The sequence below is a fragment of the Cornus florida genome, unplaced genomic scaffold (genome assembly GCF_030987335.1).
Source record: "Cornus florida cultivar Cherokee Brave unplaced genomic scaffold, ASM3098733v1 CherokeeBrave_3.0.0_Hap2_Chr08, whole genome shotgun sequence".
Classification (NCBI taxonomy): domain Eukaryota; kingdom Viridiplantae; phylum Streptophyta; class Magnoliopsida; order Cornales; family Cornaceae; genus Cornus; species Cornus florida.
The window spans coordinates 31,112,885-31,170,239 of NW_026775578.1; the positions used below are offsets into that span (position 1 = coordinate 31,112,885).

General features: G+C 35.8%; 5 protein-coding genes and 1 pseudogene across 8 annotated transcripts; 3 read left to right on the forward strand and 3 right to left on the reverse strand.

Annotated features, from left to right (window-relative positions):
* Positions 1-397: 397 nt before the first annotated feature.
* On the reverse strand, positions 398-4,121 carry LOC132271103 (probable cysteine protease RD19D). The gene is made up of 4 exons (XM_059772374.1): positions 3,504-4,121; positions 1,655-1,774; positions 1,166-1,409; positions 398-791 (listed from the first exon to the last, which is right to left on the reverse strand). The coding sequence occupies exons 1-4, from the start codon at positions 3,993-3,995 to the stop codon at positions 520-522; spliced, it is 1,128 nt and encodes a 375-aa protein (XP_059628357.1). The 5' UTR covers positions 3,996-4,121; the 3' UTR covers positions 398-519.
* Positions 4,122-7,508: 3,387 nt separating this feature from the next.
* LOC132271104 (probable cysteine protease RD19D) lies at positions 7,509-11,602 on the reverse strand (annotated as a pseudogene).
* An 8,453-nt stretch (positions 11,603-20,055) lies between these two features.
* Positions 20,056-20,877, reverse strand: LOC132269987 (uncharacterized). Its single transcript, XM_059771213.1, has one exon. It carries the CDS (start codon positions 20,875-20,877, stop codon positions 20,056-20,058), a length of 822 nt encoding a protein of 273 aa, XP_059627196.1.
* A 5,156-nt stretch (positions 20,878-26,033) lies between these two features.
* On the forward strand, positions 26,034-31,845 carry LOC132271105 (protein SEEDLING PLASTID DEVELOPMENT 1). The gene is made up of 9 exons (XM_059772375.1): positions 26,034-26,709; positions 27,007-27,221; positions 27,686-27,836; positions 27,943-28,134; positions 28,485-28,647; positions 28,763-29,001; positions 29,279-29,455; positions 29,535-29,687; positions 31,367-31,845. Exons 1-9 carry the CDS (start codon positions 26,221-26,223, stop codon positions 31,667-31,669), a joined length of 2,082 nt encoding a protein of 693 aa, XP_059628358.1. The 5' UTR covers positions 26,034-26,220; the 3' UTR covers positions 31,670-31,845.
* A 3,379-nt stretch (positions 31,846-35,224) lies between these two features.
* On the forward strand, positions 35,225-42,915 carry LOC132271106 (glycine-rich RNA-binding protein RZ1C). 4 transcript variants are annotated; one of them, XM_059772377.1, is made up of 4 exons: positions 35,225-35,376; positions 35,547-35,691; positions 41,756-42,243; positions 42,501-42,915. In XM_059772377.1, exons 2-4 carry the CDS (start codon positions 35,557-35,559, stop codon positions 42,745-42,747), a joined length of 870 nt encoding a protein of 289 aa, XP_059628360.1. In that variant the 5' UTR covers positions 35,225-35,376; positions 35,547-35,556; the 3' UTR covers positions 42,748-42,915. The 4 variants fall into 4 exon arrangements, with proteins under 4 accessions (XP_059628360.1, XP_059628361.1, XP_059628362.1 ...); XM_059772378.1 differs by having other exon boundaries at positions 35,251-35,385; XM_059772379.1 differs by lacking the exon at positions 35,225-35,376 and adding an exon at positions 35,401-35,435.
* Positions 42,916-52,539: 9,624 nt separating this feature from the next.
* LOC132271107 (protein NUCLEAR FUSION DEFECTIVE 4) lies at positions 52,540-54,740 on the forward strand. The gene has a single exon (XM_059772381.1). It carries the CDS (start codon positions 52,653-52,655, stop codon positions 54,444-54,446), a length of 1,794 nt encoding a protein of 597 aa, XP_059628364.1. The 5' UTR covers positions 52,540-52,652; the 3' UTR covers positions 54,447-54,740.
* Positions 54,741-57,355: the final 2,615 nt, after the last annotated feature.

Here is a 57,355-nt window from a genome sequence, read left to right on the forward strand (position 1 = left end):
ACAGTGAAAGCCTTATTATGGCTTGTTTGGGAAGCTACAATTTTGAACCTATAAATAGGCCATGTGTATATACAGCTTATGAAGACACACTTGAATGAAAAAGTTTTCCATTCTCTCTCTCCGTGAAAGATTTATTAAAGTTTTCCATTCTCTCTATCCGTGAAAGATTTATTTCTCTGGATATTACTCTATATATACATATATATATATATATATATATTCATTACATACTACAAAATATCAACACATAGCTTAAAATGATATTCAACCTACTAGTCTGACCTATTTGTCAACGTATAAATTATTATTTTATCTCCATAGCATCTCTTTTTTCTTCATTCAGAGTGTAGCAACTGTGTATACACATCATGTATTTAATGCTTTAAAACGCTAGAAGTAGAACAAAGCAAGTGGACATGCAAGACAGTAAAATGCATGTCACACAACATGTTACCACTCATTTAAGCCATTACAGGAGCAGAACAACTTCGCATATATATATATATATATAGACATATTCTAGGAGGTTTGAGTCATCACAGCAGAGACCATTGTGTTCATTCCACACATGCCATGTCCCCTGCAGAGACGGTAGTAACCACTCTCGCCCCAACGCTTCCCCCACGAGTTCTTGATTATCCAGTAAGGTTTGTAGCCAAACCTGAGAATGGAGAAGCCTTTCGAGCCATACCCCACGAGTAGAACGCCGTGGTTGAGCCATTTCTTGCCACAAATGAGCGGACACGACACTCCACCGATGTAAGTTTGCATGAACACAGCATTCAATCCAACTGCAGGAATGTGTAAGCACACTCAGCAAGTTGTAATTAAATACTAACTCAATCACAAAGCGGTTTCTAGTGCTTTGCCTTTGCATCAGTTTGATTCAATAAGGAAGTAAGTTTTTTCACCTTATTTCTCATACAACAGACGCACAATGTCCTCTTCTGTTGACATCGTCTATAGATTTAAAAATAATAATAATAATAATAATAATGATGAGTACGAAATTTTGATATATTACTACGCAAATTAGGAAGTCCTTGTTTACTTTGAGTCATTGTAAAAACATATATACCCAATCTGTACACAATGAAAATACTAAATCATTTATATAAAACATGCCAAATGAAGTCGAAGCATAATTAGAATCAAGGAAGTAAACCTGCAAGAGGGCCATGGTGGACAAGATTAGCTGCTATCTGGTTTTCATCAATGGGGACATTGGTGAAATTCATTACTCTAACAGCTACTTTCTCGGGCTTGAACTTGCATTCGCCGCATTTTCCTGTATAAGGATATGAATCTTGATCTTCTAAGCCTCCCACCTCGATCAAATACTTGTAAGCAGTTGTCATAAGGCCTCCTAAGCATCCATTATTACAAGCATCCTTCTCTTTTGCATCACACTTCACGGAAAGTATAGATAAAATTATAATTACTTCTAATGTGCAATAATACACTTCTTTTCAACTTCAATTTTTTTTTGTTTGAAGAGAGAGATAAGGTCCGAGACTTGCAATACTATCTAATAGAGAAGGATAGAAATCATTGCCTAATCTAATAACCACACCAGAAGCATATTTTCTCCGGAGTTCTTGATACATGGGAACAATTAAACTTGTCATGATATTAAAATAGGATTGAAGCTAACCGTGTGATCACAATCTACAAGCTGCTGCTCACTCAGATTAAGAAGCTTCCCAGTTGCAAGGAAATTTGCTCCTTCAATAGATCCTGTTGTACTAAAAGCCCAGCACGCCCCGCAAATACCCTGTAAACAATATTGCAGATTCCAACCTTTTAATCACTAGAAATTAATCAAAGAAAAAAGAACCTCTAATTAGGAGTACCATCCCATAGTCACACAGAGAGCGCAAATGGTAGCATACCGTTACTTTTCTTTTTCCCTTGTTTATTTTCTGATTAATTCAATATTCAATAGATATACTTTTAAGGATAAAAACACTACAGAAGGTTGAGAAACCTTGTGCAGCTGAAAATAATTTAGAAGAACAAGTAAAAACAAATAAGAGTGGAACTACTGGTAAAGGTTATATAACATAAGGGTTATTCTTGATTTCTTTTCAAGCTCATCACGTCAAGAATACTTCAAAGCTGCAAAATTAAGAGACAATAAGAAATTTTTACAAATAAGCTGTATGTTTTGCATGTTAAATCCGAGTGTTCATTCAAAAGGGAGGGAGTGAGGAGGTGAAATTTAAGGAACCACTATTTTAACCTTGAATCCACCAAAAGATTTCAGCCCCTTCTACCTCTCGAAGTGGAACCAAAAAAAAAAAAAGTGCATATATTTTAACCTCAAAAGGGTGGGGACATTTTGCATAACCTAAGAGTGAAATTTAAAGAGGGACATCTCCAATTAGTAGTAAAAGACTGCCAGATAAGGGTGAACATTTTTGCAAGCCACATTCCATTTTGACAAAATTCTATTTAAATTGCAGCTCATTAGGTACCAAATTAAATGCTAGAAAATGATACTCAGGACATAGGGTGATTCATCCTAGAAGACGTATTGTGGCTCGGTTCTTTCAAAAGAATGCTCCTACGGCCTCCAAAGAAATACAAAAGCTTTTACAACACTAAATAATGGGAGTTGAAATCAATATTTCCGAAATGAACATGTCCCATCGGGTAATTTTCTAGTGTATTATGGTGAATCCTGGCACCTAAAAAATAACAACTGTTTGACACACCGGAAGAGACACTCCGGGGAAGATGCAATAGCTTTCTAACAATTAAAGATTGGTTATTTTTGAATTGGGTATTACCTGATGCAAGCTTGATTAATCTATCCACGATTGAACTTGAACTTCTTCACAAGGTCAATCAAGTTCCACAATTACTCAAAATTCCACTTATGCTGGAATTGAAATACAGCATACAAGTTAAGGACTAATACAAAACAATCTAAATCCAGGTGGAATTCTCATACAAGCTGTAACTACCTTTTTTTTTATGGACATTCCCCCAATAATGTAATAGTAGGGGTGACAATATATGACACGGCAGGCTAATACGACACAACATAGGAGGATTTGGGTTTGGGCTAATGGTATTCGTGTCGACACTAATTAACCCGCTAACTAAATGTGTCAAATAAATATATCGAGTTCGTACCAAAAAAATCCATTTAGCTAAATATGTAAAATAAACATGTTGTATTCATGTCAAAAATAACTTTTCTTTCATATCAAATCTTGACTTATTTATTAAATAGGTTATGCCGTGTTACACTTAATAATAATCAGTGGTGTTCTTGTCAAGGTTGTGATCGGATCCTGTTCGTATCACACGTACAGTTGAAGTATAAAACATAGATGTTATCAGATGACCTCTTTTGTAAATAAACGTGTGCATCTGTGTGTATAAATGTGTGTGAAATTATGGATGTGTAGTGTAGACATATACATACTTGTATGTATATATATATGTATATATATATATATCGCAATTCGCAACTAAATAATACTGAAACTAACCTGCATCTTGACCTCAGTAACTGCGCCTTTCTCTCTCCAGTCAAAACTCTCCGGCAAACCCCCAACCTCCATCACGGTCGCCGTACCGGCGATACCATCGTTCAAGTGGGACCCACCGCCGCCTTTGACTCCCATAAACGCCGCCTCGAACTCCTCCTCAGACAGATCGGAGAAGGGCGTGACGCCGTGGACGGCCGTGGGATCGAGCGCCTGGTGCTCCGCCGCTCTGATGAGGTTCTTGGCGAAGATCCCGAGGCGGTGCACGTACTCCTCTCTCGTAGAGTACTCTTTCCCGTGTTCCTCCATGAAGCTCCGGAAGTGATGCTCTGTGGCGGTGCCTAGAAGCTGATTGTGGGAGTAGTAATGATGATCGTCTGTGACTTGGAGTATCTTTGGGTCTTGTGGGCTCGCATGGAGGGTTGGACAGAGCGCGAGTGCGCATGTTAGGACTGCGATACTCACCGTGTAAGTTAGACCACCTCCTCCTACCATCTTTCTTCAACTGATCTGCTCCTACCTGTGTGCTTGTGCTGTCTCTTCACAGTGAAAGAGTGCGGAGGATGGACCATGTGTGATTACAGAATTGCCCTCACTCGGCATTTTAGACTTGACAGTTACATTATATGCTACTCCATAGTAGTTTATAAATATCCAATTCAAATCAAGGTCATCGACCAAACAGGATCAAAGGGTAGAATAGTAATTCACGAACATGTACGTGGCTTATGGAATTTATCGCTTTCCTTAGGTGACACGTGGATAATCTTGATGCCATCAGGTTCTCGACGTGCATTCATGGTTTGATGCCACCTGGTTTCTCTGTTAATTCGCCACTCGCTTTCAATAAAAAGAGATTTTTTTCTCTCTCTCTCTCTCTCTCTCTCTCTCTCAGCTCAGCAATTTAGAACAAATTAATAATTAGATTTAAAACTCATTAAACTCTTGTTTTAAAATATATACTCCGTACTACATAACATTAATATTATATAATATATTTTAAAATTATTATTACTATTTTTCACAATATTAAAAAAATTAACAAAAATTATAATTATAATTATAATGGGTAATTATTTTATTATATTTAATTTAATTTTTAAAAAATATATTTTGAGTAGGTTTGAAATTGTATTTAGTTTATAAAAATTATTGGTAATAAAACAACGGAAAAGTCCGAAATGAAATAAGATACTCTATTCTATACAATACTCGCACTGAAATCCCCACATACTAGTTTTTTTTTTAGCACTATTCTAATTATGATTTTTTTATTAATTTATAATCGATTAACATGTTATCAAATTTTAGTTAATGCACCTATGGATTACACCACAAGAAGGAAATTCGACACGTAGGAGAAAGGTTACAAATTTACAATAATTTTCCTCACTCCTCACTCCTCCACATCCATGTGGCATAACACATTCATAAAATCTAAACACAACTAAACTATATAAAAAAACAATTAACATTTGTTTTATAAAAAAATTGAGAAAGAAAATGAAGCTATCTTCAAAGTTGTCATCTTTAATAAAATTTCATTTCTTTAATAACAAAAAAAATAAAAATTATAAAAGGCTTTTATCTTTAGACTGAAATGCATATTTTTTAAATTATATTTATAAAAATCATTTAAACAAATAAAAATAACCTAAATTCTCTCCAATGCACTGGTTCTCGGTGGTGCATTAGAGACTATTAGAATCAAAATTATAGTAGTGAGGCTCATTATTAAAGAACCCGAATTCTCTCCGGTAGAATTGTAAAACTGTTCTGTCAAGATTGAAATGCACCTTGCTAAAAGGTTGTGATATTTTGTAAGGTGCATTCCAAACTCATACACCGGCTCATCTTCGAGGAGTGACAATGGTGGTGGTGCAAGTGAACAAACAGATATGGCATCATGCTGCTTCAGAAGGTAATCCGGTGGAGGAATGAAAGCTTATTATACAAGTGAAATGGTGAAATGGTGAAATTGGTGCTGCTTCTAAGGGAAATTGGTGAGGGCATGGAAATCCATGGTGGCAATTGCAGAGAATGGATGGATGGCTGGCTAATCATGGTGGTACTTCCAAAGGAAAAAATGCAATTAAAATTCCTGAAGCAATAATAAAGAAATAGACAGTAGGCATAACGCATTCATAAAATCTAAACACAACTAAACCATATAAATAGACAATCAACGTTTGTTTTATTTGAAATTGAGAAAGAAAGTGAAGTTACCATCAAAATTGACATCTTTAATAAAATTTCTTAACAAAACTATAAGTACTTTAATAACAAAAAAATAAAATTTTTAAAATTATAGAAGACTTTTATCTTTGGACTGAAATGGATTTTTTTTAACTTATATTTTAAAAAACCATTTAAGCAAATAAAATAATCTAAATTCTTTCCAATGCACGGATACTTGGTGGTGCATTAGAGAAAACTAGAATCAAAATTATAGTAGTGAGGCTCATTAGTTAGAAACTCGAATCCTCTCTAGTGGAATTGCAAAACCTGTTCCACCAAGTGGTATTCGTACATGTGGTAAAACAACAAGGCAATGTTGAAGAGGTGGCGTTAATCATCACTGTTAGATGCTGATTGTTATTGCATTAGGTGCAATTTGTTGCCTCCATCATTCTTTTATTATGGAAATACCATTATATCAATATACCTTTGTTTGAATTTTCAGGAAACTACTTTATTTTTACATATTAATGAAACTATGATACTAGTCTAATTGTGTCTTTTTTTTTTTTTTGTGTTTATTAAAATACAAATCCAAAATGTTTATGAATGATGATCCTAATAATGTTTTGGAAAATCTTAACTAAATTAAAACTAACGAGACAGTCAAAAAAAACTATAAACTTATAAAGAATATATAGCGTTACTCTCTACCTGATTTATCCCATTAAATACTCTTTTCACTCTAAAATAAATATCACCAAACATGAGTGCATTGTGTTATTTGAAGATAATTTAGTTTTTCATTTTTCTCTCTAAACAAATTAAAATTCTCTACTCGGTCTTAGAGCTTATAGCTATAAATGAGATTCTTATCTATATATAGGTATTTTACTCTCAAATCGGCGTTTTAATTTTTAGAACTCTCCGCCTAAAAATCTATCAATTTACAAACTCTATAAAATTCTATAAATACTTTTATAAGCACTCCATTCTAGAATCCTTTATTTATTTTAAAAATATTTCACAATTTTCACATAAATATGAAAGACTACTCATGTCATGCAACCTTCCCAAAAACAAAAACAAGATTCCACTCATGCCATGCAAAGCATACTTCATTGAATTGTCTTCCCACTTTAAGTTCATCATTTTGATTTCTTTACTTTCAATTAATTATTTATGTGATTTGTTTACCCATCTAATATTATCGAGAATAATAACTTATCCATGGAGCTATAAGTGTCGTTTTGGTTCATTTTTTGCCTAATTATTATTTCGTTGTGGATCTTAAAATTGATTACAGTAAAAAAAAACATGACCACGGTCACCATATGCAATAGCATTGGTCACTTTCATTACTTTTCAATTACAACAATTATTAAGACCCCAACAAAATAACAAAGAACAAGTGCACAACAAAGGTTTTTTTTTTTTATTTTTTTCTCAATATATTACAAATGTCATTTCGTCAACAATTATTTTGAAAATTGTTAAAAAAGTAAATGAAAATATGAACATTAATAGTGATATAAATTATTATTTTATCTCCATAGCGTCTCTTTTTTCTCCATAATCCTGCAAGGTTTCTTTTCCGGATAGTTCTGTTTATCAATCCTTTCAAAACAACCACTGGTGGATTCTGAGCCCACCCAAAAAAAATTTTTTATTAAAAAATTTACTGTACCACCCGGCCAAGAAACAAAAAAAAAAATATTACTACCATTACCCAGCCAAAAAAATATTAACCCACCCCATCAACAATTCCTTAAAAACAGCTCTTAACAATCCATTAGTGTATTTAGAACATTATAAACCTTAACCATCAAATTCTACAAAAACAATTAACTTCATTTAGAGTGTAGCAACTGTGTGTATACAACATGTATTTAATGCTTTAAAACACTAGAAGAAAGCAAGTGGACATGCAAGACAGTAAAAATGCATGTCATACAACATGATGTTACAACCCATTATAACCATTACAGGAGCAGAACAACTTGGCATATATATATATATACACACACACATATTCTAGGAGGTTTGAGTCATCACAGCAGAGACCATTGTGTTCATTCCACATATGCCATGTCCCCTGCAGAGGCGGTAGTAACCATTCTCGCCCCATCGCTTTCCCCACGAGTTCTTGATTATCCAGTACGGTTTGAAGCCAAACCTGAGAATGGAGAAGCCTTTCGAGCCATACCCCACGAGTAGAAAGCCGTGGTTGAGCCATTTCTTGCCACAAATGAGCGGACACGACACTCCACCGAGCGGACATGAACACAGCATTCAATCCGACTGCAGGAATGTGTAGGCACACTCGTCAAGTTGTAAATACTAACTCACAAATCTAGTGCTTTGCCTTTGCATCAGTTTGATTCAATTACTAAGTAAGTTTTTTCACCTTATTTCTCATACGACAGACGCACAATGTCCTCTTCTATTGACATCGTCTATCGATTTAAAAATAATAATGATAATGAATGTGAAATTCTGATATATTACTACACAAATTAGGAAGTCCGGTTTACTTTGAGTCATTGTAAAAACATATAAACCCAATCTGTACACAAAATGAAAATACTAAATCATTTATAAAACATGCCAATTGCGAAGCATAATTAGAGTTAAGGAAGCAAACCTGCAAGAGGGCCATGGTGACAAGATTAGCTACTATCTGGTTTTCATCAATGGGGACATTGGTGAAATTCATAACTCTAACAGCTACTTTCTCTGGCTTGAACTTGCATTCGCCGCGTTTTCCAGTATAAGGATACGAATCTTCATCTTCTACACCTCTCGCCTCGATCAAATACTTGTAAGCATTTGTCATAAGGCCTCCTACAAACATCCTTCTTTTAAGTATAGATTAAATTAGAATTACTTCAATGTGCAATAATACCCTTCTTCTCAATTTCTCTCTTTTTCTTGTTTGAAAAGAGAGATAAGGTCCGAGATTTGCAATACTAACAGAGAAGGATAGAAGTCATCGCCTAATCTAATAACCACACCTCTAACTTAGAATGTTTAAAAAAAACCATAAAAAAAAAAAAAAAAAAACAGTGAATTGCAGGGCCAGAAGCAAATTTTCTCCAGAGTTCTTGATACATGGGAACAATTAAACTTGTCATTATATTAAAATAGGATTGAAGCTAACCCTGTGATCACAATCTACAAGCTGTTGCTCACTCAGATTAAGAAGCTTCCCAGTTGCAAGGAAATTTGCTCCTTCAATAGATCCTGTCGCGCTAAAAGCCCAGCACGCCCCACAAATACCCTGTAAACAATATTACAGATTCCAACCTTTTAATCACTAGAAATTAATCAAAGAAAAAAGAACCTCTAATTAGGAGTACCATCCCATAGTCACACAGAGAGTGCAAATGGTGGCATCGCCATTACTTCTAATTTTTCCCTTGTTTATTTGCTGATTAATTCGATATTCAAGTAGATATACGTTTAAGGATAAAAATACTACAGAAGGTTGAGAAACAAAAATAATTTAGAAAAACAAGTAAAAACAAATAAGAGTGAACATAAGGGCTATTATTGATTTCTTGTCAAGCTCATCACATTAAGAATACTTCTAAGCTTCTAAATTAAGAGACGATAAGAAATTTTTACTCATAAGCTATCTGTTTTGCATGCTAAATGTTCTTTTATTGTTCAAATACAGACATCATAAAAATGAAATTAAGCCGAGTGTTCATTCAAAAGGGAGGGAGTGAGGAGGTGAAATTTAAGGAACCACCATTTTAGCCTTGAATCCACCAAAAGACTTCAGGCCCTTCAACCTCTCAAAGTGGAACGAAAAAAAAAAAAAAGTACATATACTTTAACCTCGAAAGGGTGGGGACATTTTGCATAACCTAGGAGTGAAATTTAAAGAGGGACGTCTCGAATTAGTAGTAAAAGACTGCCAGAAAAGGGTGAACATTTTGCAAGCCACATTCCATTTTGACAAAAATCTATTTATATTGCAGCTCATTAGGTACCAAATTAAATGCTAGAAAACGATACTCAGGACATAGGGTGATTCATCATAGAAGACGTACCGTGGCTCGGTTCTTTCAAAAGAATGCTCCTACGGCCTCCAAAGAAACACAAAAGCTTTTCCAACACTAAATAATGGGAGTTGAAATCAATATTTCGGAAATGAGCATGTCCCATCGTGTAATTTTCTAGCGTATTATGGTGAATCCTGGCACCTAAACAAAAACAACTGTTTGACACACAGGAAGGAGACACTCCGGGGAAGATACAATAGCTTTCTAACAATTAAAGATTGGTTATTTCTGAATTGGGGATTACCTAATGCAAGCTTGATTAATCTATCCACGAATCCACGATCGAACTTGAACTACTTCTTCATAAGGTTAATCAAGTTTCACAATTACTCAAAACAGCTTAACCAAACATCCACTTATGCTTGAATTGAAATACATCATACAATTTGAGGACTAATACAAAAAAACTTAAATCCAGCTGGAATTCTCATACAAGCTCCAACCACCTTTTATGAACAGTCCCTTTTTTTGTCCTTCTAAAAACTACTACATTGATGAACGTAGGGTTGCTTATTTTCACATGTGGATATAATGAAGTTTGTTAAAAGCCTGTCTGCACTAAAAAAAAAAAAAAAACAGTGCTACTAAGGTGCGAAAAAGTGGTATCTCTGCATCCAAAATAATAGTGGTACTTATTCACCTAAAAATGGTATCTTTTAACAAATAAACAGTATTTTTTCACGTAACTTAATATTTTGGCCCATTTCTATTTTTTTTTTAAACTATAAGATATGGGTCATCAATACCATTTATATATAATAATCCCTAAACCGAGGATGTTATGAGAGGACTTCTTTTGTAAATAAATGTGTGTGTCTGTGCGTATATTTGTGTGTGTGAAAATTGTGGATGTGTAGAGTGTAGACATATACATACTTGTGCATATATATATATATATATCGCAATTCGCAACTAAATAATACTGAAACTAACCTGCATCTTGACCTCAGTAACTGCGCCTTTCTCTCTCCAGTCAAAACTCTCCGGCAAACCCCCAACCTCCATCACGGTCGCCGTACCGGCAATACCATCGTTCAAGTGGGACCCACCACCGCCTTTGACTCCCATAAACGCCGCCTCGAACTCCTCCTCCGACAGATCGGAGAAGGTCGTGACGCCGTGGACGGCCGTGGGATCGAGCGCCTGGTGCTCCGCCGCTCTGATGAGGTTCTTGGCGAAGATCCCGACGCGGTGCACGTACTCCTCTCTCGTAGAGTACTCTTTCCCGTGCTCCTCCATGAAGCTCCGGAAGTGATGCTCTGTGGCGGTGCCTAGAAGCTGATTGTGGGAGTAGTAATGATGATCGTCTGTGACTTGGAGTATCTTTGGGTCTTGTGGGCTCGCATGGAGGGCTGGACAGAGCGCGAGTGCGCAGGTTAGGACTGCGATACTCACCGTGTAAGTTAGACTACCTCCTCCTACCATCTTTCTTCAACTGATCTGCTCCTACCTGTGTGCTTGTGCTGTCCCTTCATAGTGAAGAGTGTCGAGGATGATGAAATAAGACTGTTTCTGACCATGTGTAATTACAGATTTGCCCTCACTAGGCATTTTACATTATATACTAGTTTTTACATACCAATAAATCAATTATATATGCCCGTATATGAATCCAACACAATACATCCTGAAAATAATATTTATATTTAATTTTATGAAGAAAAAAAAAAAAAAAAAAAAGGTGACCGACTAAGCAGGATCAAAGGGTAGAATAGTAATTCAGGAACATATACGTGGGCTTCGTGGAATTCTATCCACTTTCTTAGGTGACACGTGGAGAATATGATGCCATCAGGTTCTCGACGTGCATTCATGGTTTGATGCCACCTGGTTTCTAAGTAGACAGGAGGAGGACTTCCCTGCGTATGCAAAGTTTTATCTTTCTCTGTTAAGTAGCACTCGCTTTCAATAAAAAGAGTTTTTGTTTCTCAGCTCATCAGTATATTCTACTCTTGTTTTAAAAGATATTACATAACATTAATATTATATGATATATATTTCAATTATTATTATTATTTTTCACAATATTTAAATTCAGAATCATTAAATTAACAAAATTTATAATTATAATTGGAAAGAATTTTATTATATTTAATTTAATTTGAAAAAATTATATTTTTATTATGTTTGAAATTGTATTTAGTTTATAAAAATTATAGGTAATAAAACAACACAAAGGTCCGAAATGAAATAAGACACTCTAAACCATACTCGCATTGAAATCCTACATAGTTGTTTTCTTTGAGCACTATTCTAATTATTACTTTTTTATTAATTTATAATCGAATAACCTGTTATCAAATTTTAGTTCACATAAGGGAATTTTCGTCCCATTATTAAGTTAATTTCAGTTGTTGCTAATGCACTACAAGTATCCATCGCTAGAGAGAATTTTATCCATGTAAATTTTGAACCCAATATTTTTGTTCAAGTCTTTAACTTATTTCTTAGACCTTGATCGTGTTTAGGGAGAATTAAATAATTTATTTAGTTTGTAATTCTGAAACAATTATCAGGAATTCATAAAATAAAAAACAGTTTTGAAAGACAATTTTTTTAAAACAGGTCTTTTTATAACTGAATTTTCAAAAAACTGAACCAAATAAAAAAAAATTTTATAATATTTTTTAATTTCAAAATTACAAACCAAGTAAGGCCAAATTCTCTTTTATTCCAAAATGATGGCAAAATGATCCGCCCCATTCAGAAGATGCCAAGGTGTGGGTGAAAATTCGGCACAATTTTATGTGGAGACAGGAAGGTACAATACCCTATTTATGTTACAAAATAACCATGAAATGACTGTTCTTCATTAAAAAATAAATAAATAAATAAATAAAAATAAAAATTACTAATAATTGGAGTTCCTTGATTCTCTTAAGTTGTTTTCTCATATCACTTTGTCACATTGAATTTATTTTATTAGTAAATTAATTGAGTATGGGAACAAGACGGAAGGACGAGAGTAACTTATTTTAAAAGATATATAAATATATTACCGCTGTACCGCTGAATGGTCGATAAATAGCAATGTTACAAACTCTATTGGAACATTAATTCAAAGGCCTCATTTTAGACTCAAAAATTATAGAGTTGAATTTCAGTTTTAATGTGTTGCGTGCGGTATAGCACATTGCACTGTGAAATTGGTGCTGCTTCTGTTCGCGCGGTTTTTGTTCCCTACGCCGGTCGATGGACTCTTCGCGGGCGTGCCAGAGTATTTGTACAAAATACCCAAAATATGTAATTGAACACCAGCCTATCTCTTTTTTCGATGGCTGACTCTCAGGCGATTGTGTGGGAGAGAGACTAGTAAAAACTCCCAGCAAGATTCTTTTATGCCTTGTTTGTAGCAAGGACTTTTTAGAGTGTCTAAAGAAATGTAACGGCTAATGAATGTTTGAATGGATGGAATGACCGAGTGAAGACAGGCGGCAAGAACTTAATCGATCGCCGGCCGAACATGATGGCGAGAACTTAATCAATCGCCACCAGCCAAACACAATGGCAAGAATTTAATCAATCGCCACTGAAACGTGATAGCAAGAATTTAATCAATTGCCATCAGCCAAGTAATGACAAGAATTTAATCAATTGTCACTACGATTCAATGGCAAGAATTTAATCAATTGCCATTGAATTGAAAGCCTAACTAAAATTGCGTAATTAAAATTGGCATAATTGAGTAAATGACTGAATCGAAATAGTTGACGAGAATCTAATCAATTGCCATTAAATTGAAATAAAGAAATTGATAGGAAAATGACGTAGAGTCAATTGAAAACATTTTTAGTTGAAATGCATGTTTTGTGGTGGTGCTGGACGAATTGGAAATGGAATACAATACTTCTATTTATAAAAGTTCTATCTCAACTTATTTTCCTAATTAATTGCCAGAAAATCTCTTTGCTCCTTGATTTTCTTCACTTTATTACTCAAACTAAACCACGTTCCAATAGTCTTTTGCGTCTCTTCTCTTCTTGCTTCAATAGGAAAGTCCTTGCTGAAATCTCTCCTTGATCCAGTCAAATGCAAGTTGTCGAAAAATATGCTGAAAAGTTGCTGGAAAGTTGCTAACTTTTAGCAACTCCTTTCCTTAAGTTAGGCTGAAAACTTCCCTTAAATGGCTGGAAGACCATTCATAACTTTTACCCAAATTATCCCTCACGTGACGGCCTCTCTTTTGAATTCCTTATTCCTTTACAACGAAATTCCTATTTCATAGGAATCTCATTCCAACTAAATTTCTTATATCCAAACTGAAATAATATATTTGAATTAACTCAAATATTAATTACCAAATTTCAGCAACAACCTTATTGGATAAGGTGGCTAAATTCCTAGATTTTCTCCTCTTGTTTCTCAATTGGCCGACTTTTCTTGAAACCATACTAAACAAGTGTCGGCCCATCCCTGGTCCACGTCACCACTGAGGTGGCTGCCAGTTTTTGGTGCCAACAAATGCCCCCTGAATTTCAATGTTTTATCGGCCACTCAGGCCGATAAGATTTTTGGAATTTTAAAATGTATTGAAAAGAAACTGGCAGCTTACGAGTTTCTAAACTTTATTTCTTCCGGGTCACCTCAAGTTGGTCTTTATTTTGCGTCAGCCAGAACTGGCCGATCCTGGTTCTTCCATTATTCCCTTAAAGTCGGCTGATACCCCTTAAAATATTGGCTATTTATAAACCCATGATAGACCTCACCATTAAAGTTTCCCAACTCTACTAGTAAGGCATGATCGTGATCGGCTGGGATCAAGCAATTATGTAATGTCATTTAGGCCGATCTAACTGGCTTCTATTTTGAAAGAACAAAATTCTGCCAGTATGGAGCTTTTCTGATGGTTGATCCTCTTGAATTTTTATACTCCCATGGAGCTTCTGAAAGTACGCCATCCCATGTTTTTGAATAGTCATTTTCTTTGATGACTTCAGCTATATCAGCCAAAAATACCAAGAATAGTATTTCTTTTGTGGCCGATTTTTTATCTGCCGGGGTAAGCTTTTAGAATGCCAGCGGCTATGGCCTGTCTCATCCTTGATTTTTTATTTGGCACCTCAACAGCTGGCCGATGAAACATTATCTTCAGCCAAAATACCTTTTTGACTAACCTTTTAGAGTTAATATCAGCTAGACTTCTTTTCATTATGGCCGATGTTGGTCGCGCTATTTTATTTTCTTCATGTAGCACTGCATCGGCCACATAAAATTTTACATTAAATGGCCGATTTATTTTCTTCCACAAATTTCTCTTCAACTTAACCTTTTTTAGTTTCCATCCCCGCTTTCTTTTCTTGAAATTTGGTTGAGGTTGAAGAGCTAAAAGAATTCTCTCAGCCAATAATGGTTCTGGCTGAGGATTAGATACCACTCTCGGCCAAGAATTCTGGTAATGTGGCCGATTTGATCCTCGGTTAATATGTTTCCATTCAGGGCAGCAACCATGTTCTATGAGAGCCTTGACATTTGGAATGGCTGATGGTGTCCTCTCGGTAACCTTAGGCTGATTCCCTTCACCAACCTTCCCTTTGGGAGCCTGGCCGATCACATTACTACCTGCGACGAAAAGATCATTGTCGACCCCAATGACTTCATCATCCGCTCCCTTTTTGGCCGATACGGTAGATGTTTGAGTGCCGGATGTGGCTGATTTTGGCTTATCTTTGATCATTTTTTCAATGATCTCTATTAAAATTTTGTTTGAAGATTCGGCTTGGCCATTTGCTTGAGCATAGTATGGTGTAGAGGCTGACATATGAATATTCATGTTGTGGCCGAATTGTAGTACATCAGTTGCCCTAAATACTGTTGCATTATCTGAAACAAGTGTTTCTGGAATCCCAAATCTGTGGATGATGTTTTGTTCCATGAAATTAATCACTGTTTGCTGATCAACCGCTTTGCAAGCCTTGGCCTCAACCCATTTAGTAAAATAATCTGTGGCAACAATCACCCGGTGATGGCCTTCGCTTGATGGTGGATTAATTTTACCAATAAGGTCAAGGCCCCAACCTCTGAATGGCCAAAGTTTGATTATTGGCTATAAATCTTTTGCTGGTACATTTTGAATGGCCCGTGTCTTTGACAAGCTTGACAACCTTTTGAGTAATCTATACAATCTTTTCTCATTCTCGGCCAATAATATCCATACCTGCGAATCAGCCATCTCATTTTAATCCCAGCTTGATGAGCCCCACAGCTGCCCTCATGTACCTCGGCCATAACCTGAAGTGATTCCTCCTTGCTTATACATTGTAGTAAGAGCCCATCTTCTAACCATTTTCTGTATAGATCCCCATTTAGAAGCACAAAGTTGATCGCTTTTCTTTTAATACTCCTATCAGCCTTGATGTTTGGATTTCGAAGAAACATTATAAATGGTATCCTCCAGTCATCGTCGGCCAAATCTTTTACATCAATTGTCCAAGTATCAAACAACATAGTATTTCTTAATTCGGCCGATGGCAAAGATCTTCGTGTTATCTTTATCAACTGATCTTCTATTCCGGCTAGTACTCTTATTCCAGAGGCTGCTTGGGCCATGCTGTTGGCCTCCTTATTCTGCCCTCTCGGCCAGAACTTAAGTTGAACATTATCAAATTAATTAATTAATGAAGTGGCCAGAGAATGAAACGGCCTTAATTGCCAACTTAGGCACTTAAAATCTTCAGAAATTTGGCTAAGGACTAAGTTTGAATCTCCCAAAATCTTTACATCTCTAATAGCCATTTCAATTAAAATCTTCAGGCTGATTATAAGCGCTTCATATTCGGCCTGATTATTTGAACATTTAAAATCTAAAAAGAAAGAGAATGAAGCCTTTCTGCCAGCTGGCGAAATAATAACAATACCTGCTCCTGCTCCATCAGCCGTGCTTGATCCATCAAACATCAAGATCCAAGGAGTTAAGAATATAGTTGATGACTCCAATTCATCATAAACCCATGGATCAATATCAGTTGAAGGATGATCGGCCAAAAAATCAGCCAGAACCCTTCCTTTTACTGATTTTTGTGGGACGTAGATAAATTTGAATTCCATTAAAGCTAAAGCCCACTTACCTATTCAACCAGTGATCAATGGCCTTGATAGCATATACTTGATCACGTTAGTCTGACAAAGAATGTAAACATCAACAGGCCGCATGTATACTCTCAACTTCATGACCGAATAGTACAAAGATAAACAAAGCTTCTCAATTGAGGAATATCTGCATTCTACATCAGTTAGTACTCTACTCAGGTAGTAGACAGCCTGCTCCTTTCCATGTTCATTGTCTTGTGCGAACATACTACCAATTGATTCTTCTGCGGCCGATAAATAAAGCTTTAACGGCCACTTCTTTCTTGGAGGCATTACAACCGGGGGGTTTGCCAAATACTCTTTTATTTTGTCAAAGCCTTCTGATGGGATTCATCCCAATGAAATTTCTCATGTGACTTTAATTTCACTAAAGTCGAAAAGACATGCACTCGGCCAGCATGGTTAGAAATAAATCTTCTAAGAAAACCTACCTGGCCAAGGAACCTTTGCACTTGTTTTTTTTTGGCTGGGGCCCTAGCATTTATAATAGCTTTGACCTTGTTCTGATCAACTTCAATACCTCGTTTGTGTACCAAGAACCCCAAGAAATTCCCGACTGAAACTCCAAATGCACACTTCAATGGGTTCATTTTCAATTTGTGAACCCTTATCCTTTCAAAGGCCCTTTTCAAGTGTTCCAAATGCTGTTTCTTGGCCGATGATTTCACAACTACATCATCTATATAAATTTCCGTGAATCGGCCAATCATATCATGAAAGATAGAATTCATTGCGCTTTGATAAATAGCCCCAGCATTTTTTAGGCCAAATGGCATCACAATCCACTCAAAAGTACCAATTGACCCAGGACATCTAAAAGCCGTTTTATGAACATCTTCCTCGGCTAAATAGATTTGATTATAACCTGAATGACCGTCCATAAAAGACAATATTTCATGCTTAGCGGCCGAATCAATAAGTTGATCGGCCACAGGCATTGGATATTCATCTTTTGGAGTGACATTATTTAAATTGCGAAAATCCACACAAACTCTAAGTTTGCCATTCTTCTTCATTACCGGAACAACATTAGACAGCCATTCAACATACCTAACTGTTCGAATAAATCCTGCCTTAAGAAGTCTCTCAATTTCTTCTTTAATTTTGAGCATTACTTCCAAAGACATCCTTCTTGGTGGTTGTTTATATGGCTGAAAATCTTTCTTGATCGGTAATCTATGTTCTACCAATTTTCTAGACAGGCCAGGCATCTCTTCATAACTCCAAGCAAAGCAATCCTTATATTCATTTAATAATTTAATTAAATCGGCCTGGAATTTAGGCTCAAGCAAAGCACTAACAAATAATGGCCGATTATCTTTTTTAGTACCAACATTTATTTCCAATAAAGGATCTTGCACCTCTGCTTTATTATCTTCCATCCTGGAAGGGGCTGACTCCAAATCTTCAAGTTTGATTGCATCCAGCTTTTCGAAACCTTCTTCAATTATATCGGCCGTGCTGGCCGATACCTCTTCATATAGCTGTTCTTCTCTGGCCAGTCTCTTCTCAGCTAGATATGCTTTCAGTCTTATGCAAGCGGCCCTGAAAGCTTGCCGCTTCTTTTCTTCATTGATTTTTTTATCCATCAGTAACATCTTCAATGTCCTTGATGGTCGACCTGAAAATATCAATTTTCGGCCGAGCTGCTTCTGACAATAATTCTTTAATATCAGCATTAATTAAATTATTCTTCATTGTTGCCGCTGTTGGTCGTCCCATCCTGTTAATGCCAACAAATTTGATAGGTACAACAGTTTCATCATAAAGTGCAGCCTCAGCCGAATACACCCTAGCTATAAAGGGTTTGTTATCGGCCTCAACAATTTTTACCTCATTTCCATCCCAAAAAATCAACATTTGATGCAAAGTTGATGGGATGCACATGTTAGGATGAATCCAATCTCAGCCTAAAAGGAGATTATAGGCCGCGGTTGAATCAATGATAAAGAAAGCCGTAAAGGATGTCTTACCGCCAATAGTAATTTCCAAAGGTAGAATACCTTTGGTGTTACTAGATCCTCCATTAGAACCACTGATGGCTACGTCGGTTGGAACTACATCGTCCATGGTTTTACCTAATTTCTTTAAAGTAGTTACTGGAATGACATTCACCACCGAACCATTGTCAACCAAAACCCTATTGATTGGCTGACCCTCAACCCATACTTTAACATACAACGGCCTCAACTGCTGTGTCATGGACAAAGGTGGTTTTTCGAAAATGATTTTATCGGCCTTAGATGGCTGATCCTGAGAGATCAATCCTATCCCGGCCGATGAACTTGTCGAATCGTTCTTAATTTATGAAGATTCAGCCTTTTCTTCCTGCTTAGCTGACTCAACATCCCTGTTCATCGTTGGTTCTATCCTTGCTTCAAACACAGAAGGCAAAACAAATACCATGTTACAATTTACCTTATCTGGGAGAGAACCAAAACGAATTCTGCACTTGGCCGCATTCTTTGGATCCTGGTCGGGCTGATCATCTTTTTCTTCATAAAAGCATGCCTTATTCTCAAAGGATGTAGCGACCTCCATGTCTTCAGCCACCACTGGTTCATTTTTTCTTTCTAGTTGATCATGGTCGATCTTGTCTTCTTTCCTTTTGAGTTCTGCATTTTTCCTTTGCATCCTCTTTTTTTGGGTACGTGTAGAAGGCTGCTTAGGAAACTTTGGGTGACTTACTCGAGTCCATCTGCCATGGTCAACCAAAGGAGGTCTAACCGTTCTTACACGGCTAGATTCTTCTCCTTTTTGAACCCATATTTCTGACTGAATTGTTGGTTTCCTTTTGAAACTAGGATAAAAATGTTGTTCTGGCAGGACTCTATCGGCCACCGATGACCGAATGATTCTCACTGCCCTCGGCCCATTTTCACTAAATATTGATCGATTGATTTCTTCGTGATTCTGTCTAGGCTGATGGCCTAATCTTTCATGGACACTGCGTTTTCTGGTTGATTGGAAATAGCCCTTCTTGTCTGAGTCATTCCTTCGGCCTTTGCAATTTGGACAACAACCATGGTTGATGAGGGCAATTTGAGCTTCTCTTAACTGAATTTCCAAGTCCTTAACTTTCTGCTCATCATTACTGGCCGATGAACTACCAAGAACTTTTGGTAATCTTTCATGTCTACCATTATCAGCAGCCTTTTCAGTTGCCAGGCTGATTGCATTGGTACTGACAATATTAGGAAATGGATCGCCATCGACCCCCATTACATCTGGCTTCTTTTCAGGAATTTCAATACACCTTCATCGATAGATTTCTGCAATACATTTCTAAATACATAGCAATTATTAGTAGTATGATTCCATGAATTATGAAATTTGCAGAACTCTCTTCCTTTTAAATCATTGGTCGATGGTATATTGTGTCCTTTTGGCAAAACGATTTGTTTGTCGGCCAACAAATGATCAAAAATTTGTTCTGTTTTGGCCAGATCAAACGTATAAACCTTACCAGTATCAGTCGTACCCTTCCTGGCCGATGAAGTCGATGGCTGAGTACTACTGGTGGATACATTTGGTTTTGTTAAAGCGTCGCATACATAAGGCTTCTTTAGAATGACTTCGGCTAAATTAGCTTCAAAATCTTCCTCTTCAACCACATCAGTTGAATAAACTTCATAGTTGGGGTCCCTATAGTACGTACCTTTAGAGGAATTTTTTCGTTCTTTCTCCTCTTTGAGAACCCACTCATACCTGGTAGCTTTCTCGGCCAGGTCATACATGTCACGAAATGGAACTTCTTCAAACCTCTTCCGAAGTTCAAAATCAAGGCCGTTCAAAGCCAAACGAATGTACTCCTGTTCTGGAAGAGGTACACAACATCTTAATCTTGCTCTCCTGAATCTTGCAATGAATGTCTCGACCGATTCACTAGGCAATTGACTTAGCCTGGATAAATCGGCCAGAGTAGGTTCTGTCTCCGTACGGTAGAACTGATTGTGGAATAATTCCTCCATCTGATTAAAAACTGGCGGCTGATTAGCCGCTGGTTGATAGCAATTCGGCCAATCATGTGGCTGATTAGCCATATTCTGCCCCCCGAGCCCTACCTGTGGTGGCACATGAGTATACAGTGGGTTCGGTGGCCTCCACCTGATCTGATTGCCCCCCGAGTTCAAAGGCATCCGAGGAGGGTTTGTGGAATTACCTGTGGCCGCGAACCTGCTATTGGTGGCTGATTAGAACCTGCCAACGTAGGCTGAGGATAGCTTTCTGCCCAGGTGAGTAGCGTATGAACCGGCTGACTTGATGTTGCACCTGGTTGGAGTGTCACTACTGGCGGCCACGGCTGTGATGTTTCAATGGCCCTCTCTGGCTGAGCAGCTTGTGATAGATTCGGCTGAGAAGCCGATTCCTGATTGTTGGAGCTACTAGCTTGAGTCGACTTGTTCAAAATAAAGGCTGAGAGTTGGGACATATTTTCATGCAAGTCGTTGTAGCGTGCTCCCATCCTTCCCATTGCATCTACCAAGGAGCTAACCTGTGCTTGAAGTATGGCTAACTCATCAGTAGGACCTGCTGCAGAGTTCTTAGCCTGTACTAGCTGATCGCCTTCCTCCAAATCTTCATCAGTAACCACGGCCTTAGAATTTTTTGTGGGCCGCGGCATATTTGCCTCTTTTATAACACTCTAGTAGTGGTCCCACCGGGCGTGCCAAAACGTGTTCGCGAGGTTTTTGTTCCCTACGCCAGTCGATGGACTCTTCGCGGGCGTGCCAGAGTATTTGTACAAAATACCCAAAATATGTAATTGAACACCAGCCTATCTCTTTTTCCGATGGCTGACTCTCAGGCGATTGTGTGGGAGAGAGACTAGTAAGAACTCCCAGCAAAGTTCTTTTTATGTCTTGTTTGTAGCAAGGACTTTTTAGAATGTCTAAAGAAATGTAACGGCTGATGAATGTTTGAATGGATGGAATGGCCGAGTGAAGACAGGCGGTAAGAACTTAATCAATCGCCGGCCGAACGTGATGGCGAGAACTTAATCAATCGCCACCAGCCAAACACAATGGCAAGAATTTAATCAATCGCCACTGAAACGTGATAGCAAGAATTTAATCAATTGCCATCAGCCAAGTAATGACAAGAATTTAATCAATTGTTACTACGATTCAATGGCAAGAATTTAATCAATTGCCATTGAATTGAAAGCCTAACTAAAATTGCGTAATTAAAATTGGCATAATTGAAATTGAAAGAAAGTAAATAGCTGAATCGAAATAGTTGACGAGGATCTAATCAATTGCCATTAAATTGAAATAAAGAAATTGATAGGAAAATGACGTAGAGTCAATTGAAAACATTTTTAGTTGAAATGCATGTTTTGTGGTGGTGCTGGACGAATTGGAAATGGAATACAATACTTCTATTAATAAAAGTTCTATCTCAACTTATTTTCCTAATTAATTGCCAGAAAATTTCTTTGCTCCTTGATTTTCTTCACTTTATTACTCAAACTAAACCACGTTCCAGTAGTCTTTTGCATCTCTTCCCTTCTTGCTTCAATAGGAAAGTTCTTGCTGAAATCTCTCCTTGATCCAGTCAAATGCAAGTTGTCGAGAAATATGCTGAAAAGTTGCTGGAAAGTTGCTAACTTTTAGCAACTCCTTTCCTTAAGTTAGGCTAAAAACTTCCCTTAAATGGCTGGAAGACCATTCATAACTTTTGCCTAAATTATCCCTCACGTGACGGCCTCTCCTTTGAATTCCTTATTCCTTTGCAACGAAATTCCTATTTCATAAGAATCTCATTCCAACTAAATCTCTTCTATCCAACCTGAAATAATATATTTAAATTAACTCAAATATTAATTACCAAATTTCAGCAACAACCTTATTGGATAAGGTAGCTAAATTCCTAGATTTTCTCCTCTTGTTTCTCAATTGGCCGACTTTTCTTGAAACCATACTAAACAAGTGTCGGCCCATCGCTTGTCCGGTGGCTGCCAGTTTTTTGTGCCAACAGCTTCTAAAGGGAAATTGGTGAGGGCATGGAAATCCATGGTGGCAATGGATGGATGGCTGGCTAATCATGGTGATACCTCCAAAGGGAAAAATGCAATTAAAATTCGTCAAGCAAATAGACAGTAGTTAATCAAAAGATTGCAATTAAAATTAAGTGACAATAATTGTAATTGTTTATACATAGTATGCAGCAGGATTAGAGAACACAACATCCTCTAATTAATAACACGCATTAGGGAAGACAGACACTGGGAAAAGGGGGCGGGCAGAGTAACTTAGGAGGAGGGCACAAAACAAGAAGTGAGGTACAATTCACTGACGAGCCCGCTGATGTTGAGAGGCGGAATGTGGATCTAATTGTGGTTAGACAACTGAAATCATCAGAAACTTCAACTATACACACGGCCACATATTGTTCATCTGGTACAGAAATCTCTTCTCTGGTCTCGATGAGACAGAATCTATGCAAAGCAGAATGAAGATTCAGAGTCGTCCCAGTCCACTGGCGGCGATGTAAACTCTGGAAATCCAAGAAACAGAGGAGTAGATATAGCAAATACACCCTCCTCATCCTCAGGCCATTCGACCGGGTACGCAACCAAGCCGCAATCTGTATAAGAATAAATCACACCATCAACAAACTCAGCCTTTCCCAAGAAGGGGTAGTATTTTGTGTCTTCTGACACCACCAATTTCTCCCACTTGTTGTTACTTGACGATGAATTAGTAGAACCAGAGAATTTCCAGTAGAGAAATTCATTACCGGCACAACCGCCATTCCCATTTGCAACCGAAATAACCAGAAAATTGTTAACCACCGCATAACCTCCCACGAACATAGACCTCTGCAACTGATACTGAGGAGGTAAGCGTAATTGAAATTGCAACGAAGCAGAATTGAATGAAGCAGATTCCCATTCCAGCGTTTTACAGTTAAAGCACTCGAGTCCTGGTTGTGAGACCTCCACTGAAGTCAACATACGTTGTCCATAAACATAAAGTTTACCACCGGCGGCCATGGCTACAGGGAATGGCTTTGCTGCAAGCGGTGATGATGATGGTGAATCCACCGGCAACGCGGTGAGTTGTTGAGTTAGAGTATTGAATATATGAAGCGGAGCCTGGGAGGAGCCTCTGTCGCGGCCCTGCCCCAGCCCACCGGAATAGCTACCAACTAAATATATGTATTATGATCCACCATGTCGCAAGCCACGTCTGAAAACCATGGATCAAGGTACTTCTTCCAATCAAACACATCAACTATTCGATCTTTAGCCTTGGTGTGATCCCCAATTACTTCTCCGTTCCTCCCGAGTTCTATCTTAAATATAGCGGCCGAGTACGCAGAAGAATAATCCAATTGGCCAACGACGTACACTACCCACCTTACCTCCTCCTCCTCAACTACCACCGGCACTGGCGGTGCCTCCGTCGTCGTTAATTTGATCTTCTTCGTCGCTGATGTGACTTCCATCACGATGCAGACAACTTGAGATTTGTTAACTCAACAACAACAACGAAAGGAAGAAACAGAGTTGAGTGATAAAATAGAGGGATCAATCTGACGAACAAAACAATAGAAACCCCTAATTAAATAGAACACATGCGAAACCCTAATGATCATAGGAGAGGAAGCCCGTGTGGAATTTGATTAGAATTAGGAATGATAGAATGAATAAGAGATAGGATTATTATATGGAATTCCAAAACAACTACAAAATCTATGAATTTAAAAACTTTACTAAAAGATATGGATTACAAATTTACAATAATTTTTCTCACTTCTCACTCCTCCACATCCATGTGGCATAACACATTCATAAAATCTAAACACAACTAAACCATATAAAAAAAACAATCAACATTTGTTTTATATGAAATTGAGAAAGAAACTGAAGTTACCATCAAAATTGACATCTTTAATAAAATTTCTTAATAAAACTATAAGTACTTTAATAACAAAAAATAAAATTTTTAAAATTATAAAAGAATTTTATCTTTGGACTGAAATGAATCTTTTTTAACTTATATTTTAAAAAATTGTTTAAGCAAATAAAAATAGTCTAAATTCTTTCCAATGCACGGGTACTCGGTGGTGCATTAGAGACTACTAGAATCAAAATTATAGTAACGAGGCTCATTATTAAGGAACTCGAATCTTCTCCGGTGGAACTGGAAAACTTGTTCCGTCAAGTTTGGAATGCACCTTCTAAAATAATTAGGTTATTTTGTAAGAGGCCTTCCAAACTTGACCGAATAGAAATTACCAAACTTGACTGAATAGAAATTACTTTTCACAAGAGAAATTTTCTTCTCATTATTAAGTTGATTTGTTGCTAATGGACGACAAGTATGCATTACTAGAAAGAACTTTATCTAAAATTTGAACCCTATATTTTGTACAAGTCCTTAACTTATTTCTTAGTCCATCGAATCCCAGTCCTGCTACGTTGAAAATGGTTTCAGAAGATGCCTAATAGGTTGGGGAAAGGGTGTGGGTGAAAAATCCGCACAATTTTATGTGGAGACAGGAAGGTACAACACCCTATTTATGTTACAAAATTATCATGAAATGGCTGTTCTTCATTAAAAATATATATATACTATACTAAATGAATTGTTTATTGGATGCCATCCTGAATTGGGATGGAAAGACGGAAAGGAGTGATTCCACTTGGATTTAAGTGTCAACTCAATCATATGGTATGATATTTTTTGTTTTGGATTCGAACTCGTACGATTTTGTTCTTGAATTTTAACTTAGAAAGTTTCGTACCAATTAGAGATAACACCACATGAGTACTTTACTTTTTCCTTATCCAAGTGATAGTCTATCAGTGTCTCGTACTCACCCACAGCATATCCCCTCGTAAAATTGCCACACTCGAGCCCATAAGTTATTTTTGAAAAGTATGAATATGCTATCTTTGTGCCACTGAGACGTTTGATAAAAAAGAAAGAAAGAATGGTGTTACAAACTCTATTGGAACATCAATTCAAAGGCGCGACATCATTTTAGGCTTAGACTCAAAATAGAGTTGAATTTCAATTTAATGTGTTACGTGCGGTATAGCACATTGCAAATTTGCAACACCAACCACGGAGAGTTGAGAAGTCTTCCAAGCAGTTAGCAAAGACGCCAACCCAACTAACATATGTGGTCAGGACCAGTCCCCAAGTGGTTCAAGTCGACAGCTTCAACGGTCGTTAACAGTTTGCTGTTTCTACACCCCTTTGGCGGGACCACCGACGGCTCCAAGTCCAATAACAAAGGAGATCCCAACGAATCTTCTTTTATCTTCCTCATCATCTCTCCTTCTTCACCACCATTGTTTCCCACAACAAACCAATCATATAAACAGACACGAACTCAAACCCACATAGATACAACACGCATATGGTAAAAATATGAGAGCTTTGAATTCATATTTTTTGCTCATTGATCTCCACAGCTCATGGCACTCAGCCAACCAAATTCCAACCACCACGTTCGCTTATCTCCAAAAGTCCAGCTTGGCCACTTCTTTCTCTGGGGCATTTCGTCGATCAGGTCATCGGCGTAATGGCATTTCATCGTCGAGCTCTCCAGTTCCATCGATTCGGTCCCCGGAGATCCGCAGACCGCGGGATCGGTCGTCCACCGGAAATGGGTTGTCGTTGGTTTCTTCAAATTTGGCTTCCACTTCTCGGCCGGAGGGGGTTTCGGAGCTCGACTTGTTTCTCGAGTTGGTGCCTTCGAGGATGAGGAATGAGCTGTTTGTGCATCCCGAGATCGAGGAATTGATTGAAGTGGTGATGGATTTGGGTAGGAAGCCTCTTGCTAGGTTTCCTTTAGGTGATTGGGATATCTCGCAACAGCCTGTAAAGCTCGAAGATCTACATCACGCGATATCAAAGGTAATTTGGGAGAATTGTGAAGGTTAATTCAACAATCACTATTTTATATGAAACCAGTCTAAGTAAATTATATCAAAATGCCTTTTTTGTCTTTGATTAAGTTGAATTTAACACAGACAGCTACATTTCCTACATTAGATTATTATTTTATTGTTGGGAGGTCAATCTTAGTGTTGATCCTATTTGAGACTAATATCCACGGACTGTTTTGAATATTTAATTATGCTTTTAATTTGTGCTATCTTTACAGTGGTAGAATTTTAAGGATTTCAATGTAAAGTTACTTGATTTATTCAGGTTGGTGAGTTTTCGGATGACAACCGTTCAGGTATTGATCACTCTCTACATCGTATAAGTGCTATAAGAAACCGGAAACTGCAAGTTATCGGCCTCACTTGCCGTGTGGGTCGTGCTGTATCTGGAAGTGCTGAAATTATAAGTGACTTAGTTGAAGGGGGAGGTTCCATCTTGGTTATAGGACCTCCAGGGGTTGGCAAAACAACATTAATCAGGTATATAAAGTTGTTTTCCTTTGCAAACCCCAGCACAAGTTTCCCGTTGACAGTACAGAACAGTTTTTTGTGAATAGTTCCATTAATCAACTACCATTTTGTGTGTTTTGGGAACTTTGAGCTATGGTTGTATTTCCTATAATTATTTGTGTTCTCTAATGTTGTCTATGGCTTATTAAGCCTTGTGGAAAGGACTTTCTGCTGTTGTCATTGTTAATATTTAATGCCACTTAGTTCAACTCGTGGAGGCAAATAAATGAGAGAATAAATTAGAGGTAATTTAGTTGATAATTTTTGTTGACTTTCAGATAGCTGAAATTAGACATCTTTCGTTTACCCAATTAAAAGAATAAGCTTTTTTTTGCTATTATTCTTCAGTCTTTACTTTTAGCATCAAGACTGTACTTAGCTTCATATTAGAACTTCGAAAACTTAAATCATTTGATGAGGCTTTGTTTGTCCAGAGAAATAGCTAGAATGTTGGCGGATGAGCACAAGAAACGTGTTGTCATTGTTGATACATCAAACGAGATAGGAGGTGATGGGGATGTCCCTCATTCTGGAATAGGTCGTGCAAGAAGGATGCAAGTCCCAAATGTTAATATGCAGCATAATGTAAATGCTGAACCTAATCCCTTTTTCTTTCGTTGTTGCCGTGTTGCACAGCTTGAATAAGCTACTAATATAGTTCATTGAAAATTCTTGCTGCTATATGGTGCAGGTGATGATTGAAGCTGTGGAAAATCATATGCCCGAAACTATTATAATCGATGAAATCGGAACAGAGCTTGAAGCATTGGCTGCCAGTACAATAGCTCAGAGAGGAGTTCAGCTTGTTGGAACAGCACACGGAATGACTATAGACAACGTATTAAAGAATCCCTCTCTGCAGATCCTTGTTGGTGGCATAGAGGTCCAAAGATACACTGTTGTCTTTCAGTTTACATTTACCCCTAATTAGTGATACATAATCCAACTACAATTTGTTTGTTTCTTTGTTTTATTATTATTATTATTATTATTATTTTGGTGTGGTGGTGGTGGGTGGGGGTTGGGGGGGGTTAGTTTTTTGCTTTGTTCCTTTAATGTAAGTGCAAATTTTTTGCTGACAGGTGGTATCAAATTTTAAGAGAATTATTAGATTGTGTATAGTCATTCAAAATTGCAATTTATGCAAATAAAAATCGGGATAGGATTTATAAACATAATCCTTTCTGTTCCGAGGACTGTAGACTGATGAAATCAGTTCATTCATTTTCACAGAGTGTTACTCTCAGTGATGAGGAAGCAAGGAGAAGGAAGGTGCAGAAGACAATTCTTGAGAGAAAAGGGCCTCCTACATTTACATGCGCCATTGAGTTGATTTCTAGAACTGAGTGCCGTGTTCATCACAGATTGGATGCAACTGTAGATGCTATACTGGCAGGTATTCGGAACCTTTTAAAAAAGTTTTCTGATGTAATATAGCGTCTGCATACTTGTTTTAAAATTGAGATTGTGATCACTGGTTAACCTTGATTAGAAGTTTTTCTGGGTTATAGGGAAATCCCCACTATTTGAAGTCCGTTGCATGGAGGATGAAGCTAATAATTCTTTGAAGTCTACTACAACAACCAAAACGGACCATCTACAAGATTATGAGCTTACTAATAATGAAGAGAGAAGAACTGAAACAGAGTCTGATGGGGAAGATGGGGATTATCATGCCAATACCAAGAAATTGAGCGTTATTAGATCTGTGAGCAACAGGAGCTCACCATTGTACGTTTATCCTTGTAAGGTAAATTACTTGAGGTTTCATGCTCATTTGTTCCTTTTCTGTCTTCTTCCACGTTATATGTCGTCCAAGAATACAGGAATAAATTAAAACCTACATTACAATGTTTAAGATGTGATGTGTTCAGAATTCTTAAATTATTTAGTCATACACAATATTATATGGTTACACATTTTAATATATAGTTGAAGTTTTTGACAATGGCCTTAAGAATATAGATCTTGCACTTAGTTATGAAGGCTAAACAAAGTTGATCTGATTCCATGTTTGCGTGTTTCAGATCCTGGAAGCTGATCTACTACAAGTAGCAATGGTAATGGGGCTTGAGGATGATATAGACGTGACTGATGACATTGGAGCAGCAGATGCTATTCTAGCATCCAGTTCTGAAATGAAGCAGAACCCCTGGATTCGTGGTGTATCTAAATACCACCAATTGCCTGTATTTGTTATCAAGGTATCCTCCTATTCTGTTAGATAGATTGATTAGCATATGCTTTTCCAACCAGATGCTAATATTCTAAAAATACATGTAGTCAAATACCATGGCACAAATGGTAAAGGCAGTCCGCATGATTCTCGAGATGGATTCCATTGGTTCTATATCAAGGAAGCCACTCAAAAATTTTGAAATTGAAGATGATGCACCAAAGAAAAAACCATCCTTGGAGGAGATTGATGCCTTGGAGGTGCATCTTCTTTCCCTTTCTATCTTCTGTTCTCTATTATTTCCATGTTTTTGTTAATATTAAAAAAAGCAAGGCAATCGGTTAAAGTGGATTAATTTTAATGTAACTTAGGAATCTAACGTACCTTAGCAGGGATCAAAATTGACAGATGGATCATTCCAATGTGTTACCAAAACCCATATGCTATTAGATGGTAATTGGTTTATGGCTTACATAGTCGAGAGAACAATCTTCTTGCCAAGAACTACCTCATAGCCATATCCGAATCCCTATAGGAAATATAAGAAGATGGATTATTTAGTTTGCACAAAAGTTAGGGATAAAGGACCTGTTTTACTTTAATGGCTTTAGATTTGGAAATCAAACCTTCATTGCACTATGTTTAGATTGTAGCTAATCTATTAAGATAGATATTAAGGGAATCAAATTGTCATCAAGGGAAATTGATTTTTCAGTTCTTAAGTTAATGTTACGATTTATCATCATCATCATTTGTTATCTAATCCCAAATTGTCAACTAGTTCAGATCAAACATTTGGGCAAAATGTTGCTTGTATACATGTACTTGAGATCATCATGCTTGTTGCATTATTAAACTGAAAAAGAAAAAATTGTGAACCAGATAGTATTACTGATTTTTCATGAATAAATTCAATGTTGCAGTATCTGTTGGCAGTTGAAAAAATAGATCATGTTTTTCCTATAACAAGCTTGTCCCAAATATTACTCTCTTCTGTTCTTTCTCTATTTATTTTATTTATCAACAATTCTTAGCTTTATATGTCTCATAATTTTAATTCAGCTTATCCTAGTTTTCTCTAACTTCATTGTCTTGAAAGCATCTGTTTCTCAATGGCATGGAAATTATATTAGCCTTCTTAAGCTTATATAGACACATTTAAGTTTTCATGCATTTATGCAAAACAATGTAAATATAATCAGTTTTAACTATGGTCCATCACCGTCTAATTCCCAGTCGAGATGATTTAGGCATTTAATGTATGAAACTCAGTATCATCGGACTTCTCAGATGAGCAAGGCTTTTTAAACATTTGCCTAATCTTCCTGGTTCTAAATATATTTGTGCCAACAGCCCCAAGTAGTTGCACTAGGCGGTTGATTGCCATTGCTTATGCAAATCTGTTATACACCTTAAAAAGTTGATCAGAATCCTCCGCCTCTTTTACATGTCTTGGAGAAACCACTAGGAAATACCAGTTTTTCTGGCTTGTAAGTGAACCTACTTCCATTGTGTCTATAGGTGAGGCTAATAGATTATCTTGCCAGCTTCTTAGCCTGGACCAACTCTCAGGCCTCACTTTACTAAGCTCCCCCTTTTGGTCTCTCAATTTGCTGCTTTTTAATTTCTCGGGCTACCTTATTGTGAATTTTGGCCTTCCTTTCCCCACTAATCTCTTTTAACTATGAAAAAAAAAAATGGAAAAGTGTGTAAACCTAAAGAGTGTACTAGGAAATACCATGTGTACTGATTTGTACTTTGTAATCATCTGCACCATCTGCTTCAACAACTGGTTTTGTTTTTCTATCTGAAAGTATTAAATGGTCGCTTTGTTAATTGGACAATAATTTTTTCCTTCTAGTTAATCGTTCACAACTATTGTAACGAATAATCTATTTCAGCTTTTTACACTGATTTATCCCTTTTTTGTTACTGATAGGAGGTTCGCCTTGCTATTGAGTATATTGTGATTCCTGGTGGTGAGCCCGTAGAACTTCTCCCCCGACGCTCTGAGATAGTTGCCCGGCAGCTTGAGCTTGTGGAAAGTTATCAGCTCGCTGCAGAGAATTCAGGCACCGAGCTAAACCCAAGGTTGCAGATCCTTCCCCAGAAGCTACACAAGAAGACTTCTGTAAAGCACTCCAAATCTGGTGCAAGTTCACAGAAGGATGCTAACCTCAAGTCACTAACTGGTGGTGGTGGAGCTACTAGTGTTGCTCGGCTGCCACTTTTGCCCGAATAGCTCAAATATATATCTCTAATTGTAAATGTGTTTCAACCTCGAGTTGATTCATGTACAGTCTTGTAAATTATGTGTATCTTATCCTCTCACCATTCAACCTTGTTGAATATTTGCGTAATTGAGCCATTGGCTCCATTCTTCATCAATGATGACAAATAAGTTTTCTCGACGACAAATTTGTTATTAGATTTGCACATTAGCATCTAATTTATGTCTCGGTCTGTTTAAAAAATGCAGGTTTGTGGTGTCAAAAATGGTTAGATCATTATGATCTTTAAAGACACCCCTTTTGTTTTGTTATGTTTTTTGTCCATACAAGCATAAGAGAACTATGTCAGCCATGAGTGTGATATCACTGTGAGTTTGGTGTCTTCAACAATTGAATCAAAGACACACTCATATTCTTTTGATAGTTTGGTGTCTTCAACAATCGAATCAAAGACGCACTCGTATGCTTTTGATTCAATAACTGAACTTGCTAGTTCATGTCAGAGGGTTCTCATGATAGTTTTGTCTAAACTACAAATAGCTAAATTTTTAAGGGTCCGTTTGGTTAGACGGAAATTTATGATGGAAAGTGAAAGTGAAAGAAAGTGAAGTGAAATAAAGGAAAATCCAGTTTCCTACATGCATTTGGTTAGCAAGAAAATTTTTCAATAAAGTTGTGGGAAAATATTATTTTATTAGTTTGGATAGCATGAATGGGAAAAGAAAATGATTTACTTACCAAAACTACCCTCATGATTTCAAAAATTGAAAAATAAATTAATTTTGTGTTGGATGAATCATCTTTATACCCAATTATTTATATTAATTTTTAGCAATTAAATAATAAAATAATGGATTAATAATAATAATTATTATTATTTATATTCATATTTAAATTAGACAAACTAAGGAGGACTACATTTTAGTTGTCAAATTCTTTTTATTTTCTGTTTTCAATAATAATTATTTATATTTATATGTAGAATATAATTCATTTATCATAACATACTCATGTTTTATCATAAAATAGTGGATTAATAATAATAATAATAATTATTATTATTATTCATATTTAAATTAGAAAAACTAGGAGGACTGCATTTTAGTTGCCAGATTTTTTTATTTTGTGTTTTCAATAATAATTATTTATATTTATATGTAGAATATAGTTCATTTATGATAACACATACTCATATTTTATTGAATTATTAAATATATCTTTTTTTAAGCTCCCTCGAAGAAACATTAAATGCAACTCTAGGATAAAAATTGTCATGCAAAAGTAACATATTTTTATAATTCACGCATAATAATTTTATGGTTCATGCATAATTTATCAGTTCCCTTTCATATTTTTTATGAATATGAACCACTTCTATGCAAATTTTTCTTTGCAAAAATCACACAGTATAAAATTCAATTCAGTTCAAAGCTGTATAGATAGTAAAAAATAAATATTATATGGATTTCCATTCATGTGAAATTGTTATGTCATATAAATAGTATGATGATTCAAATTAATCTCTTCCCATATCTCTATTGAAATATTGATAAAAATTAAAAGTTATATTATTTAATATTCTACCATTCCACTCCTAATTTATTTCCAAAAATTTTAGATAACGATGTATTGGATATAATCAAATTATGTGTCCCAATATATAATTTCTGTCCTATTGCTTTTCCTTTCTACCTACTTCACGCTAACCAAACGAACCCTAAAAGAATTGTTACCTTTTACTCTATGCGATTGTAAAAGGTTGAGATGATTATAAGTAGATATGAAAAGGAAAATAAACAAAATAAAATTTCATTGCAAATGCAAACACGTTATTTTGTTGGCTATAATGTCAAATCTTAAGTAATTTATGTTATATGTTAGGGTTAAATGCTCGACACCCCCCTTAAGTTTTATTTTATTGCTTAGTTTTTTTAAAGAAAAAATTAGTTTACCATTATACCCCTTCCTGTATCTAACCAAATGTTCATTTTTCTTTTGGGTTACTTGGGTTTGACTAATGCTTTGACTTTGTTGAAGTACCAATCTCACGCAAACACAGACACACACACACATATGTATATATTTGTGTGTATTTTTGTAATTGCAAAGTTAGATCAGGTGATTAAGGTTAAAATTGTACTTTAAAAAAATGAGTAAGGTTTATTTGGACAATTTGCAACAAGAAAGGGTAATTTTGACATTTAAACTTTCCCCCAACTTCAACTAATTGAATGGGGTGTGAGGAAGTTTAGGCTTTAGCTTAATGAGCAATAAAAGCGAACTTGAAAGTGCTAGAGCATTAAACCCTATATGTTAATATTTATGAACATCATTACTATCTCATGAATAGCAAATAAAGGAATTTTAAAATTAAAGAAGTTGATGTAGCAAAACTTACTTCTGTATTATTATTTGTTTTTTTGGAGGTAGACTGAAGCCCTCCGATATGTTCCAAAATCCTCTTTTTTCCTTTACCTTCTAAAGTTGAAGGTGAGGGTCCAAAATGAGTGTGATTTTTTGCCAAGAAAAAAATCAATAAAAGATTTCGTCTATATGTAAAATATATATTTTTTAAAATATATTTTTTTATTTTCTTGTGCTTAGTTGTGATAAAATATTTACGAGAAAAAAAAAAATTAAATCTAATAAAAATAATTTATTAATCAATTTTAGGCAAGTTATTTTATATGACAAGTTATTTTATATGACCCACTCGATGAACTTAACCTCGACCCTAGGTCACAAAAAACAGGAGCAGGAACAGGAGCGAATTCAAGATTAGTAGCATGAAAGCAGCAAAATCTAAGTCATAGAGAGGGAGAACGGGAGTAAGAGTGCGTGCAGAATGTGAGAGCGGGAGTGTGCTTGGGGCGTGAGAGCGACACTAGTTGAAAAAAATTATATAACTTAGCCTCGACCTATGCCGAAGAAAAAAAATAGAATAATTACACTGACCTTTCCTGAGAGTTGGCCAAATCTCACACAAGTGGAGCGTTTAAGATTTATTACTTTAACCTCCCAAGTTTGGGTGTATGCCCAACAACCTCTCCTCTTCATTAAAACTTGTAAAAAAAAAAAATTTATAAAATAACCAAGTTGTCCTTACACTCATTTTTATTAATTTACAAGATTTTTTTAAGGATAGTGGTGGAGAAGATAGAGAAAGTAATAAGAGATATGAGATAAAATAATTGATTTTTTTTAGATTTTATAATATATTTTGTATTATAAAAATATATACCATATAAGAGTATAATTGACTTTTGATAGCCTAGAATGTTAGAGTGATAAACCTAAGCTCCACCGATGTGAGATTTATCCGAGGCTCATAGGGAGATAAGTGTAATTTATTTAAAAAAAAAAAAAAAAATTCCGGTCAAAACAAAGGGAGCAACAATAAATTCTGCATTTTCTTGTGCTCAAGTGGTGGGAATTGATTGGTCACTATGATCCATACAACATAGGACTCACAGGAGAGGAGCCGATCCCATTCAGCATTCCGCGTTTTTGATGCAACCCAAGGCTTGTACCTTCATTGTTGCGGAGTAAATTTAATTTCAAAGGTACAACCACGTAATCCACGTCCTCGTTGTCTAGGGTTTTCAAAATTCGATCATAATACAAAACGCAGTATATCACTTACCACACGATCTATTTCGACGACCCAACCTACAGTCACAAACCCTAAGGACAAAGTCAGAGGAGGGGCACCATCAACGTAATCTGTGTGTGTGTTTAGGGTGTTCTTCGAATTTTATAGGAACATTTCTTTCTAGGGTTTAGCTTTGTTTTGTTTTGTTTTGCTTGTTTCGATTGGTTTCGAAGTATGGACTCTAGGGTTTTTAAAATTTCAAAATTTTGATTATTTGTTGTTATTGTCTATTTCAGGATATTTACTATGAGAGAGAGAGAGGTTGATATGGCAGGGAAGGAACAAGAAAATCGAATATTTGTGGGAGGGTTGTCTTGGGACGTCAATCAGCGTCAGCTAGAAGAAGAATTCAGTCGTTACGGCAAAATCATCGACTCTCAGGTTCGACTCTTCCTTCATTTTAGATTTCTTCATATCCGTGAATGTGTTTATGATTTATCCTCTTCGTTTAAGTGTAGCAGATATTGTGCCTTCACATTCAAGCCAAACAGTTGTTTTGAGTTTGCTGTTGTCAGTAATGAATCGAGCCAGTGATTCAATGCTCTACAATTTGTACTGGATAATGATTTATGCCCGAATATATCATATATTCATAATTGGTATTAATCTCACGTAGTGAGTGGCTAATTCATGTTAAAGGGGGCTTTTCTCCTCAGAATTTTCCGGTCCTTTTTTTTATTTTTTGGTAGGTTAGGCAAATACTCTGGCTCACACACACCCACAAAAGTCCACTATGGGGCTGATCCCCTCTCACCTCCCCTTTGAGGTTGGAGAGGTTATACGAGCTGGGTTAATGGCCTTGTGATTTTCCACTGGTTCCCAAGATCATGCTTTAAGTGGGTAATGAGTATTGTGCTCCTAACCGCATCATGAATGAATCTGTAAACAGCTATAGCAGACTGACTTATATTGTGGAACATCAAACAAGTGTTTAATAGATTGCCTTCTGCACACCTAGTGCGGAACCCGCTCTCTGTTATGCAAGCATTTTAAAGTCTGTCAGTAAAGATTACACCAGCCTTCTAGGGTATCAATTGCATTAGTGCAATCGGTCTTGGCCTTACAATAAAGCCCGAGTAGAATCCTTGTGCATTTATTGTAAGATTGCATGAATCATGAGATTCTGATTCTACTAGCAATTCTACTCTAAAGCCTTACAATAGTATTCTTGTGCTCTTTTTCTCTTTGAATAACGATATGAGAACAAAATAATATTTTTAAATGATGACCAATACCCATCGAAATGTTCAATGTAAGACAATTATGTCGAATTTCTCTTACTGTTATGTCTCTGCAAGTGCCCTTCCAACTTTGGTTTGGAATAGTAACTGCTCTATCAACTAATCGTGGTCAGTTGATTCCTCATTTTGAGTTGAGTTTGACATTGATTCCTTTGCTTTTCCTTTTTTGATTCGTTTAATTTCTATAATGTGTGATGAAGAAGGGGAGATCTTGCTTTAAAACACTACTTTAAGCCATCCCCTCCAATCTCCATTTCTCTCTCTTAAACTAAGTAAGTTTGGTTTAAAATTTCATTATCTATACAAATCATAATGCCCAGTTTTGTTTCTGCCTGTGGTATGGGTAATGCTCCAGAGTCTCTCATTGCCTTGGGTATGACCCAAGCATATTAATTCAGAACTCTTTCAAAAGTAAATTGGATATTGTAATCGAGCGTGTAATTATACATATATAATTTTTTTTTTTTTTTTTTTGATAAGGTAATTATACATATTTAAATTATTAATGAACTTTTTTCATATTTTGTTTTAAATCTAACATTATAACACTATAATAATTAGTGCTACATAAATTAAACATTTTTCATTCGCATTATGGTTTATATGTTGCACAATTTCTTGGGAGAGTTTTTGAAATTTGAGGTTTTTCAAATATTTTCCTTAGTACTTATGTTTTTCAAGAGCTTTTGGCTTGCTTATGATGTATTTTGAAAAAAATGTAATTTCCACAAATGTTAGTCATATATTTCTCGTTTTTAGAATTTGGTTTCTTAATCCAATTTTACAATCTGGTCCTAAATATCCTCTGAATATCCAACATAAGACGCTGATTTCAACAATTTTTGATTTCAACAATTTTTGATTGTTTGTAATTTTTCTTCTAAACAGATATATCCATATCATTCTTTACTGTTATTGATTAGTTAATTTCATAAGATACATTAAATTATATTGATTATTTAATTTCTTTAAGTACATTAAATCATAAAGTTGATTCACGGTCACGGGCGGTCTGATGCATGCCATTTCTTAAACTATATGTGTATGTATATGAAGATGCATAACTTTTCCGCGGGCAGTCTGATCCAAGCCATTTCTTCCTTTAAACCTTAGTTATCCATCTAACTTGCACCCATTTATATCTTTGTCAATCCTTGCCTTTGTAACGTAAAGATTTAAAAAAAAAAAAAAAATCATTTTGACAATCTTATTGTCCTCAATTGAGTTGAACTACATTTCAACTGTTATTTACAAAGGCATTTTGAGTCTTTGACACTCATCTTTGGTTGATGTGGTTGTAGAACGCTTGGTGGCATTTAAAGTGGTTATTTTTTTAGGCAGACACTCATGAGTTGAGAGGACTGTTCGGAGTTGTGCCTTTTATCCTTTTACATCTCAACTTGTGAGCTCAATGCCTCCTGTTACCAACTTCTCCTTTTTACTTTTTTACAATCCCACAATAAATTTGAGTGAATCTTGTATGTCTGTTTTGCTATTTCTCTTTTTGATCCCATTGTGTTCTAATCTATATGACTGAATACTAAAACTGGTTTAATCTTTTTAAAGCTTCTATGTTCCTATAATATCACAGATTTTTAATTTGCCTTTAATTTGTAATTTGTATTTTCCATCATATTGTTTTGCTATAAGCCGATACATGATTCCTTTGTTTTAAATAGTGTATAAATATAGTTAAAAAGCATAATCCTCAGCTTCGCATGGATAAAACCATCTTGGTTTTTTCCGTTTTGCTTGCAAAATCATTTGCATTAGCGCTAATCTGCACTGTATCAACTTAATCCAGGCAAAATCTGGCCTACCAGAATTAACCTCTCAATGCTTTGCCGAGGTTCATATTGCCAAACAATGTCACTAACACTTTTGTTGATATAATTAATTAGAAATTGTCCTTTTCCTAGTCAACCAGGGCTGATATTTTACATGTTGGATGGTCAACTGACATAATATATGCCCAAATTTGACATGCAATCAGTTGCTTTATGAAAGTTATATTCCCTCCTTTTACAAGAAAAAGATAATGACAACTTCTTGGAGAAGGTTTATCCCCCCAATCAGATTTAGGCCATTGAGTACCTCTCCTATTGAGTTGTTGACCTTTCTCTTTGGTGATCATGTTATAATTCTTATATTTTCTACAAATCAGTGGTTCTTCCCATGTTATGTATTCTCCTCTTCTTTCTCCTTATTGTGATACTAATTGTCGTTATTTGTTTGTGGTGTTTCTTGTGGTGCTGGTTGTGATCTTGGAAATGCCTTAGATGGATTTTGTTGGAATTTTTGGTTCAGTTGGATTGAATCAAGCTGCTGAAGCTGAATGTTTTGTGTACTTATATTGTGTTCAGTTGGTTGTTTTAAGGTTTTCATTCGTAAAAGTTCTCTGTATTCACATAAAGAGATGGCTTCCTATGTGTGGCATGGTTTAGTTGAATGCGGTTAGATTTAGATACTGCCTTGTGACATCTGATGCTTATTTGGAAGATTCCTTACCATAGAAAGAGCCGTGGTTTGAGATACACTAGAAAAGCCACTTCAAGAGTTTTATATGTGATCCAGTGCTGGGAAACAGTAGAATAATCAACAAGTCACATGGTGTAGCAGACTTTGAGAACTTTCCATTTTTTTTAATTTGTGAACATCTATTGTTTCTCACTGCTCAGTGATGTTTACTTTGGTTTTATGACTTAAGTAATTGAAGAGTGCAATCGATCAATATCTGATCTGAACACGTGACTGGCCGACCTCGAACCGTATTGTTTTAGTTGAGGTCATATCTAGCATTCAGAGTTTGTCTCGATTTGGTACCGCTCTTGCAGCCCGCACCGAAACAGCGCTTTACCCCTTGATGTCCAGTCAACTGCTGTGCCTCAACGCATTTCGGGGAGAACCAGCTAGCTCTGGGTTCAAGTGGCATTTCGTCCCATCTGCAATCACTTGAAGAAATTTTTTCTTTTTCGTGTTGAACCTGAGTATATGACATTTAAATGACTATCGATGATGAAGGTTCTCTGGTTCGCGTGGAGAAATTCTTGACTCAAAAATGTGTTGTGATTTGTTTCTCCATGGATGCCGATCAATAACGATCAATCATAATAGGCGTTCCATTGTAACAAAATCAATCATAACTAAGGTAGCATTGTTGGGTGTTGCTGGTTTATGGGACTCAGTTATATCTCATTGCTGCTTTTAGATATGTTATGTGGATAGAATTGCTTGGGTGCTGCCTTCCCATAAACAATTAACCAGTTAAAGTAAAGTCGAGTCACTTGCAGAAGTTCCAGTTTTAAAGCCTGTTTGATGACAATCTTGTCACACATCTTCGTATGTGGGAATATTTAGGCTACAAAATCATCACGACTTGTTTCCAAGGAGCCTCAGGGGCTGCTAATGAAGTATCTGAAGTTTTGGTGGAAATTCTGTTGAAGATTATGCTTTGCCAGAGTTTCCTTCTTCATGGTAAAGACCAGGTTAGCACTCATCGGCTGCAGTAAGTTTATGTGATTCTTAGTGTTTGAAAGCTGGTGCTTGTAGTGGTTGGCTGTTAGTTATAAGAACTAGTTAATGATTAAAGTTTTAGTGAATTCAGGTTTGCTTTAGCCCTGCTAGAATGCTATGTATTTTTAATCTGGAGGATGGGTACTTTTCATCACCCTCAGTTTATCTTTAAAGTGTGTTCTCTCCAAGGTGCAGTCACTTAATTGATAATAGGATGGCATGGATATCAAGAGTTAGCGCATGATATTAGTTGCCTACAGTTTGGAAGTGGGTGGTTTTGTTTCTGCTGATTTAATCTATATTTCGGCACATAGATATGTTTGATGAAGGTGCTTATGGGTCAGGTTTGTTGTCTTGATTTTTTCAGTTCTGCATATATGACTACATGGCCTAAGCTGTCATTTCATGAACGCATTTTTGGATGATTTTTGTGGCTACTGTGCCGACTGATCTGATTAATGCCAGAAGTTGCAGCCGAAAGATGGAGAAATATTGGGCATAATCCTTGAAATTAGTAAGAGCGTGATGATAGCTGAAGTTATTTATATATCATGCAATCATTGATCTGGATTATAGTTAAGTATATTTTTGGAAGGGAAATTATTGCCTAGGAGCTCAGAGAAAGGTAGCGAAGTCTCCATGAAGATTTTTCCCAGCCCGATGCCGCCTTTTTGACTTTATTCATTTACCCGCATTGGTTCTTAACTGTAGATTGGCCACATTTCCTGATATTTTACAGTGTTTTTTTCGGGCAAGTTCTTGTTTGAGAGTTAATGGCTAATTGGCAAGGACATTACTAAAATGAATTAAAATATAATCACTGAAAATCAGACCGAGTGGCATGCTGTAGTTATTCCAGAGGGATTAGATACGTATCAGAGCAAGGTTGCATCTGTTTTATGCCTTGGATTGTGTGGAAAATTGAAGCCAGAGGTAACTTACATGTCAGATGTATAATTTTGTTTCCAGTGAGATTAAATCAGTGGATGGTTGCATCTGTCTTCTGTTGATACTGATATTGGATTGTGTTGAAAATTGAGGCCAGAGGTAAACTTAATATGTCAGCTGATGTATTTCTGCAGTTTTGCTGATTCTTCATTTCGAGTAAGAATTCTTTTTCATATTGAATATTAGCATACATAAAATGCATATGCATAATTCTTATTCAACCTATCATTTCTTAGGCTCTTCATTTTCATCCAGATAAAAGCCAAAGGAAAAGCTATATTCTTTTTCTGCTTGATCACAACTTGCCTGCATGATTTTGTCTGATCATAGTATCTGGCTTCTGCAGCGCCTGTAAAATATTATATGCAGATATGACTGAAATATTTGTTTCTGCACTCACTTCTTTTTTCGGACAATCTGTTCTACTTCCCACGGCAATTCCTCTTTTATTTCTCAAGACAGATGCCATATCTTATTTATTTATTTATTTAACGTCAATTTTAATACTTCGTGCACTTAGTAGTTCTGCATGCTTGTATTGCTTATATTTTCAGTTATATATGTCATTGCTATTTGTGATTTTGTTTTTTATTTAAGTGGTTTCTTTTTTGTTATTGTCATACATTCTATTTATTATCATATTTTCTATCCTGAATTGCTTTTATCTCATCAGTCCTTGGAAAGAAATGTACCATTCATCTCATATTCATCAATGCCGCTACGATTTATTATTGTTCTTGTAGATCATGATGGAAAGAGACACTGGCCGTCCTCGTGGATTTGGGTTTTTGACCTTTGCAGATCGCCGTGGAATGGAAGATGCAATCAGGGAAATGCACGGAAGGGAGTTTGGGGATCGTACTATTTCAGTGAACAAGGCCCAACCAAAAATGGGGGGTGATGATCCAGGCCATGGGTATGGTGGGGGTTATTCATCAGGTGGCAGGGGTAGCTATGGGGGTGGAGATAGGTCCGTTGGGCAAGATGACTGCTTCAAGTGTGGGCGCCCAGGGCACTGGGCCCGTGATTGCCCTTCAGCAGGTGGTGGCCGAGGTGGTGGGGATTTCTCTTCTCGTTCCAGGTTTGGTGGGGGTGGTGGTCGTGGGGATCGCTTTGGGGATCGTGATCGGTACACAGATGATAGGTATGATGGGGGTCGTTATGGTGATAGGGATCGTTATGACAGCAGAGATGACAAATATGGGAGTCGTGACCGCTATGCTAATGACAGGTATCCTGAAATTTTTTGTTATAACAGTGATAGTGATGGGGTCTTAGCCCTTTATATATCTATCTGCATACATTGTTGTAGTAGCTATGATTATGTCTTTCACCTCATATTCGATTTCTCAATGGCAATTAAAACTTTTTGTCTGCAGCAACTGTTTTGATATTGTTAGAAATGGAAATAAGAATACCTCCTTCCTTCTTGTCAATGGCATTGTTATTATGAAAAACTTATGAACTTCTGTCCTTCAATTATTGCAGGTATCCGCCTAGTGGAGATCGCTTTGGAGGTGACAGGTATGGGGGTTCAGACCGGTACCCTCAAAATGGTTATGGCAAAGAGAGAGGAGGCTATGATAGGGATGGAGGCCCAAGAGGGGGTGGGGACAGGTATGTAGGTGGAGGTGGAGGACCATCACGCTACGAGGGAAGAAACTACAGGGACCGGGCAGGTCCTTATGACCGCCCTAGGAGGGGAGGTCGTCCATCTTCCTACGATCGCTACTGAAGTTTTATTTTTGTTTGCAATCTCACGAACCTTGGATGTTTGTAGATACACTACTAGTATTTGGTATTTTTAGCTACATTTCAATTATAGGATGTTGCACTTGGATTCATGTTTACACTGCACTTGAGTTTTTATTTTATGTTGGTGTTATCTGCTTCACAGCCTTCACCTTTTTTTTGTATAAATATCCGAGATCAAAGCCATTAATTGTTTTTGTACAGGTTTTTAAGGGCAAAGCTGTTTTTGCCATTGGATCACAAAGCCATTGGTAGATTCTTACAACCTGGATTGGAAAATCTTGGTGGTTCGGTCTCGCTTTATGTCTATGTTGATAGCCTATTTTATTAGAAGTTCGCTTGCCGTGGGGCGGCGACTGGCTATTCGTGTTACCTTCTTGTATCGGTATTTTGTTATATGTATTGACACGAATGTTAGGCGTAACGAGTAATTAAACTGGTCATTTTTAACGCTAACCCGATACTTTGAGTTAATCGAGTGTCTGATTGGGTTCATAATGTGTAAATTCCAATTCTGGTTGAGTTAATCGTCATAATGTGTAAATTCGTTGATACGCGATTAAGTCAAAGTTAAACTCACCTATTTGCTTAATTAAGTAGTTAAACTTGCTAGTAAGTTGCACGAGTCAAACTCACTCAGTAGCATACCATAGCCTAATTAAGTTAAAGTTAAATTTACTTATTAGCTTACCAAGGCCTAATTTATTGAACACATCTTCTGTCATGTTAACACTTCATGATGTCGTGTTTGCTTGTTACAATCTAATTTATTGAACACATGTTTACACTTTCATGATGTCGTGTTTGAGTTGGTGTTTGCTTGCTGTATCCTAATTTATTGAATGTGATGTGTTTGCTGGTTTGAATAATGTTCCCTTCCAAGAATGGCATGAACAAGTTATTTGAATAGTATATACCCGAGATCATAACCATTATGCAAATGAACACTAGAGAATATGGAAAAAATGAAAAGAAAAATATCACACTCAAGTGAGGTGTAGTAGACTAGTAGTAGTAGTACATATACTTGGATATGTAAAAACGTTGACTTTCCCTCCTTTACGGTCTATATGTGTTGGCTTCTTTTTCTTCGTCTTTATTGTTTTCCAAAGCAGATTCTAGAATGAGACAGTGCCTTAAAAATTTGGTCATTGACCACTGTAGTGGTCTTAGAGCCACTAATATGGTAGAAAAATAATTAATATAATTCAAATTAATCTTGCACGTATATGATGTAATTGGGCCACTATTTTCAATGGTACACTGGACTCCCATAAAAAGTTCTTGATATTTGCAGTTTATAGGTCCCCATGCTTGAATTTTCAACCCATGTCCAAATCGGGGGTGGCGGGAGGGGAGAATGGAGTCTGCACTAGTGTATCTGATGCATTGAGGGACGACTGTGATTGTTCACGTTTATAATAAGCTCACACATTTAAACGACCACAACTATTTAGTGTGGTACTCTATTGTGCTGTTATTCACCTAATCCTAACTTGAGGGAGACAATAAAGTCAAATTTTTATTTTTTTGGTACAAGGGCATGTAGCCGAAATTTGGTTTTCCAGCCCTTGTGGGGTCCATTTAAATGGAAAGATGGTCTGAATTTGTTGAATATTATTTTCTTAATATGTTTTTAAAATTAAAAAAACAATATGGGTTTTTACCTATCAAATTCATATTTTCCATACACTTCACAAGAAGCATCATGCACTGCTTGTTCCCTTTCTGGAAGATGGGCGCTGCCGACGTAGCTGATGATGGAAGAGTTAGTGGTGCAGCTGGCGCTAAAAGGTTGAATATTGCAACAAACGATAAAATTGTAAGGACAGTGATTGGAGAACAAACTTCATCGTCCTGGTGACGTGGGCTAGTGAAAACTTGACACCTATTCAAAAGAATTATATAATATTAAAAAATAAAAAATTTGAATGAGACTCTTTTTTAGAGCATCTCCAATCCACCTACTGTATGAGTTGCCAATTCAAAATATAGCAGGTGAGTTAAAATTGAGCTCTCCAATGGGTTATTATATCACCTGTCAAATTTTGCCTTTATTATTTTTGATGCTAAATCTAAGAGCAACTCCAATGCAAAATGCCATTTTAAGCTGTCAAATCTATATTTTGAGAGGCACCAGAGTGTCAAAATGCTATATTTTAACAACTCTGCTCCAATGGTGCATTTCGCAAAATGCTATTTTTTGACACAACCATTATACTTTTTCAACTACCATTCCCATCATTCATATTTGCGTCAGTTATATTAATGTTAGACACATTCTAAATAAAGTTGTAGAATCATTTTAACCTTTTGTCTGATCAATCACAAAATTTTCCTAATTACCTCCGAAACTTTTTGTCTTTTCATCACAAACGATCAACAAAGGAACATATGAAGCAACCTGAAATGTCTTATACAATTACAAGATTCCCAACACATTAGCCAAATTATTAAATCTTTAATCCGGTAACATACATATCTGAACTTCTTATTTAAATCATTTTAAAATCTTTATCCAAATCAATCTCAATATTTTCCTAACTTCCTCCAAAAATTTGCATTCTTTCATTGCCAAACAATCAATTAAAAAAAATATATAAAATTAATATAAAGAATTCTTCATCAGAACCCATTCGGCTAGTAGCCAAACACTTACATTCTTATTAGTGTAATAGATACATACATATACATGTGTACAAATGGATCAACTAAAACATGGTGCGAAAATAAATATTCTTACATCCTCTAAAATCTTTTTGTACAATTTATCTTATCCAACTATTTGATTAAATGCCTCAATTTTGTTTGTTTATGCATGCCAAATATCAACCAAATGCAAGTGTTTGATTAACTATTTTTGGTAAGTAAGAACAAATACAAGCGCTGGGTGTAATCAGCACTACATAATGATATCAAAAACCAAATTGTGAAATTTTCTAAACCTTGCACACCTTATGTAATGTGTTTTTTTTTGGAATCATGAATTATTCTTTCTTGCTAAAAAAAATTAAACCTTGCACACCATCAGATGTGCTGACTCGGCTAAGTCTGATGTGATTTTTAGTCCCGCCGGCGAATACTAGACTCATCCAAGTCTATTGTGACTCGTTCGATACATAGAGACTCGGCCGAGCCTTAAGAGAAACAAAGATATCAACCATGATTTTGAGTTAAGAGAATAGCAGAATGTATAGGCATTGCAATTTCAAGAGGCATCAAAATAAAAAAAAAATCTAAATATGAAACACATAATGACTAACAAGTGTGAGCAAACCACAGATTGAAGAACAAGTTGGGTAATGAAAATTTTGAGAGAAACAGAGAGACGGATCATAGAAATTTTGAGTTTTTTCAACAAAATTTACAGATCTGAGAATATATATATATGAGGATGAGAGGGGAAGGGAAAATACAGATCTGAGAATTTTTATCCGGTCACCGTCGATAATCGATGTCGTTGCAGAAGAGAGAGAGAAAGATCGTTGCAGTTGCAGACGAGAGGGAGAGAGGGACAACAGGGCAACGCAACCGAGAGAAAAGAGGGGACATGAACGTGATGGACATAAAGCCGTTCTAAACGGCGTCGTACAGAGAGAGGGAAGAGGCTTGCCAAAAAAATTGGCAGCTCCTATATATGAGATAAAATTTGACATTCTCAAATTTTAACAGCCCAAATGAAGGCCCATTGGAGAGCCCAACTTTTACACCTCTGCTATATTTTGAATTTCGCAACCCAAAATAGAAGGGCATTGGAGATGCTTTAACAAAACAAATAGCAATAGCTATTTGCCTTTTTTGTTGCCTGCCGTGTCTTTCTCTCTCTCTCTGTGCCAAAATCTCTCTCTTCAATGGCAGAAACTGGTGCCCTCTGCTTCGCCACTCTTTCTTCTTCTCTTACTTCTACTTCTTCGCCCCCAATCGCTCTCTTCCTTCCTCCATTTCAGAACAAAAGCTTCCAATTCCGGCAATTTCCTCGGCGACGATCCAATTGGATTCTATATATACATATATTTAAAAAAGATCATAAAAAATTTCACCAAATAGGATTTAGTTTGCAAAACCAGAATTATAGACCTTGATTAGTTGATTTAGAAAAAAAATTAAAACAAAACCCATACGTACAAGTTAGCAGTTGCAGAGAGAGAGAGGGGGCAAGCTTAAGAGTTGAGAGACAACGGCTGAAGCTTGTGAATGGTGAACCTGAAATGGAATAGCGGGCGATGGAAACTGATAGATATGGGTTTTGAACTTCTGATTCTTGTTGATTTTGTAGTTTGCAGTTGCAGAAGAGAGAAGGGGGAGGGGGGTAGAGAACAAGAATAGAGATGGAGGCGATTGGGGAGGCTGAAATGATTTGCCCTAAAACTATATATGGCGATTTAGGAGGCTGAAATGATTTGCCCTAAATATATATATATTTTAAATAATAATATAATCAAATATATATAATATACATATATATATATATATATAATATAATATATATATATATTTGAAAAAGAAAAAAAAATTATATAATAATATAATCAAATATATATATATATATATATATTTTTTTTTTGGGTTCTTTTTTGACCAAATATTTTAGATTTTTGATTCTTTTTAATTAAGTTTAATTTTAATTTCCTTCTAATGCCTACAACTTGACTTGGAATGTGCCTAATATTAATATTACTGATGCAAATATGAATGGTGGGAATAGTAGTTGAAAAAGATTAGTGGTTGTGTAAAAAAATAGCATTTTATATAAAATGCATCATTAGAGCAGAATTGCTAAAATATAGCATTTTGACATTGTAGCATTGTCAAAATATAGATTTGGCATCCGAATTTAACATTTTACGATTGGAGATGCTCTTAATTGCTTTAAAGGAAGAACCCATCTGAAAAAAAAAAAAAAAAAAAAAAAAAGGTCCTCTTTGATCTAAAAAATATCATACCTTGGGAATCACTCCCCACCCTAAGCCACCACCATAGCCACTCCCCACCCTAAGCCGCCGCCATAGCCACTCCCCACCTGACGAATATTATTCAATATAACGATTGTGAGTTCGAATCTTCTCTCTTACTCAAGTTTTTAACTTAAATATGGAGTTAGTGCGGCCCGGTGAAAGGCCATCTAATGAGAAATCTTAAAGAATTAAATAAAAAAGTGTATAAAAATGGGGAAAACATTTCAGTTACTCTCCCACTGGATTGGTCAGTGAGAGGTAAAAAACACTAACTTTGACGGTTGAGTTAAATTCAATATTTACCTAACTTTTAATATATACATATAACTTTCGTATGCAACATTTTTATTATTTAATTAATTGACTTTTATTTCATGGCTCCTCAATTGGTTTCCTTGGCTCATATCTATGTATATATAATATTAAAAAATAAAAAATAAAAAATTTGAATGAGACTGTTTTTAATTGCTTAAAAGGAAGAACCCATCCGAAAAAAGAAAAAAACAGAAAAAGAAAAAAAAAAAAGGAGGTCCTCTCTAATCTAAGTATCATAATACCTAGGGAATCATTCCCCACCCTAAGCCAACACCACAGCCACTCCCCACCCTGACTAATCGTATTCCATATGCCGATTGTGAGTTCGAATCTTCTTTTTGCTCAAGTTTCTAATTTAAATCTTATTCGTATCATGAAGTTAGTACGACTTGGGTGAAAGGTCATCTAATGAGAAAAATATATAAAATTGGGAAAAAAAAAAATTCTTTTTTAGTTACTCTCACTATATTGGTCCATTAAAGGATGAAAAAAATTAACTTGGTGGTTGAGTTAAATTTATATTTACCAAATTTTTAATATATACATATAACTTTGGGGTAAGATTTAATTTGTGGTATAAGAATTAAAGTTGTACAATTCGACCGAATCCTATGCAACTACGATTCAAAATTTTTGATTTGGAGAAGTTTTGAGAATTGAGTGATTTAGATCTATTTTTGAAGTAGGGGTAAACTAACCCTACGAACCTAATTTTGTTTGGATAAATGTTCTGTATATATATTTTAATTTTTGTTGAATTGTTTTAAAGGGAAGTTGTTTTAAAGTGAGGTTATTTTGAGTTTTAATTTTATTTTATTTTACTAAAAAGGTAAAGTTAAGTGGTATAATAATATACTTTGTATAATATATTATATAAAAGTACTTTTTTACATATGGTAAAATAAAAATAATTTTTTTTCTTGACTTGCTGACTTGGTGGTGACAAAATTATAGTGAGAATATTTTTTTTTTCAATAAAATTGTGCATTTAGTTGCATCACAAGTCACAATAAGTGTATATACATAATTAAATTTTTATAAATTGTAAACTTCAGAGACCATGTATATCTTATCCAAGATTCCCTCCAGCCTTATAAGGGGAACTTAATTCTTCTTTATAGAAGACGTGGCATGATATGTATGCATATGAATAGAATAATTGCAATAAAAATTAATACATTTTTAATTAGATCCAAAATTTAAAAACTAAAATAAGAAGAGTGATTGGGCTTTGAATGGATCACAAGTAATTTAATTTGTAAATAAAAAACGTGAAAGATTCACAGCTCTTAATACATAATTTAAAGTCCTATTAAACGCATAAGGAGAAGGTCGTGATCACTTTATATGTAGAGTGAACCCTACAAATAAAGTGATGAACCCCATCTCATGCTTGGGGGATCCCACTCTCAGAATTTTCGATCCATACCAAAAAAACAGAATAAAAAATAGGAGATAATATATTTTAATTCCATTTTTATTCTTTTGGTAACTAGATAGCTAATATGAATGTCATTTTCCATGGCCTTTCTGAATAACACAACTTTGTCCACATTCTGGATGATGGGCAACCGTGTTTGTACGTGTGTCACCGATCACTGTGTGTGTGTGTGAGAGAGAGAGTGATTGGCATTGACTTCCGAATTCCATGCTGGGAAGTAGCTACTTAATTTGTACATATGGAGAATTATTTATTCTTAAGCAAGATTAATCTAATTTGACAGCTTGAAAACAACCACGTTAGAAATTGTAACAAATAATAAATAATTATAATAATAGCAACTACAAAGTTAAATTAATAGTTTTTAGTATCGTAGTCTAATCAAGGAAATAAAATTTCTCTAGAATCTGATCCCGTGAACCTTCGAAACACGTGCATGCACATGCGTGTAAATGAAAGTCTTCTTCTGTTGGTGAAAATCCAACTGCAATAAAAACCAAATATTCAATAATATTATTTTTTAAGTAATTAAAGGGCAATTGTTCTAGATCTTCTTTATTAATATTTAAAAAGCAACCATGTTTGTCAAGTCGACGGAATTAAAAAAGGAAAAACTACATGACACGAGGCATGAATTTGAAAGTTTTGATAGATCATATCCAAAATAAGATGATAATATAATTAATTAAAGAATTAAAATTATTTTTTTAATTTTTTTACAAGACAAAAATGGTTAGAAGTTAAATTAGCAGGTATAAATAATCCAAAGTATGGCACTCCAAAATTTACTGAAGACAGTAACCCATTGGACTATCAAAGAATTTACAAAAAAAATTAAAATCATAAAACCCTGTCTATTATTAAAATCGTGCATAAAATATTAAAATCTTAGTAAAATAAAAATAAAATAAAATAAATCTAAATTAACAAAACTTATCATACCTCCAAACTTATAACAAACCCCATTAAATGAGAAATGAGTTGTGAAATGTTAAATTTGTCATTACTATTTAATATTAAATTAAAAATTATAATTATTATTTTAAAATTATAAAAATAATATCAGGAACAAGAAATACGTCATCAATCTCTAGTCAGATAACAATACAATTAATATTAAACAATATTATTATAAATAAGTATTTTTATAATTTTAAAATAATAATTATAATTTTTAATTTAATAATAATTAATAAAATCAAATTTAAAATTTCACAATCCATTTATCAAGTCGGTCACCGTTATAAAAGTAATTTAATATGTTTTGTTAGCTAATTCTACGTAAAATTTATTGCACCTTTTCAAATTGATAGACTAATCAAAGTATCAAGCCAATCAGATTTTTTGCGTACCGAATCATCACTTGGATACCAAAATTTTCAATATGCTGAGGTATATATATACGAATACAAAAGATCACCATTTGTGTCCTTGTCCAACAGTCGTGTTCTAAAAGAGCAGAACAATGTGTGTCAGTCTATGTGTGTTTGTATTTATATATGTATATATATTGATTAAGTAACTGTCTTTATATGTGATCATGATGCATGATGGCGCATGAATGAACAAATTTTAACCACACGTATTTGTGTAGAGATAGTTTGAATTTTGACTAGTCTTTTGCTGGTGTGATCATTTGACCAGTTTATTATTCAACATTAAGAATTCAAAGCTGAGAGAAAGGTGTGTCATCAATTTTAGGGTTATCAAATCAATTATTTAATTTTCTTGTTATATAGGAGTATTATTTTGATAAAACATGTTTACATGTGAACATGACATTTAATGAAAAGGAGGCAAATCATATTTGGTGATAGGTTTTTTTTGTACTTCGCTGTATCGATCTTGTTAAAATGAAATGGGGATAGGTTTGTATGGTTTTGTCCACAACTTATAACAAATAGAGAAAAATGTGGATTGGTTGCATGGTTTGTTTGATAATGGATGTAAATTAACATTGAATAACAAATACGCCTAATTTTTTTTATGGACTTGTATATTAATTTGTAATAGTAAACTGAAATACTCTATATTGTTTAGTGATCACACACACACACACACACACACATATATATATATATCAGTATACGAGATTGTGAAGAATTTGTTTCCTTGTTGAATTCGTGACCTTCCGAAGCAACCTTCTAATTACGCTAAGACGACGTCAATGCAAATTCAAACAAAAATAAAAAATTATTTTCATTAAAAATCCTACAAACTTCTTCACCAATAAAAACTAGTTAGGTTTTGCAATTGTAGATTAAGCATTCATTATGAAACTTTTGGCTCGACAAGATTTTATAAAATGAATAAACTACTAACTAATTAAGAAGAGTTAAAAAAAAAAAAAAAAACGAGTCGTCAAATTTTCAGTTCTCGTGCTTACTCTTTTTTAGGTTGATCTTTCTCTCTCCATACATTATGGAGTGGAGTATACAACTTAAGTATATATCATCATATAAAAAACAGGGATTTGAATATTTGATCATGTCAATATTATGACTTCACAATTTCCACGGGGAACAAAATAATCCACACAAAGATTGTGAGAATATTAAAAGATATATGTTACCCCTACACTTCAACTTACTTATTATATCCAAAGCAGATATTCGGGATTGTCTATATATATACACTTTCGATATAATAAGTTGTAGTGCCAGACTTACCCTCTAAATTGTAGGTTGATGACTTGCACTTAGCAAAATTAACTCAAAATTTAAAACTACTTGGTTATAATCCAGTATAATTTGATTCTAGTACAGTATGATTTAAAACTACTTGGTAATAAGAAATAGCAATGGCCTTATAACCATAAAAGGCAACATTGCTTCCCTTACACTGTATATATATATATATATATATATATTATATATATATACAATCTATAGATACACTCTATTTAGAATATTCAAATGGATAACTTAAATTTCAAAACTCAACTTCCCAAATTTCTCACAATTATTGTTCTAAAAATATCTTAGTTGTCCCATATATAATTTTCAACTTCCTCATATTCTAACTCTCTTTATTGACTCTTCTTCCAAGTCTCTCTCACTCTCTCATGTACTATTGATTATAAGACCCCACATTTCCCTTCTTTCATTTACCAATTGTACATAACAAACTCAGAAGAAGTGTAACAAACTTCCTCAATAGCAAAAGCTAGCTATAGAGATGGTGTTTGCTACCGGTGGTGGTGGTGGCGGTGGTGGTGCCAACATGAAATCCCTAACCCTACAAATCCTCAACGGCCGGTGGTTCATGGTGTTTGCCTCCTTCCTCATCATGTCCGCGGCCGGTGCAACCTACATGTTTAGCCTCTACTCCCAAGACATCAAAGACGCCCTTGGCTATGACCAAACCACCCTAAACCTCCTCAGCTTCTTCAAGGACCTCGGGGCCAACGTCGGAGTCCTCTCCGGCCTCATCAACGAGGTCACTCCGCCGTGGGTGGTCCTCTCCATCGGCGCGGTCCTCAACTTCTTCGGCTACTTCATGATCTGGCTCGCCGTCACCAAAAAAATCGCCACCCCACACGTCTGGCACATGTGTCTCTACATCTGCATCGGAGCCAATTCGCAGTCCTTCGCCAACACCGGAGCTCTTGTCACCTGTGTCAAGAACTTCCCGGAGAGCCGGGGCGTCGTGTTGGGGCTTCTCAAGGGTTTTGTTGGCCTGAGTGGAGCTATCATCACACAAATATACCATGCAGTGTACGGGGACGATTCGAAGTCTCTCATTCTGCTCATAGGGTGGCTCCCGGCTGTTATATCCATGGCATTTCTCCGAACAATCCGAATCATGAAGGTGGTTCGACAGGCGAACGAGCTCAAAGTGTTCTATAGATTCCTCTATTTATCACTAGGGCTTGCAGGGTTTTTAATGGTGATCATCATACTCCAAAAGAGGCTTCAATTCACGCGAAGCGAGTACGGTGTTAGTGCTGTCATGGTCATCCTCTTGCTCATTCTTCCACTTGCTGTTGTTGTCAATGAAGAATACAATCTTTGGAAGGTCAAGAAACAGCCCATGAATGAGGTCAAAATCATTACAGAGAAGCCGAATCCGGACACCCCTTTACCACCACCACCACCACCACCACCTGCATCCACCATGGCCACCGGACTCCCCACCTCGAACAACCAACATGTTTCTTGCTTCCAAAACGTGTTCCGGCCACCGGACAGAGGCGACGACTACACTATCCTCCAAGCCCTCTTCAGCATAGACATGATGATCCTATTTTTGGCGACCATTTGCGGAGTGGGAGGGACATTGACGGCCATAGACAACTTGGGGCAGATTGGGACCTCACTCAGCTACCCAAAACGGAGCATTAGTACCTTTGTATCCCTAGTGAGCATATGGAATTACCTAGGCCGGGTTGTGGCCGGTTTCATGTCCGAAATCTTCTTAAAAAAGTACAAATTCCCTAGGCCTCTCATGCTCACTCTCACACTAGTATTATCATGTGTGGGGCATCTTCTCATTGCCTTTGGTGTCCCCAATTCTCTCTACGTCGCGTCGATAATCATCGGGTTTTGCTTCGGTGCTCAATGGCCATTGCTGTTCGCTATCATTTCTGAGATCTTTGGCCTTAAGTACTACTCCACACTGTACAATTTCGGGTCAGTGGCTAGTCCAATTGGGTCATATTTGCTCAATGTGAAGGTCGCTGGTCACTTGTATGATAAGGAGGCTGAGAGGCAAATGAAGGCTCTAGGGCTTAAAAGGAAGTCTGGTGAGGACTTGGATTGCACTGGGGTGGACTGCTTCAAACTGGCTTTCATTATAATTACCGCGGTGACGGCGTTCGGGGCATTTGTTTCCCTCATTTTGGTGATTAGGACTAGGAAGTTTTACAAGAGTGATATTTACAAGAAGTTCCGGGAGGAGGCGGAGGCGGCGGAGATGGAAATGGCAGCGGCCGGAAACGGCGTCGGACCGGCGGGGACGAGAGGAGGTTGAAGATTGGTGGATTGTAATGTTTAGGGTTAGGTTGATGGATACTTATACGACTCAAAAAGTTAAAAAAAAAAGGTTAGATTCATAACCAATAGATATTCATGTGAGTTTTACATTGTTCCAGAAACACACAGACAGATGGTGTGTGTGGGATCTACCTCTACTTGTACTTTAAAAGGCATTTCAGTATAAATATGTAGAAGAAACATGGGAGGTTGTACGGTGGTTTGTAATGTTTTTGTGTTTCACTGATATGCTATTCAAACTTAATAATTTAGTCGAGAATCTTAATCTCTAGAGTTTTGACTTTATCAAATTATATTCTCAACTGTGTTATTAGGTCGGAGAATCATTATTATGTTTTAATTGATGGCATTAGGTTCGAGAAATCATTATTGTGTTTCAATTTGTGGCTATCAGATAAACTCTCGGTTACTCTCTCCGGCCCCACCATTCAAGTAGTATTTTAAATTAGGAAATTTGTAAAGTTGGGAGAGAATCGAACCCACACCCAAATGCTAGATATAATTTTCGTCTAGCACTTAGAGGCTTCCCTTCCACCAACTCTGCAGGCGTCCTTGGGGTGTAGCTAATGTTTTCTTGATTGACCATCTCTAGTCTTTATCCAATTGTTTCTGGTTACCAAAATGCAACTGTATTGATTTGACGAAGAATATAGTTCATTTGGTAGTTGAACATGCTTTGAATGACCTACTAAAAAATAAATAAATAAAAAAGTTGATTTGAATATTCAGAATCCAAATGAAAAAATAAAATAATAATTATCAATATATTGACTGTGGAGTCCACATCTCTTTGATTGAGAAGGAAAGAAAAATAGATGCGGGCCTTCTTAAATAAGGCTCGATTGGATTTACATACATATATATGTATACTTTTTATATTCTAATTTGATATCAGATCCAGTACCATAGGCTATAGCTACCAAGTTAATGTATTGAGAGCGAAAACTTTTAATAACGCATATGTGCTTTCTGCATAAAGAAATGTGAGTGGGCCCAGTAGATTTATTGGGATAGCATAGTTTGTCTAATAAGTGCATGTGACAGGCCTCCTTGAGTCTCTTCACTTAATTTTTAGACCAATTAAAGTTGTTTTACTGCATATTCCTTTGTTTCCAATTCCATACATGTGTATTTGATATATATATTTTTTATAACATGTCAATCCATATGAAAACTTGATAGACTGACTAGCAAAAGATTTAGTGATTTTTGGGAGTAAGTTATTAGTTCCAAGTCCAGTAAGTCTTCTTCAATGCAAAAGAGGCGGAATTAACTAGCTAATCTTAGAAAGATGATCAAATTTATTGATTGCAATTGTAACATTAACATACCAATTATGATAATAGCATCAAAAATTGTATTGAATCGATTCTTTTTTAGGGAATAGATATTTGAATGTGGAATTCACAGGGATCCGACATCACCCAGTGGCCCAGTGTAATAAGGTGAGCATGTTTCACATGACATCCAGATGGGAGCGCGAGTGATTGGGTACACACGGGTTGGGTGTCATGTCAAGTGCCCGGCCCGAAAGACCTTCGGGTCTGCAACCCGGGTAGGCAAGGGTGGTCCGAACCGCAACAAAGACGTTGCGAATTACACCCGGTCAGCTCTCAGGCGTCCCCTCCTCTTAGTTTGGCAAAAAGGATACTGTGGATCATATTCCAATAATGAAACATACGATGAACCAACATTGTCGTAAAAATATTATTAAGTTGTTGATGATTCAAGTTGATTAGCAGAAAGAGAGAACTACTAAGCCCATTAAGTTGTTGTACTAGTTTGAGAAACGAAACTTGGCAATCTTGGGTTGTCTTTTTCAATCTGAATTCGATTTTTTATATTTTGAAGGACTAATGGATTGGGTTTGGGCCAGACCAATTTCAACCCAGCTGAGCCCATTTAAAACACAGAAGGCCTAACTCCACTGAAGGCCCACATAGATGTAAATTCATGCCAAACCCTTATTTTCTAATGTGCTTTAAAGTATTGAAAGTAGATGATGATCACTACAACAAAAATGGCTGCTATTAATCTTTGTAAAACGTATTTTTTCTTATTGAAACTAAACTTTATACTACAGAGAAATTTAAAATAGTGTCAATTTTTTTTTTTTTTTTTTCCTGGAACTTCTAACTGTTGGAAAATATTTCAAAATATGTTTATAATATTTTTGAAAATATTTATATATATAATTATAAGAATAACTATTTTGATTCATTCCCCTCAAACAATTAAGTTTTTAAATGGTTTCATAAGTATATATATATATATGCATGTTTTGGGTGATTCATGCATCGACAAGTGAAATGTTTATATATTTATATATATAGTTAACATTTGGTATTGTCAACGAATCTATTAGATTCACCTCTTTTTAAGATGAACCATTTTAAGTTCATTCATTAATATTTAGGGGATACATTTTGATTAATGTGATACAAGAATATATTTATCTAAATTCATTGTTTTGGAACATGAATATTCTGAATTTATGTATCTTGAGATTTGAACACATTTATGAAGATTCATTTGAGAGGTCTATATAAGATTACACTTTCCTTATTCAAGGATGAAAAAAAGGATGGATGAAATGTAAATCAAATTCAATCCCATCTCATGTTTCTTAACTCTAGGTGTAGAATTTTTCTCTTCTAATTTTCATATATATTTGGGCATTCTGAAAAGAGATTAAGTATTGCACCCAATAGTATATGTTTATCTTAAAGCTCAATAGTACATGCCATGAATTGTGTTAGGCCGGATAAAGCCTTTGCATTTGGGGAGCTGATTGGGATGCTTTGAATTAAGTCATGAGATATGAAAAAAATTTGTCTATACTTTTACCAAATGCTTGGATTTAGAAAAGTCAAAGTCAATTTCTGC

Coding starts and splice junctions, on each gene's coding strand:
- LOC132269987 (XM_059771213.1), bottom strand. CDS start 20,877: ATGGCTAATCAGCCACATGATTGGCCGAATTGCTATCAACCAGCGGCT.
- LOC132271103 (XM_059772374.1), bottom strand. CDS start 3,995: ATGGTAGGAGGAGGTGGTCTAACTTACACGGTGAGTATCGCAGTCCTA. Junction 1,775..3,503: donor TTACTGAGGTCAAGATGCAG/GTTAGTTTCAGT, acceptor TATTGTTTACAG/GGTATTTGCGGGGCGTGCTG. Junction 1,410..1,654: donor TTGTAGATTGTGATCACACG/GTTAGCTTCAAT, acceptor CTTTCCGTGAAG/TGTGATGCAAAAGAGAAGGA.
- LOC132271105 (XM_059772375.1), top strand. CDS start 26,221: ATGAGAGCTTTGAATTCATATTTTTTGCTCATTGATCTCCACAGCTCA. Junction 28,648..28,762: donor TGTAGATGCTATACTGGCAG/GTATTCGGAACC, acceptor TCTGGGTTATAG/GGAAATCCCCACTATTTGAA. Junction 29,456..29,534: donor TGCCTGTATTTGTTATCAAG/GTATCCTCCTAT, acceptor AAATACATGTAG/TCAAATACCATGGCACAAAT.
- LOC132271106 (XM_059772377.1), top strand. CDS start 35,557: ATGAGAGAGAGAGAGGTTGATATGGCAGGGAAGGAACAAGAAAATCGA. Junction 35,692..41,755: donor GCAAAATCATCGACTCTCAG/GTTCGACTCTTC, acceptor TTGTTCTTGTAG/ATCATGATGGAAAGAGACAC. Junction 42,244..42,500: donor GACCGCTATGCTAATGACAG/GTATCCTGAAAT, acceptor CAATTATTGCAG/GTATCCGCCTAGTGGAGATC.
- LOC132271107 (XM_059772381.1), top strand. CDS start 52,653: ATGGTGTTTGCTACCGGTGGTGGTGGTGGCGGTGGTGGTGCCAACATG.